At 44.8% G+C, this 72,089-nt stretch overlaps 1 protein-coding gene across 2 annotated transcripts; it reads right to left on the bottom strand.

Moving 5' to 3' along the window:
* Nucleotides 1-29,531: 29,531 nt before the first annotated feature.
* LOC146867578 (uncharacterized) lies at nucleotides 29,532-34,623 on the bottom strand. Of its 2 annotated transcripts, none has more exons than XR_014961791.1 (2): nucleotides 33,964-34,623; nucleotides 29,532-30,403 (listed from the first exon to the last, which is right to left on the bottom strand). XR_014961791.1 is itself a non-coding variant. In XM_085606338.1 (2 exons), the coding sequence occupies exons 1-2, from the start codon at nucleotides 34,148-34,150 to the stop codon at nucleotides 30,488-30,490; spliced, it is 1,164 nt and encodes a 387-aa protein (XP_085462464.1). In that variant the 5' UTR covers nucleotides 34,151-34,623; the 3' UTR covers nucleotides 30,412-30,487. The 2 variants fall into 2 exon arrangements, 1 of the variants encoding a protein (XP_085462464.1); XM_085606338.1 differs by lacking the exon at nucleotides 29,532-30,403 and adding an exon at nucleotides 30,412-31,464.
* Nucleotides 34,624-72,089: the final 37,466 nt, after the last annotated feature.

Raw genomic sequence — 72,089 nt, 5'->3', positions numbered from 1 at the left:
GTGGGAGCCAAGACACATCCCTGCCGGACATCACGCTCGACAGGAAATGGGTCAGTCACCTCTCCCTGGGTTCCCCACCTAATTCGTGCATTATTGTTCTCATGCAAGCGGACAAGTAATGTTAGCAGTTCTGGGGCCATCCCTGCATCATCGAGGACCCTCCAGAGTTTAGAGCGGGGCACTAAATCAAAAGCTGATTTCAGGTCTATAAAGACCGCATAAAGGGTCCCTTTAGTCAGCTTCACATTCCTCCAGTAAAGTGCTAAAAAATAAAAAACCTGGTCGACAGAGCTGGTACAAGGTCTAAACCCAGCTTGATACGGGGATAAAATGGTATTTTCTTCTATCCAAGATTGTAATTTGTTTTGCACTAGTCACCCTATGAGCTTTTGGGCTGAGTCAATAAGGCTGATAGGCCTATAATTACTTGGTAGAGATTTATCCCCTTTTTTTAAAACCGGAATTATTGCCGCACCTTTCCATGAAGGGGGAATGGGTGCCCCCATAGCTACTGAATTAGCAAGCCATTGGAAATATTGGCACCATGATGTTCTATCAGTTAAAAATACATCTGCAGGTATCCCGTCCATTCCTGGAGCTCTACCCCCAGTTACACCATCAAGGGCTAGGTTAACATCTTTAATTGAAAACACCTGCGTTTGAAAGTAAATGGTAGGAGGAGATAAATGCTCCCCTTCAGATAAAATAGAGGCGTATTGTGGTCTGAAGAAATCGATCCACTGATTTTTTGCAACATTATTTTGGGGTGATGGTGCAATCCCACCTCTATCCCACTTGACTATAGCCCAGAATTGCTTTTGATCTTTTGCTAAGCAGGCTAGTTTCAAGTCTTGCCAATGCCCCTCATCCCACTCTTTCTTGGCCACTAACTGTGCTTGTCTATATATCTTCCTAGCGGATCTCACGCCCTCGATATTTCTTGCTTTAAGAGCTACACTCAACTTCAGGCGAGCTGCTTTACAAGCGTCATTAAACCATCCCACCTCAGGTGGTTTACTCTTGTTGTCCTTTCCAGGCTTCAAGGTTTTCATAAAAAACCCTTGAAGTTTAGCAAAGAAGATAGAATGAGCCTCAAGCATTATTGAGGAAAATTTTTCGTTTACCACTTGGGAGTTTAAATTGGCCACTTCATCAATGACCGTTTTTTTTAGGTCCTCTACTTTTTCCAGCTTCTCTATGAAACGACCCCATTTAACATGTCGCATGTTGTTTGATACAACAATGTCCAGGGTAGTTTTCTCCCCACCGATTCTGGATTCTCTAAGCCCATTAGGGGCTTTTAATTCCATGCACAGGGGGTTATGGTCGCTTTCATCCCGTGGAGTAATAATCATATCGTTCAGTCTATACCAGACTCTAACATCCAGTAGGAAATAATCTATACGACTAGAGGACCTGCCATTATCGAATGTGCTGGCACCCTGGCGATCTGATTGTGTGCGCCCATTGGCTGCTCTAAGCCCTCTCTCTAAGCAAAGTGCTTTAAGTTGAATGGCTGCTGCTGACCATCTCTTAACTGCCGGAAGGTCCAACTGAGGAACACCCCATCTACAATCCTCCTCGGCGGCAAGAAACTGGTCCTCAGGGCCAAGGGGCTCAAACGTTGTATTAAAATCTCCTCCTACAATTGTAAGTAACTTAGATGGAAGTTCTGAGAGATGATGATCAAGGGCAGAGATCACATCAGATAGAGTTCCTCCAACCATCCCTCTGGCATAGATGTTAACAATTGCCAATCCCTGGCCATTCTGCCAGGTGATGTCTAGTGACAAAATGTCATCCAATGGAAGGTTCCGCTGGTTTATTTTACAGCACAATGATTGGCGGATCCAAATTATTAGGCCGCCTAATGGACGGCCTTTAGATTTTTTAGTGGCAGGTATATAAAAATTAAGAAATCCCATGCGAAAAACTGGAGCCAATGACCATGATTCCTGGAATAGGATTATATCGAACTGGTCAACAAAGCTGCACCACTCAGTAGAATGTAACTTATTGCCAATTCCTGCAAGATTCCAGGATAAAAAAGTCAACCGTGGCTCAGTTATTAGCAGATCTTGGGACTCGCCTATTGTCCTCTTCATGTGTACAATATTAGTGCATGGAGTTCCTAATGGCACGTTTACTAAGGCATTAGATCCTAAGATTCCACACTCTAGAGAACTAGAGGATGTTGGCATATGTGGCTTGATTGTCTCACCCTCGATCTCTGTGGAACTGCGTGCTACCCTCAATTCCTGGCTGCTGTTTAAAGCTATAGGGGCAGTCAAACCTTCCAGCGATGTTATATTCTTATCCACAGGTCTAACTTTCTCTTCCAGTCAATCGCAGTCATTTAGATCTGATAAGACCCCATACCTATTTTCTAAGATAATATTCCACTTACTAATTGGATCACTCCTACCCCCTTTACTGGGGGCCATAGTCCACCCTGGCCTCAATACGGCTCTATTAGCTTTCCAGCTTTTCATGCAGTAAAAGTATTTTAGAGTTAGTGGAATAATGGCACCATGCCTATGTTGGGGGGGAAATATATTGCTCAGAACATTGGGGAGAACATCTGGATTTGAAAAGTTAAGGAGTACACAGTCTCCCTCAAATTTTTTGGGGTTTTGTCCTAGCCAGGGTACTCTTCTTGCCATAATTATTTCCCCTGCAAGTTGTTGCTCACCCCATGGGGACATCCTCATATTGTTTGACATCCAGTGCAAGGATTTGCTGATTAAAGAGGACGTAGATTCCACCTTGCCAGGCGCCAAGGTAGGTACATTAGCAAGAACCAATGTAAGCGGGTCTGCCTCTACAATACATTGGAATTGATCGTTCTCTGAGTGTAGAACAGTATTACTCAAAGGAGGACCCGCTTTGGATACCTTTATGGGATTTTTGTCAATTATAGGTTGTAACGGTGGGGGTTTCACTATCTCTGTTTCTACTGCCCTTTCTCCATCCCTATGGGTAATCACATCTGGGGTAGATATACTTGGTGCTAGAGTCAATGACCTAGCCATTTCTTCCATAGGCTTGTTTATCTGAGCTCTCAATCTAGCAACCTCTTCCATGAGCTGGTCAATTTTAGCTACCAAAGGTGTAATAATACTTTCTAACTTAGTATTAATCATGGTGGCAACCTGTACAGTTAGCTCATTCTCGGGATCGTTGTTGTCATGTAATCCTACTGCCTCTACCTTATTTAAGCTTTTATTTGTAGTGGTTGGCTTTTTCCTTCCTAGGCGAGAGCCATTGTTTTTAGTCTGGGATTTCCTACATGCTCTAACTGCCCTGGTTCTAGAGGGAAGGGCAGGGGACTGAAGATCTGTGGCTTCAATATCCATGACTGAAACTAAATCAGGATTAGATGGCAAGTTAATGACTGGGGGTACACTTTGTTCAAAGGTATCACTGTCTAGGACCTCTAAGACCTCTGTATCATTAGGAGTACTGCCGTTAACCTGAAAGGAAATGTTCAACGGTAAGTCTGTAGGAGGAGTCGACAATGGTACATTAGTGGAGCCATTTAGCCCTAAGGACACCCTCCTATCATTATTTATTTTACTAACAATCTGCACCAGATAGTTATCCATAGTGTTAGCAGTCAAAGAATTTTTCTGTTTGGACATGTTACCGCGGAACTATGACAAATTTTTATAGGAAATCAATTGTTTATGACACAAACCGTGGATGTGCTCGTTTAACAACAGTACCTGTACAAACACAGACTTGGTGGTATTGATACACAGCAACGGAGGAAAATAATGTGGCCCGTCCCGACCTCGTGCGTCCTCGGACGGCCTCAGACGGCCCGCCCTTTGCCCGGGCTTAGCCCCGGCACTGTCCCGCGCGCGTCCCGCGTCGCGGGGGATGTCCTCGCTTTTAAGCGCCTCCTGTTGCGCTTCTGACGAGGGCGGGCTTCCGCCGCTAGAGAGCTTGGGAGCTGGAGTCCTTGCTGTGCCCCGCTGCAGATTCTGGATGGCTGCGATGGGGGTAGAGGAAAACGAGGTGAGTGCCCCACTGCTTCGCTGCTTGCTCGTCGAAAAATGCCACAATGTCGCTTGAAATTTGGCCCGGGTTTCTGGAGGAGACACCCGCTCTGCCGGGGAAGTCCTCGCTTTTAAGCGCCTCCTGGTGCGCTTCTGACGAGGGCGGGCTTCGCCGCTAGAGAGCTTGGGAGCTGGAGTCCTTGCAGTGCCCCGCTGCAGATTCTGGATGGCTGCGGATGGGGGTAGAGGAAAACGAGGTGAGTGCCCCACTGCTTCGCTGCTTGCTCATCGAAAAATGCCACAATGTCGCTTGAAATTTGGCCCGGGTTTCTGGAGGAGAGCCCCTGTATGTAGATCTGGAGCACCAACCAATGAGCAGCCAGCAAAAGAGGGACGCTGGAGTGAACCAATCCCAAGCAGCAGTTGGAATTACACTCTGTATAGTGATTACAGCAGGTCCCATACTTTCTTCGTGTCAAAACATAATCTCCTTCTCCGCGTATTCCTTTCATTACAAAGGCAGCTACTGCTCCTGACACTGGAACTGTCATTCTGTAAGCTGTCAGCTATAGTGTAAGGTTGCAGTGCTGGAATACACTCACCATTGTCTGTCAGAGCCCCTAACACCCTTCGGCCAAGTTTGGCTTGTGTGTGCAAGGTTCAATTGATAATTTTTTGTAGATATATAGAGCGCAAACTTGACAGGAGGGCATTAAAGTGCTTTATATGAGAAGCAGAAGTTCTACATGAAAGCATGCTTTTTTTGTTTTATGGAACAAGGGGGTGAAATCCCAGAGTCGGCTCTACATCCTGTGATTCTGGGCACATCACTTAAATCTCCCAGTGCCATAAAACCCCCCCAAAAAGTATGTATATAAAACAACAAAAAATGCCAATTACGCACTGCACATAAGAGCTGAACTTGACCAAAGGGTACTAGGGCACTTTACATTGAAGAAGAAAATGCTGCTATTTTACATGCCTGGCTCGAAGCCAACCTCCCAGAGAGTCCCTTGCAGACCCACCCCAATCAATTTGGTGAGTACCAGCACTTCTCTTTAACCATTTAACGCCCTTTTACCAATAATAAATGCAGCGCACTTCAAGGAATAAAATACCCCAACTATATATTAAAAGGGTATAGGAACTCACTTTGGTGCTCTTTGACATTATACAAGCTGGAAGATCGCGGTACTATTCAGAGACGTACAGTTTTCTTAGAAAGCATGCTTTAGAATACGCTATTCACCATAACTTTACAGATTCCAACTCTTCTGCGATAATCGGGGATTGATCATAACAGTTTAAATCTAAATTTATGGCCTTCAACTGCTACAAGTTATATAGGAATGGCCCTTTGCTGGGTGGGGTACCCCTTAAAAGGGTAGATACTTTTGATTACCTAGGTGTAAGACTCTCTGACAAAATGTCCTGGAGACGCCACTTAGCAAAGATGCTGCTGGGACACAAGCGAGTGGCTGGAGCAATAGGGAAAGAACACTGCCTTTCACACACTAGGCCGGTAGCCCCCGCCCTCCAAGCTTATGACACCAAAGCAGTTAGCTCTGCTCTTTACGGAGCAGAGGTCTGGGGTTTCGATAAGCTTGATGAGCTCTGCTAATTTTTTAGAGATCTGGTAACGTTACCCAAATGCGTTCCCCTTATCCCTCTATTGCTGGATATGGGCATGCGGTCGATCGGCGATGTAGCCAGGTTACGCCGTTACTCTTTTGGGCTTGCATTAGGCAGACTCCTGAGCTTCTTTCTTACACTGAAGCCCTCACTTAGATCATCCGCTTAGACACTGGCTGCAAAATAGGCTGGATTTCCAATGTAGAAAAAACGTTGACAGCCATTGCACTCCGAGCCTATTGGGATAGCCAGTAACCCCCAGGGAGAGACAAGCTCAAACGCCTATATTGGGAATGGGTGGACCAATGGGAGAACTGCAAACCTAATGTGGGCAAATTAACAACAGAATTGCATTCTCATAAACAAATTAGACATCTTGAGCCCTTCCTTGATATAATCCAGTTCCCTAGGAACAGGATGTTGTACATACATTTTAGGTTTGAACCCTACCTGGTCGCGAGACGACTTCGAAATGGCACTCAAGCAATGGAAAAGACTGCCCATGCTGTAAAGCCCCGACAGAAAGTACTGCCCATGTAATGTTCGCCTGCCCGGCATATAACTCCTCACGGGCTAAATGGCTAAAATTGATATGCCGTTAATTGGGCACACGGGCTCACCATTCAGCATTGCGTATTCTCAGGTGCGATCCTAGACCCCTTTTTGCATGCTGCGTAGCAAAGTTTTTAGGACAAGCATGGCTTATTAGGTGGAAAGCTCTTTCAAGAATGGCATAGTGTTAACTCAAATAAGGTTGCGACAAATATTTGCCACAACATCAAATCTAATTTAATTCTCATGCACAAGCAATTTACCTCCTAACTTCTGCTGCTATGTCAGGAAAAATTCAAACAAAATTTCAGCATATTAATGATCCATTATTAAGATGAAGTGCTTACTGTTTTTATCTTGTTTTATTGTAGATTTGCATTCGATTCATCAATTGCGCATTTGTCTCTGTTGTATTGCTTTTTAATCATTTGAATATGATATATGTATTATTACGCTAAGGGCTCAATTGATTACCATGATATACTGTCTGTTTATATGAGCTCAAGATGTTGCACGCTTGTATTTCCCTTTTTTTGACGAAATGATTTTTTATCTATAGCTTTTATTACATTTTCTGTCGAATAAAGCTCATACATACATACATACATACAACTATAAATGCAGCGCACTTCAAGGAATAAAATACTCCAACTATATAATAAAAAGGTATAGGAACTCAATTTGGTGCTCTTTGACATTATATAGGCTGGAAGATTGCGGTGCTATTCCGAGACTTACAGTTTTCTTAGACCGTATACTTTAGGATACGTTATTCACCATAACTTTAACTGAATTCTCATCAACGAAAAACTGTATATTGATTCTTTTAAGAAAACCCCAACAAAAATGCTATAATTTTTTTATTTTTAGCTCCTGAGGTGCCTGTCCCGAGGGTTGGGTTTATCTCACATGAAAAGGGATGAGACCAGGAGGAGGGACAGAGCGCGGATGGTATTTCACACAGAAGTCTATGGTCTGGTGCACAGCTGCTCATTTTGCAGTTGACGAAGTAGGTCCATGCATTAGCACTGGGAGGCATGAACTAAAAAACAAGTATCACCTTTGTGTTGTATGTTACTTGATCAACCCGTAATCAAACAGAGTGCTCTGTACTAGAAATTTACCAAGCAGTATATTAACCTAGAAAAGCATAAATTATTCTGTTTCTTCTATAAAAAAATATATACATTATAAAATTATACTTCAATACATTGACGATATTATTGTTTCATGTTAGTACATGATTAAAAAGAAATTCACATCGATTCAAAAAAGATTTATACGCAATACCCTAATTGGATAAAATATCAACGTGGTTACATTTGGTTTCTCGTCTATTGTCTATGCTCTCCAAATGTGCAATCCTTCTATTATAACCAACAAATAATTTAAATACACATGCAACAGATAACTTCAATCATAATATCAGTTCACATATCATATATAAAAGACATAAAATGATTTCTTATGCATGTATCAACCACATTAAAAGCTTTGAAACTTTAAAAAATAAAGGTTATTTTACAAATTATTTATTGACTGTTACTCTATAGATTAAATTAAAATTACTATTTTTATGGACACATCTATTCTGTAGATAGTCCAGTGATAGTAATACTGTTCACATGTAGTGTTGCTGCAAGTTTATATTATGTCCGGTTACTGACAACTCCAACCCATCTTCCACACATACCATTCAGGTAATACTGGAACCAGTTTTGGTTACATGACGATAATTCTGTTTGATCAATCTTTAAGTCTTTAGACAAAATCAGCGTCTGGCCTTTCTCATTATTTGACAGGATAATAATGCTATATATCATGAAAGGAATGACTGCCCCTTTATAATGTTAGATCAAAAGCAAATGATACCGGTTCATTTTTATTTTTGTTACTTCCTTCATATCCTTAATATCCATTGTGGTTTTTTCAATGAAAAATATTTTTTTGTTAATATATTCTTGTTCTTTTCCGCTGGATATTATTTCCTAAGTATATGCTCAAAGTAACCGTACCCATTAATTTAGATATAAGTATTGTTTCCTATATGCCTATACTCAAAATTACCAAAACATTACAGGGACCAACTTCCTAACTATTTACCTGTTGCAAAATGGTTTTATAATGGTCAAAGCATTACGTGCTCAACCCCTCATTCAATTACCTTATGCCTTCTTTAAAACATACAACTTCAAGTAACCCTGTGATCTTAGAGTTCTTGGGCACATTTTCCATCCTTGAACGCTATAGGGCATTCTTACCTCCACGTCATAGGACTTGTCCAGGATTTTACATTCTTGAATTACCGAGTCTCATACGGGAAGCGTTTCAATTCGCTTCCGGAATAGAATACATAAACGCACGTACTCAGAAGTTTTCGGGGGTCATGATGGAATCAGGCTTTCAACCCGTTACTTATTTCTATTACCGGATATGGCCTATGTTATATATCTATTCTATCCAACCACATTTGACTATTCATTTAAATAATCATTCTTCGATCGCAAATTGTCCCTCAATTCAAATATTCAAAAGAATAGTTTATATATACCCATATTAGTGTCTATTACCATTGTGGCGTCCATCTTTCAATGTAACTTTTATCATTGTGGCGGCCATCTTTCAATGTGATAGGGTAATATTGGGCTATTGATTCCAAATAAAATGTTTCAACGTTTGTATATCTTTTACTTATAAATTAACCTATCCAGGTTCCACACATTGCCTTATTACTTTCTATCCCACCTAATAATGTATTCTTTTAGATGCAATTGATAATGAGGGGTAGCATAGGGTAGGTGTTATAAAATTATTCTTTTCACATGTCCTTTTTGTATACTTTGTGTTCTCTCCTTAGTTTGATTACCTATTTTTCAAACAGGGATTTTAACCTATTATTCTCTCCCACTCATCTCTATTATAAAGCTCATGATTATATGTGCTGTATTTGGACATAAAAAACTGTTCCCTTTGTTTCCTCTTTTTTCATAAGTGGCCACCTCTGGTTGTTCCCTGTATTCTTTCTAAAATTAACCATTTAATTTAATGTTCCTTATGTTTATGTTCTAACCAGTGTTCTACCAAGGGGACATTTCTTCTTTCTGCCCCTTATGGCAGAATTATGTTCACTTAGTCTTGTTTTTACTTCCCAAGACGTTTCTCCTACATATCCTTCCTGGCAGTGGCAGATAATAAGGTAAATAACATTCTTGGTTTTACAGTTTACTAAATCATTTATCCAGTGACACATTCTATTTAGTTCTAGTTTTTTCTGCTTAATGATGGAACTACAATGTGTACAAGAACCACAGGGAAAATTACCCATTACTTTTGATCCATCTATAATACTACTCTGATATTTGCTTTTTTGCTCTCTATATGTATGTACCACATGATTTCGTACAGTTTTATTTCTCCTGGATGCAAATATAGGTCTTTGAAGTTGTACTCTACCTGAACCGTTTAAAAGAGACCAATTTCTAGTTTTCAGATTCTTAACCTTGTTACTTATGCTAGTAAAGTTTGTGATAACCACTATTTTCGGATTCTCCATACTATTGTTTTTATCTTTTCCTCAATAAAACTTTCCCGATTATAATATTTGAACTTCTTGTATGAATTTCTAATCAACCTTTTAGGGTAACCCAGGCCAAGTGTTGGACGAGTATTCTAAAGTGTAAAATAGGATTACTCATTACCAATGAATAATCAAATCTCATGTAAGACTCGACGGGTAAGTAGGAAAATGTCCAGTGTTTCATTCTAATCAGGTAATCAAATTATATGTGTATTGGTATTGTGATTATACTGCTTTTGGGTTGTTAATAGGTGATAAACATAGGAACAATAAATGGAAGCAAAAAATTAACATGCTCAACCTTGACCTCATGCCATCTTGAACTAAGTAAGTTGCTTAAAGTTAGAGGAGATTAATATTACATGTGGTCACCTTGTTGAGCAAAGGTATATAATAATGATGGCCCTATATAGATAGATATGTTTACGCGGAGAGCGCGAAAATGTCAAAAATTCCGGTTTCCGCAGCTTGGCGATAATTTGTTTCTTGCTCGCGCTGTAAAAAAATACATTCTCGCGCGCGCGCGAACGCCTTACCTGAATACCTGCGTTCGCCGACAAGTTTTCTTGATCCGGTCGCGTTCTCCATGAGATGTTGTATTGTTTTTAGCCATTTGCGCTGTCTCGCGACAGTTCGCGCCCGCAGTGAGGTCATGCGTCGCGCGATCACGTCTTTCTTCTCGCGATCATGCACCGCGAGACAACTCAAAACAAGATGGCCGCGCCCGCAAGCAACCACATGGGTAAGTTGGCGACCCGCAACCATGCAGAAAATATCACGAACATGCCGGAAAAAAACTTCCGCATCTTCGCGATATTTCCGCTTGTTTGCGATAATTTTAAACATTTTTGCGATAATTTGCGAAAGTTAATTTCGCAAATTCCGCCCACCCCTAACAAAAAGGACATAAACAACACTTTCCACTCTCAATTAAAAAGTTCATGTTAAAAAAAACAATTTACAGGTCGAGATTCTTCTAACAGTGTCTTTATCCAAACCTCGGAACACACCCACTACTACAAGACAAGTAGAACATCAAACATTCCTAGAGGTAATTCACGGGTGGAAGTGATCAAGACCTTAGTTCGGATATTGTGCTGTAGGAAACTATCTATTGTGTATGATGTACACACTCAGAGGATTCTCCAATTTAGGTCCCTCTGTTATAAATATAAAAATAAAGATAGAGATTGCGGATAGCTTACATTTTGGAAATCAACCTACTAGGTCAATAGTGTGCACTGAATGTAGTATAATTTGAAATCATTATATGTATCTAATTAGGTGTTTTATCTGCTTCTGTTTCCTAGATTAACTACTGTTTTTATATAAGCTATAAGAAAACCTTTTTTTTATCTGTCCTGAAGAAGGTGGAGATTTGATCTGTTAATCCACTGAAACGCCACGTTGACACCAGTTTAAATTCAATGGGTACATTAAGGATTAAAAAAAAGTTTTAGAGTTTTTAATATGGTTGATATTTACATTCATAGGAAACAATTTTATGACTTTTATATATATGATATGTGAACTGATATTATGATAGAATTTAACTGATGTTTGTGTATTTAAATTATCTTTGGTTATAATAGAAGGATTGCACATTTGGAGATCATAGACAATAGATGAGAAGCAAAATTTGACCCCTTTGATATTTGATCAAATTAGGGTATTGTGTATAAATCTTTTTTGAATCAATGTGAATCTCTTTTTAATCATGTACTAATATGAAACAATAATATCATGAATGTATTGAAGTATAATTTTACAATAAAGAAAAACTTTTTTTTAAACTCATAGAGGAAACAGAATCATTTATGCTTTTCTAGGTTAATATACCGCTTGGTAAATTTCCGGGTTCAGTGCACTCTGTTTGATTACAGGTTGATCAAGTAACATACAGCACAAATGGGATGCTTGTTTAATAGTTTGTTTAATTACCCAGTCCCATTAGGCTGAAATTGGGTGACTCTCTGTTTTTGTAATAGCACTGCCAGGCACCCTCTGTACCCATGGGTCAGCTGTGCCTATGCTACTGCTTCCATGTGTGTCGCTGCTTCTATGTGTCCACATTGCTTACTTTGTGAATGAATGAGCACCCGTGCACGAAACTCTGAGTAGAGGCTCACGGCAGATGCAATTAAATGTCAGCGCGCCAAATACCAAGGCTGCGTAGTCTTGAATCCATCTCATGCCTCTTTCATCCACTACCAAACATTCCCTGCCCCTTTATTTCACTCTTACAGGTTCCTTCTTTTTCCCTTTGTGACAGTGTCTCCGTCTTTTTCTGCCTACATCTTTCAGTTGTGTGTGTTTTCCCTCTCTAACTCTGGGTAAATGTCTAGTCCAGAAAAATAAGTGTGGGTCCCCCCAAAAAAGATGATGGTGGCCCCCACCATCTAAATTTTAACCACGGGTCCATAGCTGGATTTACTATTGGATAGGGCTGTCAAAAAGTGACAGAGCCTGACATCTCTTGCCCTCAGCTCTCTTCTGCCCAGGACATTTTATGCCTCTCGTTAGGCCACTGATTAGGTACAGTCATCTTTCTACACTTCAAATCAGCTGCTCTATTTGTGAAGATTGTTCTGCTAGACACATCCCCTTAATAACACACATTAAAACACATGCACAGGAGAAAAAGGAAAGAGAAAAGAGGAAAGGCAATAAAAGATTCAAAAAGGAACAAAGCAAGAAAGGGACAAAGTAAGAGATAAGTGAAAGAGCAAGAAATGGTGGGAAAAGAAAAAAGAAAGGTGGAAGAAAGGAAATAAAAGAAAGAACGAACAGATACTGATTAAAAGGGACAGAAGAGAGTAAATGGAAGCAAATGCTACCAGACAGAAAACTGCAAAAAATGCAGTTCGAACTAAGACAGTTTTGACAATTGTTCTGGCCCAGTGTATTGAAATATTGAACGTTTTAAAAAAACATGATTCCTGTTTGGGAAGATGACCACTGTCTGCACCCTATCCAAGGCTGACACTGTGGAATTGTTTCAGCCTCCCCTTTGTAACTCTGTTGCCACCCCTTTTGATGCATCATACTGCAAACGGCAACTTCAGAGTGGACGACCCTTGCAAGCCTCTCCTAATTGCAAACTGTAATGTTTCACTAAACTAGGGGTGGGCGGAATTTGTGTAGTCCGCTACGCAAAGCTCCATGAAACTCTGCAGAAATTCCACGAACACGCAGAATTGCTTTTCGCAATGCTTTTTTCCTGTTCGCGATCGCTGTTTGCGTGCTCTGGGAAAATATCTTACGAACACGCATTTTGAGAACGCAAACAAGCAAAAAATTCCGCTAAGCCACGGATGGTAGAATTTTGGGCAATTCCGCGTTCTCCGTGGAACGCGAAATTACCCAAATTCTGCAAATTCCACGAGCAGAACGGAATTTACCGCCAAGGCAACCCCTTTTGTGAGTTGTAAAGGCTTTGCCATTTTGCATAAGAGGTTCTGCACTCACAAACCCTGTGATTTTGAGAATAAAAGAAAAATGTTTTGGAAAATCAGGCTTTTTGTTTTAGTTATGGGGCTACAGGAAGGAGATACACTATACTGAACACGTGACATCCAACAACCATATTAAACTTAATCCCAGAAGATGTGTTTTAAGTATGCGTTTGCATGTCTGCCTGACCCTAGCTCTGCTCTAGGAGCATTGCCCAGCCCATAGCACATGGATGCTGGTGCCACCTCATGCTGCGCTCAGAAACCATGCTGCCGCTGCACATGATTAGAAATGTGAATTATTAATTACAACTAAAAGCAGCCTTGCTGCATTGACATTCCCGATCTTTATCTCACTTTCTCTCCTTTCTCCCTGTAACTAGATCTGCTCACTCTCAGCTTTTCGCCCCTGCAGTCCACTTAATTAATTCACCCTTTTACCTGCACTCCAGATGGGCAGATGCAAGGGGAGAGTGTGGGGGATGGCAGAGGTCCAGAAGGGGCTGGAGAAGGTTTGACTCTGCAGCAGCCCATGCCCCGGGGCCTGGACGTCTGACAATAGGACTTCTCTCTGCTTTTATAATTTAGGGATTTTTCCATGACAAATGCATTCAGACCCTATATTTATCGTTTATGTATTTTAAATAATAATAAAACACTACTCCACCAAGAAAGGTGTCAGTAGGCTGTACGTGGCAACAAAAAAGAGATAAGCACTGGAGCATACCTTGCAATGAACTGGCACATACTATCCAGTAAAGATTAAACACAGCTCAACAGCAGCATCAACTTGAAGCAGATAAGGGCTAGAGCATCTGTCCTGAAGAAAAGGGAGAAGTAAATTGGCAGCATCGGACCATGAAGAGTAAGGAATATCATTATGAGAAAGAAAACAGAAACTGGGGAAACTGAGAGGATTATGAAGCATAAAATCCACAGTAATCAGGGGTGTCTGGAAACCCCCTCCCCTACTTTAGTAGCTTCAGAGGGGGCTGGGGGTGCATGGAACTGAGCATTGTGTGTAACATAAAATCTTTAAAATGTTAATGGGCAGTGGCGGTCGCTATTTACCGGGAAGGGGTGGAGGAGGAGGGGAGGTGTAAATTAATAAAATGAAAAATAAAGCACTTAACTTCAGGCCGGCCACCCGGCCAGCATCCGGTCTGAGCACCATGGTTTGGCGCTCAGATGGGGAATGGGGGCCTGGGCATGTTCTGCACCAAGGCTGTAATGCAGCCTGGGTGCAGAATATGGAAAGTGTACATGACTGTTATGCAGCAGCGGTCGGTAGTAGGAGTAACTACAGGGCGGTGACGTGGGGAGGGGGAGGGGCAGGGTGGGGGGTAGTAAACTAGGATTTACGGAGATTTGCAGGTAAATTAACATATAAATTAATAAAACGAATTTTGTTACGTGCACATCATCCCCAAATGCGATGCAGTGCACGCAACAAAATTCGTTTTATTAATTTATATGTTAACTTACCTGTAAACCTCCGTAATCCATAGTTTACTACCCCCCACCCTGCCCCTCCCCCTCCCCACGTCACCGCCCTGCAGTTACTCCTACTACCGACCGCGGCTGCTGTTATGTCAAACAGTTATGCGCATTTTAGAGTGGGCAATCACTCCTTCTCTTGGCCCCTGCCCTGGCAGTACAGCCCCACCCACACCAGGAGACGGAAAACTAAAATTATAATAACGCTGATTTATAAAATTTTACTTTTCCTTTAACTACTGCTCGCAGAGCAGTGGGGCGATGCTCCTCCGCCTTGGCAGAGGAGCCGCCTCCTTTCATTTTGATCTGAGACACTGGTCTCCAAACGTAACTACCACTGCACTAATATAATATGATGCAGCAGTCAGGTAAATGAGCAATTGCAACAAGAGAGCATAAAAGAAGTAATAGAGGGCCATTTGTTCATACCTATTTTGAAGTCACAAACAATCAGAATCGCAAACTAGGAGCGTGTGTGACCTCAAAATAGGTATTTAGGTTGTCCGCATCCCATTTTCGGAGTTGGTAAACCTTAACGACTCTTCAAATGGGTTGCGGAATGGTTACTGATTCACTGTTTGGAAAGGGCATCTTGTGGACATCCCTTCCAAATTGCTAATCAGTATCCAACTCATCAAATGGTTTGTGTTGGAATTCCGGTCACAAACCATTGAATTGTTAAATGACTGCCAAGTTTGGGTGATAACATTCACAAAAGGGAAGGGACCCCTGCGAAGCCCTTCACCATTGTGAACAGGGGTTATAGCTTCAGTGGGAATAGACAGCAGACCCATTCCAACTCTCAAAGAGACAAAACATTTTTTTTATTCTTTTTTAAAAGCAGCGCTGTTTTCTTTAAGGCAATTGCCCTGCTTTAAAAAAAGGTTTACTTTATTTAAAATCTGCTACAGGCACTGTTGACTGCTGACACTTGCAGACCATTGTGACCAATCAGATTGAGCCTACCTAATACATATTCATTTCTGACTCCTTATTTTGAAAACCAACCTGTTAGTGCATAGGTCAATTTACAAAACAAAGTTCTGATCACAGTAAGACTGGCTTCAAATTGTGACTGCTTTTTTAGACAAGAACCTTTGACAGGAGGAAGGAAAGGACAGTTAGGAGGGAGGGAAGGAGGGATGGATGTAGAGAAGAATGGATGAATGGATGGGTGGATAGATGGATGGATGAACAAATGGACAGAAGGATGGCAGGAGGGTGACTGGGCAGATGGATGGCTGGAAGGATAGAATGATGGCGACGTGGATGAATGAAGACACTGGATGCAGAGGAGGAGAAAAGGAGAAGGAATAATGATGGAGAGAAGGAAAGAAGGACGAATGACTAAATTCATAGAGAGTTTAGGTTTGAAATGCACCATTTGGCCTTATTGTTTTCAGCAATTTCTTTGGGAAGTAACGAAAAAAGTGCCGGGCTCGCTCACTTCATTTGCACACACAGCACAGTCAGTGCCATTTGAAACATGGTTGAAAAGGGTGTCTATTTTTAGGGCTACTCCCTTGTGGAAATGTGGATTTTCCTGATCAGTTATGTCCCCTATCTTGGACCCCAACGGTTCTATATGCATGTTACAAGTACATGTATGTTCCCTCCAGTTCCAGTTTCTAAGACGCAAACATATGTGTGTCTACCGTCAACATGTTCTCTGTCAGATCCGCCATCAATGGGCTGGATATTCGATTCCTAAGTATGAAAGGCCACCGACTTTATATGGCTAAGTTACTCCATTTTTACAGTTCAGGCGAGTAGGCCCGATTCTGTCCTCAAAGCCTTTCCCTGCTCTCTGTCTCTGACAGCTTCAGCTTGAGCTCGCATCTGTATCCATGAACTTTGTCCTACTCCCTGTGCAGCTAACGGTGCCTGCCTCGGCTCGTTTTCGCCTGTCTGCCAAGAAGTTGTATTTCACCTTCGAATTATCTATTTTGCTCTTCAGCCGATGCATTCCTGTCCAGTGATTTAGGTAAACATTTCCTTTAGCTCACAAGCAAAGGACTCAGCCTTTCCGTCCTCCTGCAAGTGATTCATAGCCCTGTTGCTATGGAAAGTTTTCTGCCCCTCGCATCTCATATAGACACTTAGACGCTTGTACACGCACACAGTCAGTATAGAATAGATTCTGTCCGAGAATCTCTTCCTTGTGGATAACATAGTTCTTTAAACATAGGATGTTAGATATGATTTGGGATTAGGATGACTTGACCCCAGACTTCTCGTCTCCACATGTAGAGCTAAATGTCAAGTCCCCTTCACCCCCTAGTTACACGTCAATTACACGTCATGCTGCTGCGCGCGCATCTATGCCAAGTATTATCTTATAGATCCACCTATGTCTGATAATTCTAACCAATCATGTTTCTTTTATTCCTTATTACGCCTAGTTTCGATTATGTCACTGTCACGTCATTTTTCTTATCAAATGTTACGCCTTCTACATTCGTTTCATTGTAATGTACTTATTATAAAAATACCTGTCTGTTAATAAATTATTGTACTTCACTTCCTGAACCTTCGTGGTGACGGAACCTGAGGGCCGCGACTCGAGTCGGCCATTTTGAATGGAATAAAGCCCATTAGAGAACCTCTTATACCACGGATTCTGCCTCTTGTTATTTTGAGCTATTTTACTTTATTTTAAGACTCCGTACGAAATTCAGTCAGGTAATATTTATTTTATTTACCACATAATGGCGCCCGAATAGGGACACTTTCTCATCTCACGCGCCGGCGGTGCGTTGCAGGCCCGGTCTCCTGCCACAGCTGGACGGACCATAAACGCGTACCAGCAGGATTTCCTGTAAGCTCCCTCCGGTCAAGCGGGGGCGACTGAGGCTGCGATCAACCCAGACGAGGCGGTGAGAAGTGCGAAGTATCCCGACCAGAGCCTAGCTGAGAGAGCAAGATCCGAGGTATACAGAGGCCCACCAGGTTTTCCGAAATTCCGACGTCCAGAGGGTCCGATGTCCGCAGTTATCGAGTCCTGTCCATTCTCTGAGGCCTTCCGTTTCAAGGAGCTACTCGGTGAGTACCATCGCCGGGGAGGCGTGTTGACGCGCACATAGGTTGTGCCGGTCAAGACGGATTTGGGTACACAAATCCGGTCTGCACTGTTTAGCAGTGTATATGTACTGTTTAGCAGTATATCAAGTATTCCGAAGTATTCAGTTATTGTCAAGAATTCAGCGTGGTGATTAGTTAAGCAGACTGTCATCATTGTCGACCATTATTAAATGTTTAATGTTTAATGTTAAAGTATTCAGAAAATGTCTTGCATATTGTGGTATGAATGACTGTTCATTGTTCACTGTTCATTATTGTGTTTCTCGTATTAAGTAAGTTCAAGAGTAAGTATCAGATCAGTTGTTAATATGCCGCTCTTCTCGAAGTTAAGACAGATTACCACCAGAAAAGGGGTGCTTGAAGAAGCAGTTCCTATTCCTCCTAGAGACACTCCAGGACATTTCATGTACCATAAACATGGCTTAGATGCCATATTGTTTCTTGATCTATGGGTAGATTATACCAAGGGATTACCGGAAAGTCAAAGGTGGCCCGCAACGGGAACCTGGGATGCAGAATGCATCATGAAAGTGGAGGAAGAGTTATGGAAAAGAAAGGTCAGACAGTCACAGAAAGACGCCGTTGAGTTATGGCGTAAAGAATCTCACAGACGAACAGAAAAAGCACGTAGACAAGAAGAGAGGAGTAAAGAAAGTTCAAATAAAGTTCAAGAAAATCTATTAATTGAGGAAGGTATCCGAGTGAAATCAGAACAAGTAAATAGACAAAGAAATGCTCTTATGAATGGTATGTATCCCCTTCTAGCCGAAGGACTACCTAAGGCTGTTACGGAGGTGCCAAAAGACTTGCCACCCCCGTTATTTCCAATTAAGGTACATCCAAAGGGGCATCCCAGAACCGCAGAAGATGTTTTCCTTTCCTCATATCTAGACGATGCAGCCCCCGAGTATGCTAACGCCACACCACATAGACCGTCTGGCGGAGGGGTTCAACGTCAGGATCAGGTATCTGTCCCCGTGCAACAGCAAGTCCCGATACAAGCATCGGCAAGCACATCTGTTTCCGCATCTGTTTCCGCAGTCGACTCTACAGGGGTATCGACACCCATAGTTGCTGTATCACGTTCGACGAACCCTTTCACACCCGACGCCCCAGATGGGGCCACGGGAGGTGCTAGCAGTATTTTTACACCACCTAGAATAAATAAACTTGTTTTTCAAGAGTCAGCACATTCACGTACACCTAAGTTCGTAAATGAACGTACGCTTAAGGAACTTCTTGTAAATTGTAGATATGACCCGGTGGTTGGTAAAGAGGACGAAATGGTCCTGGCATCATTACGTATCAGACGAGCCGCAGAGTATTTAGCAAGGTTACCAGGGATGGCTACGCATCTAGATAACATATATCATTTTGTTCAAACAGGACGAGATCCAGGATGTATTAACAGAGCTATGGAATTCCAGAAAGTAGAGATACAAGGGGAACTGTTACGTTTCCTCATAAACTGTGTGATCAGAAATCAAGATCGTCCGGGGGTAGACCGGAATGCAATGCTTATTCTTACAAGATGGAGTCAGAATATATCAGAAGGGAGACACGATAAGCAAAATTGTATAATAGCCATGTGCCGAAAAATACGTAAAGAAATAGAGCGTATTCATGAAGAGAGATTGGGAACAGACGAGTTTGAGCAAGATGAAGTGTCCGAATCAGGGGACTCTGCAAGACAGTCAGAGACCATAGCCTATGTAGGCAGAGGAAGATCTTGTGAAAATACTAGATGTTTTTCTGATCCAATACACTCTGTATGTCCAAATAATAGCAGAACGTATCCAACGCCTGTAATAAATCTGAAGTCTCCTGAACATTCGTTTCAAGCCGCAGATAAAATACTACGAGAACGAAGGGGTTACCACCTCCTCGATTCCATGGATGAGCAAGAATTAGCCAGATCAGCCGTTCACTGGATCGTTAGTCCTGAAAAATATGGTGATGAGACCGTAGCACACACGTTTCTCAATCTCAGTACAGATGAACAACGTTTAGCTGGAATCTATATGATTCAGCAACTCCTCATATTATATAAGAGCCAACATGCTGATCCTGGTCCTTTACCTGATATATTAACGGAACTACTCACGAACAGATGGAGAGGTTCTAGTAACAAGTTAATTAAAGAGATATTAGTGTCACGTAAACAGTATGTCCTTTTTGTAAGTCCGGATTCTCTCTCGCTGCCCCATAGAGAAAGAACGCCGTACTATATGGATAGACAAAATCCTTTACGAGAAGTGCACCCAATAAAAGGCGAAGACAATGAGTTTCACCGTGTATTTGTTTACACACCCATATCAAAAATGGAATTATTAGAAATGAAAAAAGTAGTACCTAGTCATGACAAAGACCCAGCGGGTTTCCACCGAGAAATTAAAGACATGTTACTGATGGGAGAGTACACCTTTCCTGATATTATGACGATATTAAAGGTGCTTTTGCCTGCTGGCATTTATGAAAAACTGAAAGAAAAAGAGTGGGAAGTGGGAGACCAAAAGATAGACTGGACAGCATTAGCAGAGGAAGAAAGGGGCCGAACTGCAGGTTCGGGGCTCGGGGATAAAGTTAAACTGTTACCAGGTTTACTAGTACAGGTACTGCCACGTTTATTAACTACAAAAAAGGAAGATTGGGGTGCAATCACAGCCTGCAAACAAAAGCAAGATGAAGACACAAGCGATTATTATGCTCGATTTGAAAAATGTTTTGGTATAAATAGTGGTATAAAAGCAAGTAGTGACTCATATCCACATTTATTTGTGACAAAATTAGTGGAAAATGCATTGCCTCCAGTGAAGAATAGAATATTGAAATTCGAGAGTACCTGGCAAAGTAACACTCCGTCGCAAATGCTACAAATGTTACAGTATCATCACAATAGAATTAGGGATGAACAAGAACACGAGCATAGACGCATGAAGGATACAAAAATGAAAATGCTAGTTTCTCAGACAGTACCAGCAGATGGTCACAAAAAGGGTGTGACACATTCTGGTGATTCTGCAGTTCCTGTAAAAGGAACCTGCAATTACTGTAAACAACTAGGCCATTATGTACATGATTGTCAAGTCCTGAAACGTAATATAGCTACAGGTATTGCAAAAGAGAGACCACGATTAGTTAGACAAGATCAGAATGAACAAGGAGCTATGCTGCATGGACAGTCCGTGCCAGTTCAGCAACAGTCTATGCCAGCCTCACAGCAACCCATACAGTTTGTGCCAGCTGCACCACCGTTGCCTGCTACTGCCACACAAACCGCAACACGACAACTGTATCAGACTGCACAGTATGAATACCCTGAATACCAGCGTTACGCATGAACCAGCCTAGAGAGGGAAGTTGACTTACCACTTATCGAGATTCCTGTAGATCAAGAAGGACCTTATGTACATAGTGAATTATTAGGTCAAGATAGAAAATTCTTACTCGATACAGGGGCAAGTCGAACAACAATAAAACGTAGTGAAGTTCCAGGGGCACCCCTCTCAGGCTCTAAAAATGTTTCCCTTGGTTTTTCAGGAAAACCTATTGTTAATGAAGTATCACAGCCTCTACCACTTACGATAGGACCTTTGACACGAACTACAGATTTATTGCTTACTAAATCATGCCCAGAAAATTTGTTAGGAATTAAAACTCTGAAAGCACTAGGAGCCATAATATGTTGTTCTCCGGAAGGAGTAAGGTTGTTTTTGCGTGATTTTAAAGGTCACTATGTGTCTAGAGACATGGATCCCCGACTACAGATTTTACCAGTACATCTATGGGCACAAGGCCCTACGGATGTTGGCTGCATGAACATTACACCCTATCGAGTCACACTGAAAGCAGGAGTGGTACTACCACGAATGCGACAATACAAGTTACCGCATGATGCTGTAGTGGCTTTGTCGAAAATCATTGATGAGTTAATTGCCCAGGGAGTAGTTGTAGAAACAGACTCCAATGTATGTAATTCACCGATAATTCCGATTCTTAAACGAACTGATCCTACTGCTCCGCCAGTATACCGATTGGTTATTGATTTGCGTGAACTAAACAAGTGTATTGTACCACAATTCCCTGTGGTCCCTGATATATCATCATTGTTGACAGCAATTGATTCCGAAGCAACATTCTTTACTGTAATTGATCTCAAGAATGCCTTTTTCAGCGTCCCAATAGATCCGGAAAGCCAATACTTGTTCGGATTCAGTTTAAATGGGCGCAGCTTTAAATTCTCACGCGCTCCCCAAGGATTCACAGAAAGCCCCAGCATCTACAGCCAAGCACTGAAACGAGAACTTGACAGTATCCACATGCCAGTCGATACAGCACTGCTTCAATATGTCGATGATCTGCTGATCACCGCGAGAAGCGAGCCAGAATGTGAAAAAGCTTCTCTGACAGTTTTACATTTCCTAGCCGACAAGGGGCACAAGGTGTCCCCTTCTAAGCTGCAATTCTGTGTTCAGCGAGTTATTTATCTTGGTCACTCGCTGTCCAAGGAGGGAAGGCAGCTTACACCAGACCGTATCCAGTTAATTGCTAACATGTCAATACCCCAGACACAGAAGGAGGTGCGGGCTTTCATAGGCCTCACTTCATATTGTAGACAGTGGATCCCTCAGTACGCATTTCTAGCAAAACCACTCATTCAGTTAACCACACAGGAGGCAGCCACATCGACTGTTCTCCCTTGGACTCAGGAACATACACAAGCTTTTGAAAGCCTAAAGGAAGCTTTATGTCAAGCACCTGTTTTAGCAACACCATGTTATAGCAAACCTTTTACACTCTTTGTTACAGAACGCGAAGGTACTGCCTTGTCAGTACTCACTCAGGATCAAGCAGGATCACGCAAGCCATGTGCTTATTTTTCCAGTACATTAGATCCCGTAGCTCAGGCTTTGCCTGCATGCCTGAAATCAGTGGCAGCGACAGCTTTAGCAATCAGACAAAGCGATGCCATAGTATTAGGACACCCATTGACAGTTCAAGTACCACATGCAGTAGAGATTCTTGTGAACCGAACACAAACACAACACTTGACCATAGCAAGACTTACCGGTTATGAACTGACATTGTTTCAACCACACATAGAGATCCGACGGTGTAATACATTGAATCCTGCTACACTATTACCTGTAATTGGAACAGACCCACTAGCTCATGATTGTGTTGAAATCATTGAAATAAAGACGAAACCTAGACAAGACTTGACAGACGTTCCATTGTTAGATCCAGACCTGACGTTGTATGTAGACGGATCGTGCATGAGAACAAATACAGGAGATTTAGTGGCCGCGTATGCAGTCACAACAGACACTGAAGTTATTGAGACAAATTGTATAGATACTTTGTCAGCCCAAGCAGCAGAACTTATTGCTCTAACACAAGCCTGTATTCAAGCCACAAATAAGAAAGTTAATGTATACACTGACTCACGTTATGCATTCGGAGTTGTACACGACTTCGGCGTACTATGGCGAGAGAGAGGTTATTTAACTTCCCATGGTGCCCACATTCAGCACGGACCCCTCATTCATGCCTTGTTAGACGCAATACATCTACCCACTGCTATATCAATTATGAAATGTAAAGCACACACGAAGGTTACTGATACCATTTCTCAAGGCAATGACTTAGCTGACAGAACAGCTAAACAGACTGCTCAGAATCGCACATTAGACATGACAAAGCCAATAGTTCAGACACCAACACAGTGTATGACAATTAAGGATCCCGCACTTGACGTAATTGACATACAGACACATGCCACAGCAGAAGAAATAAAGAAGTGGACTGAACTAGGAGGGATCCAGACAGATCAAGGATGGATGACGAAGGAGAAATCTGTATGGTTTCTCCCTGATTCCATGGTTCAAGCCATTATAGCTACAGTTCACAGTCCAGCACATTTAGGAGAGAAGGCTATGCTAGACAGCATTCAGCACATTTGGTTCAACAAACATTTACGAGCAGCAGCTAAACAAAAAGTTCGTACCTGTATGATATGTTGTCAGTTTAATCCAGGAAAGAGTGTTCCCGTAGAGCAGGGTGGATTTCAGCCTCCTGACCATCCTTTTGAAGTCCTCCAGATGGATTATATTCAGATGGAACGTTGTCGAGGATTCAAATATGTCCTCGTAGTTGTCTGCGCTCTCTCCCGTTGGACAGAGGCGTATCCCGTATCAGATTACACTGCCCCGACTACTGCCAAGCAGCTAGTTCGAGAATTCTTCCCACGGTACGGTTTACCACGTGTTGTATATTCAGACAACGGCCAGCCTTTCTCATCCGAATTAATGAAACATGTCTCACTTTTGTTGGGATATCAGTGGAAATTCCACTGTGTCCGACACCCCGAGGCAGCAGGTCTCGTGGAACGACATAATCAACTTTTAAAAATCAGATTGTCTAAAATATGTCAGGAAAAAGGTGTGGACTGGATAGTAGCCTTACCAGTTGCGCTATTCTACATGAGAATGGTAGCACACTCTCGAACAGGGCTATCCCCGTATGAGGTGATCTTTGGTAGACCACCGAATATGTGGGGGACGCCTATACCCCGTAAAATAACTGATGTTGACTGTAATATGCTGACAGATTACCTGGCTTCCTTGATGTCTGCACTACAATCTTCTCGTTCACAGGTGGTCGCAGCTTTTCCTGACAACACTGAGGTGAAACCCCATGACGTGGTCCCCGGGGACTTTGTCCTGGTTCGGAATTTTGATAGGAAAAGCCAATTGGATCCTAGGTGGAAGTTGCCTAAGCAGGTCCTGCTGACGACCAGAACAGCTGTGAAGATCGAAGGACGGAAAGGATGGGTGCATTCCACCCATATAAAAAAATTTCATGGACTTCCTCCTGACACAAACAGTACTTCCCGTGTGTCTTCCCCCATTGACTCAAAGCTACCTTTGGCTGAGGCCAGTAGCACCGAACTCTATAAACAGAAACTCAGGTCCAGATCTAAACTGTCGGACGATTTGATTGTTTAAGTCCTCTCCAAGGTGAAGCGGTTGAATCTGTCCCGACATGTATCCCTTAGGTCTGAATCATGTAGAGTCCAGAATCATAATGAAACGACATGCTTATTGTAAATTACTGCGTAACCACTGTATTGTGACATTATTAATTTTGTTTTTATTGAGTATTTTAGTAATTATTACGAGTATGATTTTGCACATATATCATCCTGTTTCTAAACGTGTTTTCAATATAACTGATGAACATTCTTTTAGTGACCTACCGCCACATGAGTTGTCCTATAGACTTGCGCTGCGCAATAACACATTCATTAGTATGTTACATCATTCCCATCAGACTAGTAATGCGACCAATTGTTGGGTGTGTGGCCGACTTCCTCCCTATCAGAATAACAAAGGAGTTCTGCCTTTCTTTCCACATCCATTTACACGCAATGGCTCCTGTGGAGCATGGTTTAGTTTATTAAATTCCATAGACCCAGACACAGCAGTTTATCAACAACATTGGATATGGGGAAATCTGAATCTAGTTTTATTCAAAGTCTGTCACCCTAATAAGGAGGGTCACCCCAGTAGAACAGGAACTGATTTAGAAAATGAAGTGTATAAATTAGGTAATTTTACGCCTAATCTTATGATTTTGAATGTCAAATCCGAAGTTGAACTAATTCTGCCCACTATGTCAGTATTTCCAGTTAAGGGTGAATTATGTGTGAGAAAAGTTGGTTCCATACATATGGGCCATAGCCAATGCGTTACTACAGTAGAATATAGTGATCAAGGCAAATCTTCATTTAGAGCTTCTCGCCATTCTTACTTTATATGTGGTCAAACGGCATATATGCGTCTGCCTCTAGATTGGGATGGTACCTGTTACATAGCATTCCTTCTGCCACCTGTTTTCCTAGCTCCTCCTGATTATTATCGAAATGTTCATTCAGTACACAATAGAGAGCGAAGAGATCTCCCAGTCGTCGATTATACTGAGACGGCATGGGACAAGTATGTAGATTTCAATAAAGGTATCTTTCCCTATATAGGTACAATATCAAATAGTAAGCTGATACGCAGACTCACCAAGACTCTTGAAGCCGTAGTAAACGAGACTATAGCCGCCCTAGGCAATCTGACAGAGGAACAATCTGTGATGAGAATTGTTGTTCTCCAGAATCGTCTTGTCCTTGACGTCATCCTGGCCGATAGGGGCGGAGCTTGCAGGGTCATCGGATCCAGCTGCTGCATATTCATACCAGAAAATTCGCCATCTGTATATAAAGCTATAACACGCCTTCATAAGATTGTAAGCCAGATACACGAGAATCCAGGCACTTGGACGTGGTCCGGGTGGTTTTGGAATGTGATATCAGCCTGGGGATGGAGAGTTCTATCCTTCCTAGGTATTGGCCTTCTTATGCTCTTCAGTTGTTGTTTATGCCTGCAATGTGGACCAGCGATTTGTGGTCTGTGTGCCACATCGTGTATTCCACATCAAGGTTTTCGCTCAAGATCCCGGAAGAAGAAAGAAGAAGAAATGATGCTCCATGAGCAAATCAATGGAATGATGAAGATTGATGTCTCGTGAAGGGCAAGAAGGGGACAAGGAGGGAATGTGGAAATGTGGATTTTCCTGATCAGTTATGTCCCCTATCTTGGACCCCAACGGTTCTATATGCATGTTACAAGTACATGTATGTTCCCTCCAGTTCCAGTTTCTAAGACGCAAACATATGTGTGTCTACCGTCAACATGTTCTCTGTCAGATCCGCCATCAATGGGCTGGATATTCGATTCCTAAGTATGAAAGGCCACCGACTTTATATGGCTAAGTTACTCCATTTTTACAGTTCAGGCGAGTAGGCCCGATTCTGTCCTCAAAGCCTTTCCCTGCTCTCTGTCTCTGACAGCTTCAGCTTGAGCTCGCATCTGTATCCATGAACTTTGTCCTACTCCCTGTGCAGCTAACGGTGCCTGCCTCGGCTCGTTTTCGCCTGTCTGCCAAGAAGTTGTATTTCACCTTCGAATTATCTATTTTGCTCTTCAGCCGATGCATTCCTGTCCAGTGATTTAGGTAAACATTTCCTTTAGCTCACAAGCAAAGGACTCAGCCTTTCCGTCCTCCTGCAAGTGATTCATAGCCCTGTTGCTATGGAAAGTTTTCTGCCCCTCGCATCTCATATAGACACTTAGACGCTTGTACACGCACACAGTCAGTATAGAATAGATTCTGTCCGAGAATCTCTTCCTTGTGGATAACATAGTTCTTTAAACATAGGATGTTAGATATGATTTGGGATTAGGATGACTTGACCCCAGACTTCTCGTCTCCACATGTAGAGCTAAATGTCAAGTCCCCTTCACCCCCTAGTTACACGTCAATTACACGTCATGCTGCTGCGCGCGCATCTATGCCAAGTATTATCTTATAGATCCACCTATGTCTGATAATTCTAACCAATCATGTTTCTTTTATTCCTTATTACGCCTAGTTTCGATTATGTCACTGTCACGTCATTTTTCTTATCAAATGTTACGCCTTCTACATTCGTTTCATTGTAATGTACTTATTATAAAAATACCTGTCTGTTAATAAATTATTGTACTTCACTTCCTGAACCTTCGTGGTGACGGAACCTGAGGGCCGCGACTCGAGTCGGCCATTTTGAATGGAATAAAGCCCATTAGAGAACCTCTTATACCACGGATTCTGCCTCTTGTTATTTTGAGCTATTTTACTTTATTTTAAGACTCCGTACGAAATTCAGTCAGGTAATATTTATTTTATTTACCACACCCTCCATAGTAATGTTAGAATCTTTGCACATGCCTTTCAGAGTGCACAGATATATTTATTTAAACGCTGACTGGTTTGGAGGCTTCATTTATGGACAATAAAACAGAAGACTGGTGATGTCATTGCGCCTCTGCATTTCCAACAGCAATAGACATTATATTGCCTCCTTGAGGAAAATTTGAATTTCCATCACGCACTACATACTCACGCAGTTTCACTAAAATTTAAGCTGAAATATATAAAGACAGACACAGAGGCACGTGCAGCCAAGCACACGCATGAGCACAGAATCATCTGCGCACAAAGCTATGCACCCATTACCATGTTTGATCACCAAAGCATAGGGCCTGGATGCGAGTTTGACAGTCGGTTCTCGGTCTGTCAGGAGGGCAGAGTTCGTTCCCTTTGCCATCCTGAGGGACGTCTCTGTAAATTCAAAGAAACACGGTCACAGCGGTAGCAGCTCTTTCAATGCCTTCGTTTTTCGGCAACAAACTCCCAAATTGGGAGCTTGTTTTTGAAAAAGAAAACGAATGGCTGCCTCTCCCCGGGAGTTCTCTCCCAGGTAGTTGGGGGTCATTATTATTTTTTTGTGTCTCATCCCTAGAAAAAAGTAATTTCAGCGTCCACCTTAAATTAGGTGGGCGATGTAATGTCCTTTCTCTGATGGCCCCTTCACCTTAGGGGCCCTTGGAAGAAGATTTCCACTGACTGAGTCGGTTAATTTGGAATAGAATGAGCGCCGCTCCCCAAAGCTCTCCTTAGAAACCCGGAGCTAGTGTTTTTTAAAGTCGGCACCCTTGAATCGACCTCGCAGCTCTTCCATTCGTTATCAGACACCTCAACCCCTTTTGGGAGATTAAGGGGGGAGAGGGGGCCAAGCCGACACCAAACTCCTTTATTGTGTGTGAAAAAGGCCGCTTTATTGAAACAGGTGCATATCACAATTTAACTCCTTGGCCACTGCCTTACAAAACTAACGCCTCGCTATACAATAACCTCCTGACCCCTTGTGTTTTCCCCCCACCCCTACGATCCCCACATCATTTCCCCCATCCCCCAAAATACAACATAACATTCCATAACCAACATATAACCCAATCCTACACCATGTAACCTTTCCCAACTCCCAAACTCCCCTGACCGTAACCCCTACCTGCCTTTAGTGCAACTGTAACTAACCAACCTCTAATCTAAACTTATCCAACCTGTCTACCCTTTACCTGTCCCTGGACCCACATTACCAAACCTCTAACAACAAACTCTAGCCAATCCCGGCCAACTGTCAACCACCCCGCTTGCACCTGCTCCAAGCGACAATACATCCAACAGCCCCTATGTACCTGTTCCAACAAATGCTGCCCCCAAAACCCGCAAAAGTGCAGACCCAAAACCCCTTGAAACAGTCCCCCTAAAACCCCTCTAACCATAGGGAGGGTGGGTGGGGAAAAACTTTAACTAGCGCACCCAGCCACCAGGTCACCAAGCCTAAAATGGTGGCTGGGAATCGCGCGTTTTGTATATATACCCCTTGGGCTACTACCCCTGGATTTGGGCTACATTTGGGCTATCCTTCAAATGTAGCCCAATTATTTACAAAATGGCCGTTCGGCCACGCCCCCCTCTCCCCCCTCCCAACCTGCCCGGGCGGCAGACCTCGCGGTGCTCGGCTGCCCCCCAGGCTCCCATTGGGAGATTAAGGGGGGAGAGGGGGCCAAGCCGACACCAAACTCCTTTATTGTGTGTGAAAAAGGCCGCTTTATTGAAACAGGTGCATATCACAATTTAACTCCTTGGCCACTGCCTTACAAAACTAACGCCTCGCTATACAATAACCTCCTGACCCCTTGTGTTTTCCCCCCACCCCTACGATCCCCACATCATTTCCCCCATCCCCCAAAATACAACATAACATTCCATAACCAACATATAACCCAATCCTACACCATGTAACCTTTCCCAACTCCCAAACTCCCCTGACCGTAACCCCTACCTGCCTTTAGTGCAACTGTAACTAACCAACCTCTAATCTAAACTTATCCAACCTGTCTACCCTTTACCTGTCCCTGGACCCACATTACCAAACCTCTAACAACAAACTCTAGCCAATCCCGGCCAACTGTCAACCACCCCGCCACCCAGGAAAAGGGGGGAAGTGTCGGCGACTGCGCCTCTTCCTCCCCTTTTTCTGCCCCCCCACGCCCCGCGACCCCGCATGACCTAACGCCTATAAACTCCCAACAGACGCGCCAACACTTCTCTCAACTCCAAAAGATACAGATCCATTCCCATCCTGGACAAGTGCACCCCGTCATCCCTGAACATCTCCCGCGCATCGTATCGAATGTCCCCGTGTGCCACGCGGTCAATCCCCAAATGCCGACAAAACCTCACCATCTCCGTATTAAGTTTCCGTCGCGCCTTATCTACCGCACCTGGGTTCACCGCCCCCCTCCAACTCCTCCGGGGGACAAACTCCGTCCACACAATCGAACAACCCGCCCAGCTCTCTTTGATCAAAGCCAGATCCTTCTTCATCGCCCGCATTAGGGCCAAACCAGTCTCCCTTACCATGTCGTTCTCCCCCAAATGAAGAACCAATACATCTGGGCACCGACCCGCCCTTAAGATCCCATTCAACACGGGCACCAGTTCCTTCCAACGCATCCCCCCCCTACCCCTCCACCCCACAGAGAAAACGTCTTTATTAAAACCCAACTGTTCCCCAAAGTAACTCTCCTGCGCCTGCAATTGGGCCCTCCTCACGAACGAATGCCCCACAATCCAGATAGACATTGCTCGGGCCAGGGGTCCCATAACCGAACCTGAAAAGAAAAACAAGAATGAAAACCTAACCACAACCTCTGAAAAATTTCACTGTCCTGTGTAAAGTCCCTCTTTTGCCTGTTTTACAGTGGCCCCCCACCCCCCGGCTCGCTGCGCACATAACGCTGGTAGCAATTTGAAGACCATCTTCCCAACTTCATGATTTCGCCCCTGTCCCAGCCCCTCGCATGCGCCTCCGACGCTGCCCCGATGCGAAACGAGTGCGTGCCAAAACCCTTTTCCTCGACCCCCAGCGTCCTAAGTGCTTTCCTCAGTACTGCCAGCAATTGTGAAGCTTTAACGCCTCGCCCCTGCTGATGGGAGAAGACCAGTCCCCCCAGACCCCCAGCGCACGCCCTCCACCGCATACCCCAGCGGAACGGACACACCCCCGTGGATCGCCCTTTCCTCAACGTAACCCACTTCCCTCGACTCTTCTGGTCAGTCTTTGCCTTTCGCAGCCAAATGCTCACCACCCGATCCCCAAATGATACTTCCTCCCAGGTCAAACCCCGGTCCGCTTTCGACCCCAGCAGCTCTGATACCCGAAACGCCCCAAAAAACATCCAAGACATGAGTGTGGCGAACAGCAAGGCCTCCCTACCGTCCCAGCACACCGCTGGCAGAACCCCCATCACCCTACCTAAGAGTTCCCATGACAGAGGCCTCCGCACTTTGGCCACTCTCCCACATTCCCGCGCCCAGCCTTCCAAAATCCGCGTCCCCAGCTCCCCCGCGGATGGCGCATAACCCCACAACAGTTTGCCGATGAACGCAACCCCCGCCAACTTGCCCACTATCGTCACCCTTGTCAAACCCCTCTCCACCAAATCCAGAATAAATTGCACCACGTCCTCCCGTCTCTCCGCCTCATAAGCCCGCCATCTCGCCCCTGAGTGAACAAACTCCTCCCATGCCGCCCTGTATGCTATTTTCGTTGACCGCGCCAAAGAACCTAGAACCAATTGTAGCATCCGGTATTGCCTACTTCCCAGAGTTGGCTTGGCATCCTGGTCGGGTTCCCGTCCGCGTCCTTGGCGAGCCCACGGAATCTCCCCCACTGTGAACGAGACAAGGCATCCGCAATGTCATTGTCCACTCCTGGCACATGCACCGCGCGAAACGCAATATCATGCCTCAAACAACCCAGCACAAAAACCCGCAACAGCTTAAGCACCTGCGCATCCCTCGCCGACTGCCTGTTCACCACCTGTACCACTGCCATGTTGTCGATCCTGAACGTGACTTTTTTGTGGGCTAACAAAACCCCCCACAGTGTGACTGCCACCACTAAGGGAAAGAATTCCAAAAACGCGATGCTCCTGCCGCCCTCTAACCAGTCCTCGGGCCAGGGCTCCGCACACCATCTCCCCTGCCAATACAGACCAAATCCCTTGCTTCCCGCTGCATCCGAGAAAATCTGTACGTCCCATACCATGTCCACCTCCCTCATCAAAGGCACCCCATTGAACTGGTGCAGGAAAAACTGCCACATGCGCAAGTCCTCTCTCACCCCTGCTGACAACCTCACATGATGGTGCGGAGGCCTCTGCCCCTCCAGTGCGCGCCCCAGTCGCCTGCAGAAAGTCCGCCCTACTCTGACCACCCTACAAGCAAAATTGAGATGTCCCAGCAACACCTGTATGTCCCTGACCGTCACCTTCTGTCGTGCCAACACCTCGGTCAGCAAACTCAACATGTTCCGTTTCTTTTCCTCCGGGAGGCGCGCCTCCATACGTACCGAATCCAATTCAATACCAAGGAATGCCAGTGCCGTACTGGGGCCCTGCGTTTTTTCCGGGGCCAGCGGCACGCCCATGTCCCCCATGATCTCATGGAAGCTGTCCAGACCCTGCTGGCAGTCCGCGGAGTCTGAGGTGCCGACAAAGAAAAAGTCATCCAAATAATGTGTGACACCTTGGTGACCCGTTCGTTCCGTAAACAACCATTGTAGGAACGTGCTGAAGCATTCAAAGAGTGCGCAGGACATGGAGCAGCCCATCGGCAATGCCTTGTCCACATACCAGTGACCGCCGAATTGTATGCCTAACAGATCCCAGTCATCTGGATGCACTGGCAGCAACCGGAAAGCTGACTTGATGTCGCACTTTGCCATCTGTGCCGCTGCGCCCGCGGACACCACCAGTGCCATGGCCACGTCAACCGATGAATATGACACAGTGGCCGCGCTGTCCGCAATAAAATCATTGACCGACCCACCTTCTGGCCATGACAAATGCTGAATGAGGCGAAACTGTCCCACCTCCTTTTTAGGCACCACCCCAATGGGTGACACAATCAAATTGGGCAGAGGCCACTCGCAAAATGGTCCCGCCATGCGGCCTTCCCGTACCTCCTTGTCTAGTTTTGCCTGTACTACTTGCGGATGCTCCCTCGCTGATCGCAAATTATCTGCCCATCTCCGAACCCTCGGCCCCTCGTACCCCAATCTGAACCCCTCTTGAAACCCCAATCTCAGTGTTTCCGCCGCCGCCCTGTCCGGATAGGCCCCCAGCGCCCCCACCAGCTGCTCTACCCTAACCGGAGTACGAGCCCTTCGCCCCAGCCCCCTTCGCCCCCCTCCCTCCTCCTCCCTGCTGTGACTGCTGCTGAGCTCCAGCCTTAGGGGCTCCCGCCTGCCAATGCTGCCCGCTCTGGCCCGGACCTTGCGTCCCCCAACACTTGACCAGCGGATGGCGCTTGCCGCAGCTCGAGCATTCGTGCCTAAACTTACAATATTCTCTCGTGCATAGTCCTTTGTTAAAGTCCCAGCAAGCCCCTTTATCTCCTGTCGTCCCTCTGCCAGCTCCCCCCACCCCCCCGCGGGTGGGACCCCCTCGAAAGGGCTGGTACACGAGCGGCAGCCCGCTGGCTGTAAATATAGTCTTTCCCGACCCCGCCAGGCCCATGGTATGCTGCCAGAGATCCGTATCCAACTCTCCCCATTTTGCCTCCGCATCCCATGCCATGCGCGCCCGGAATTCCTCATCATACTGAGCCCAGGCATATCCGCCCCCTGTAATCTGTGCCTTCCTAATTACGTCCATGTATTTAAACATGGCCACTGACCTCTCCGGAAACTTCTCGCAATACACGCTGGCATATATCAGAAAAGCCGCTGTCCAGTTTTCTATTGTCAGCGGCACCTTAGGCCTTTTTGCGAGCTCAAATTCCTCTTCCTTAGATCCCTCCTTCGCCCGGACCTCTCTGTGCAGGAGTTTAAGTATCTCCACATATTCCCCTTTCCAAATCCGTTCCTTCGTTGTCAACATCAAGTGCGCCCCCAAGGGCTTGGTCACTCCCATATATGGTAACCGTTTTACCTTCAATTCCTTACTTTCCAGTTTTGCCTCCTCTGCCTTTGCGTCCCCTGTCCCCTTCTCGCTTGTCCCCTCCTTCTTGGTCTGCCCGCTGTCACCCTGCCCTACTCCGTCCGTGCCCACAGCCACATCAACCACATACGCGCCTTTGCGCAGTCGTTCCCCAACCCCCCCCTCCACCCCCGCCCCCCCCACTCCTCTCGACACCATCCTTGGCCGCCCGAGCAAATGTGCATTACCTGGCGCCAGTGTCTCCGTCCGTCGCTCATCCCGACGTCCAGTCCTGGGAGCCGAGCTGCTTTCCCACCGTGATGTCCGACCCGTGGGCTGCGCCTGGCGTCGTGACACCTGTAAGAAACTAGTCACAACATTACTCGGCCCCCCGTCCCTACCGTCTCCCACCTCACGCAACTCCCCTTCCTCCATACTCTCCTCCTCATAGTCCAATTCCTCCTGTCCTGCACCCCCAGCGTTCCCCGCTGGACCTGCCACCTGCTGCTTAGGAAAACAAACAACATTCCTTTCGGTGCTCCTCCGTCGCTGCCCCCCGGGGCGCAGTAACCCCGTGGGTGTTGGGGCCGGCGAGCCCGTCTCGGGCCTACTTGTGCCAGCCGCGTCGGGATCCCTCGCCGGTACTGGGCACGCCGCCCGAGGCTCCACCCTCCCTTCTCCTTGGCGTCGCCAGGCCGCTCCCAGCCCTGCCAAGTCCGGTACCCCGCGCTGTTCCCGCTGCCTCTCCGCTACCTGCAAAGGAAAGGAATGGTCTGGTGTGCTGGGCCTACCTACCTTCCTCCTGCCATCCCATCCCCGCTTGCCAGCCCCCGACGACTCCGCGACCCACGCCTTACCCACCGCGCTCAAATCCGCCCCGTCGTCGTCCTCCCCCTCACCCTCGTCCCCGTCGCTCCACTCCCCCTGTCCACTCCATCTCACCCCGTGCCCGCTCGACTCCCCTCCGACCGCGCCACCCCCCCCACACCCCTCCCCCCTCCCTGCCGTCTCCCCCGCTCTGACGCCCCCAACCCCCGCCAACCCCTCTGCCCAGGACTCAAAGATATCCAGGCCTCCCCAGTCCCTCTCACTGCCCTCCGACTCGAATAGCACTGGGGATTCTCCCCCTGCTGCTTCCCCCTCCAGGGCCCCCCCTACCTGCTCCCACTCTCTGACAGTGCGCCCCCCCGCGCCCCTGCCCCTCTCCCAGGTGCTCGCGTCAAACCCCCCCCCGCCCCTCCCCGTTTCCCCCCCAGCCGCCACATGGCCCAGCGCGATCGCCACCCCACTGAAAGCCGCGCTCCCCCCCCTCCCCTGACCCCCCACCGTCTGGCTGACCGGTCGATCCGTGCCCGAGCCGCCTGCCCCCCCCCGCCCCCCCACACTCCCCAATACCGAGCCTTCCGACCAGGGGGCCGCGCGCCTCCGCGCTGACCCGGCCCCCGATATCCCCCCGCACTGCGCGCTCCCCCCGGGACCTTCCCCCAGCTCCTCGTCCTCCTCCACGTGTTCTCCCCGCCCCCGCGCGCTCCGCGATCCTCCCCGCGTCATCGTCAGGCCCTCCGCCGAGCAGCCTCTCGCCGTCGCCCTGGAAACGGACGCTCCCCGGCTTCCGGAGCGGCCCGCGTACGATCTAGGCCTCGCCTGGTAGGCGGCCGGAGCCTTCCCCCGTCGCGTCGCTCGTCCCCGCCCCCTCCCCAACTCCAGTCCCGTCTCGCTCCCCTCCTCCACACACGCTGACCCCGGGGCAGCGCTCCTGACATATGCGCTGCCCCTGTCACTCACCGCTCTCCTCAACGGACTCCCGGGTGGCGAACAAGCCGCGACGGCGGCCGCCACCCCCGCGGACGCGCGCCTCGCCGGGCGCTTCGTCCAATTGGCCTCCTGCACCAGCAAGTCCATCCTCCCCGCCTCGCTCAACAACCGAATAGCCTCCAGGACGCGATAGTCGCCGCAAGACATGCCGCCAGGTACGTGTCAAACTCCTTACTCACGCCTAATAATACACCAGAAAAACTTTAACTAGCGCACCCAGCCACCAGGTCACCAAGCCTAAAATGGTGGCTGGGAATCGCGCGTTTTGTATATATACCCCTTGGGCTACTACCCCTGGATTTGGGCTACATTTGGGCTATCCTTCAAATGTAGCCCAATTATTTACAAAATGGCCGTTCGGCCACGCCCCCCTCTCCCCCCTCCCAACCTGCCCGGGCGGCAGACCTCGCGGTGCTCGGCTGCCCCCCAGGCTCCCATATCTCATTCGCGCAGGCCCCTGTTTTCTCCCTTTTTCACTGTCCTTCTCTTCCTACCTTGTATGTTTTTACATCTCTTGTTCACGGTCAATGTCTGACAAGGAAAAATAAATGCCAGTCCCCCAAAATGGGTGCCGGTAGCCCCCAAGAGTCGGACAGAGACAATGTGGGCTCAGTTGTGAAAACTTTAAGGTCTGCCTGTCTCTGAATGAGTTAAGCGGACTGAGGGTTTGGTGGAGCAGGGGACGCCATCATATCTGCAAGAGTGCTGTCTGCCAACCTCCAAATCTGGCCCATAGTTACTATACCTCCGAACACTTCTTCATAGTTATTGTGCCCAAAATTCGCAATTGTACATTTTTCTGTCCCTCTTAAAAGTCAGTTTAGCTCAATGGCTTTTAATGTGAGAATATAAACTCTCTTTCTAACCTGCAGTAGTAGCGCGCACGTGCATGTGTGCGCGCACATGCGTGTCTGCGCATACAAAAACATATAACACATGCACAGAAAGGAACACCTACACACAGTTTGCCTCTTAATGCGAGATAAAGTGTCATTCCTGAAAGAATTGGCAGCGGAGAAAAGCAAACGTGATCGAGCCCGAAGGACACTGTCAGTCTGCTGTAAATTAAATATACGAGGTTTAGCTAAATGCCCTTTAGGGAAGATTCCATTTATAAACACCTCTCTTCCTGCTGATTCAACAGCTGGGGCGGTCAGACCAGGAGATGAAACGACCTGATTAGCGGGGCCTCATTCCGACATTAACGAGGAAGATGCCGTCCTCGGCCCGTGAATCACGCTCTGTCAAGACCACGGTGCTCCAACATGAAGGTGTGGACGCGGCGCCTGCGGTCCAGGGCACCTTCGGTGTCCATCTCCATGCAGGAATAGAGAGTGCCACTCACTCACAGGTGCCAGGCAGACTGCAAGGGAAGCTTGTTTAGCGTGACGTCACCCTTAGATGGAAGGCTCGCCGATGATTTGAGTGCTGGGACACAACATGCCTTTCGCGACACAGAATATAAACAAATAGACCCTCAAAATGGATTAATATTTTTTGCTATGCTAACTCTAGAGATTCTTATCTGCAAAGGAAAATGCAGAAATACATTTATTAGGTGTGCATTATCTCAGGATTTGCTCGCAATTACATCATGAGGTATGTCCATCCTAGTGACTGGCAGCCCTGCTTCTTCCCCCCAAAAATAAAACGACCCCCCCTCCAAGTGTGCCTATAAAGGATCGCCTCTATGCTGAATCTGCCTGTTTTGCCTGCCTCCTTTGAGAGACAGTCGCGTGTTCTTTCCTGTATCTGGATGGAGGGCTATTTCGCTTCATGTATGTATCTGCCTTGGAACATGCTGCTTTGCTAGCTTACTGGCCCTCTGCAGGCTTGTGGCTGTTTTCAGCTTCTACTCTGTCCACCCATGCCTCCTGCTGGTCTTGTGTGGGACTAGATGGTACTGCTTCTGTCGTTTGGCCAGCCCTTCCCCTACCGGGCTTTGGATGGGCTTGTGGTGGCTCTCCTTGGTGTGGCAGGCCTCAGTCGATGAGTCTGTATTTGCACACTGGGGTTGGCATGCTAGGATGTGGGCCTTTCTCTGTGTGATCCTCTTCTGGTCTTGGGCTGGGATGTGCCTGATTGTTATAAACCTTGTCAAACACAAGTGGGTGTCCTAACCTTTTTCTTCCTGGAGTGTGGGCTTGGCTTCGTGTTCGCACTATGCTCGGTGCGGGACTTGGAGCTTGTAAGATATTGCCTTGTTTTCCTGTTTTGTTGTCTCTTGCTCAGCTATGGTGTTCCCCAGCCTCCTTGTTGGTCTTGTTGAGAGCTGTGTGGTACAGATCTTAGGTTTGGCCTGCCCTTCCCTGGCCCCCTGATGTTGATGTGATCCTTCCTTGACGGATATAGGTTCTAAACCGCAAGGTTAGTAAGACTGGGTCTGATATTTCCTCCATCTCCTCCTTGCTGGACCTAGGACTGGGTTGTACACATTGGAAGTGTGGTGTCGAAGACCCTTACACTGCGGACAGTCAATTGAACCCCTTCCCCTTTTTCTTCCTCAGATGTGGATTTGGCTTAGTCTTTCTACACTTCTACCTACTGGGTTCGTGACTTGTGAGATGTTCCCTGTTTCATTGCTTCTTGTTGGCTGTGGTGTGCCCATATTCATGTTGTTGGAGATGTTATGATGTTTTACTTGACGTCTAATTGCTCCCTAATGCACCTGAGTCCTCTGTTGTATTTCCTCTGCCTGACAATCCTGTGGACCTCTCCGATGGAAATGGTTTCCCCCGTGAACTGGGGGTGAAGTGGATGTGCCCTGCACCCCTCCATGCACTCTCTGATGGATGTTCCTGCCTGTGTGGAGGAATGGGGCCCTTCATTGGTGTGCAGGTGGGTGGCTCCCTTTCTCCTGGGGTGGGGGCTAGTCATAGGCTTCTTCCGGCTGAACTTGGGGTCTGCAAGACGTGTGCCCTGTCTTCTGCCCTTAGGTGTTTCTATCCATGCCTCCCTGCTGTGCATGCTGGGGTCAGTCCCTTCTGTGGCTCACCAATAGGATTGAGGCAGGGGTCTACCTGCTCAGTGTGGGATGCTGGAGCCTCCTGTCAAGGCTCAGAACATGCCAACACACTATTTTCTTGACACAATCTCAGAGGCAGCATGGACCCAGTGGTCCCTCAAAGACACCTACCTACCACTGAAGTTTAGCAATTACACCTGTCTGCGTTATTGGATGCCCCTTTTGTTAAAATGTAGTCTTAGGAGGCCGCTAGGTTCCATTAGAAGCTTAAGCTAAATGCATCAAAAATGAACCAAGTCTCCCATGCCTGTCCCACATAGACAGCATATATTTACAGTACCGGATCATAGCCAAGGCAAAGTTGGTCTGTGCGAGCAGGTGACCAAAACAAATCTTCATATATTTTTCCTGTAAGTATGGAGTCAACCCTGCAGAGAGATAATGCTGAGGCTTAAGAACTTTATATTTGTTTAATATTGTCCACCCATGGGAATGTTTTACCAGCGTGGCTTTGTCTTCCACCGCTGAGAGCCTCTTCATTGAGCGGGTCATTAGCTTTTAAAAAGCAGCAAGGGTAACATTAAGGTCTCAGAAGGAGCATGCACCTGAGTGTCGATGCCGGATTCTAAATTTTGCCTGGTCGGAGCACCGTCATTTCTTGATCCTTCTAGCCACAAGGACTTATTCAGAGTTTTGTCTGGTGCGGACTTCAGTTTGTACCAGATCTTAAGATGAGCCCCCTCTCTGGTGATGGATTGTTTTGTCAGCTCAAACTCCAAACAAATTTTAGCTGGTGATGCATTTTTTGGTAGATTGAAAAGTCTCTTATATATTCATAGTGTAATTATTTTAAGGTCGGCTACGTCTCACTCATGAAGGGTTTCACTGCCATATGTTAAGGTGGGTTGCACCTTAACATAAGCCACCTTTAGAAGCGGTTCTAGGCTTGGCCCCACCCTTGGTTGTCTTTAAGGTTTGGGACACAACTGTTATGGTGCTGCCTTTACATTGTAGCTCCTGGTTATGAGAAAGGTAGGTTCTCTCATCGTCAAATAGGCCACCCAGGTATTTGTAGTCAGTTACCTGATCCAGTTGTTGGCCATATAAGTGTGCATATGATCTGATCTTCTTTCCGGTTTTTACCACCATGGTCTTAGTTTTCTTTTGGTTAATTGTTAGATAGTTCTCGGTTGTGTACCTTGTTAATTCGCTGATGTAGGCCAACTTTAGTTTGACTGAGAAGGATGGCGTCATCCGCATGTAGGAGATTTGTAATGCTTTGTTGCCTAGTTTAGGTGGACGAAAAATTATTAGGTCGAGCACTTGTGACATGTCAGTAAGAAATAGGTTGAAAAGGTATGGTGGCAAGACCTAGCCTTTTTTTAAGTATTGGTGAGGGAAGATTTTTGAGAAGGTGGAGCCCTGACCTACTTTTATTCTTATCCATGTATCTGAATAGAGTATTTGTAACACTTTTAATCAGCTGGAAGGAATTTGCCAGTGTTACAGTTTTGGCCAGAGCAGGTTGCGCCTTACGCAGTCAAATGCTGACTTAAAGTTGAAGTAGTTGCGCCTTACGCAGTCAAATGCTGACTTAAAGTTGAAGTAGCAGAGGTTTAAGGGTTTATTGATCAGTTTCATCTGGTCTATTACAAGGAGAGTGACAGAAAGTTTGTTGTTGTCTTTAAACCACAAATGAATCCAGTTTGGTTTTGTGGTATAGTGTTGTTGTCCTCTGCCTATTCCTTTAGCTTGTTTAATAGTAGCCTGGCATAGTATTTCTCCTCGTTGTCTAGAGGGGCAATCAGGCTGAAATCTTCCGGTCACTGTCGGTCTCCACCTTTAAAGATCGGAGTGATGACAGATACCTCAAGGAGTGAATTGACTCCAAGTTGCCTGATGCGCTTTTTATCTGTTTGTGATTTGGGTAAATGGTGGATAATTCAATGGTTTATGGGCGGTGGTCGCTTTCCACCTTGTCTTCAATCTGGAATGATTTAAGAAACGAAAAACGGGGTAGTGTGGCCATTGTGAAGTCGATGGTGGAGTATAATGTTGACGAGAGCTCTGTCCAAGCTGATGGACGGTCAGCTTGAATCTGCCATTTAGTGAGAGTTCATTTCTTGATCTACTGCCCGGGTGAATGTGCACCTTAACCAGCAGAAGCGAGGTATTTAGTTCAGGGAGTCAATCTCCTATCTGCACTGTCAGCATGTTACCGTCATTGTTTACCACTTGCTCAATCTCCATGTTTAGTAATGCTGCATTATATAGCGTTAATCCCCCTATGTGTCGGCCATGCTTCTTAGTATTTATTGCCGGTTTGGAGAACCCTAAGTACCCGTCAAGTGGTAAGGGCGACATGGGCCAGGTTTCTAGTAAAGAGATTACTGAAATGTTTCCAAATACTTATTTAGGTCGTCATCGCTCACTTTTTTGCGTAACTCGCTAATGTTCCAAAAGCATATTCTCGGGCAATCTGTGCTTTGTTGCTGCATTGATAAGCAGGATATCAGCACTTACTAGAGCTGTGCAATGCTGCCGGGATCCAACCAAGGACTTGCTGTATGAATTTGTTAGTTATGTGGCCATGGCCAACTGTAGTATGGGAAAGGAACTCGTTAATACTTCCAATTGGGTTGCAGAGTACTGAGTCCACGTGATTGGTAGCTGCTTGCTGGACTCGGCACGTCTATAAACTGACTTCGGAGGTAACGCGCACGGAGATCGGAGAGCAAATTAAGATGGCGGCCGCCTTCTGCTACGATCGCGGCGTATTGATGGTGCCGACATGATCCACTTGCTGACCTACCTCCTACTGCAGGGTGAGTGCTAGTGGTCATTGCGGCATGCAGCAGGATCAATTATTGTCCACAGCCTTCATTAAATACGTCTAGATGACCCCCGCAGTTTGACCGTCTGACCGCATCCAGCACAATCTTGTGCTTTACCAAAATGCAAATGGCGGCTTATTTCGGGTAAAAACTTTATTCAAAACGTCACACAATACCCGCTGCTGAGAATTCCCATGCTGTAAGATTGCTGCCCAAAGCGCTTCAACTGCATAGAATCAGCCCGGTCTTCGAACAGCGGTGCAAAAGATCAAAGCCAGGCTGTCGGAGAAGAGCGCCGAGACACGTACCACGGTGGCGGCTCAGCGTGTGTGTAACAGCTGATGTCCTTCTACGCGGAGGGGGCCAACAGGAATAAAGTGCTCTCGGAGGAATGGATCGGAGGTGAGGGGGTTCCCCTGACTTTAAAATAAACTGTGATGGGAGGCGATCCGGAGGAGCCTTGCCTGACCCTAAAATGGCGGCTATCTCTAACTCACGAGGCCACATCATAGGGGTCTTCCCCTAAATACCCTGAAGAGAAAGCAGCAGCTCCAGATTGGTCCCAGGATCTGTCCCACTACCAGCTGGGATAACCACAGCAGTGGGGACATGGGGAGACAATACTTTCATTCTCATCCTATTTGTTTGAAATAGCAGCAATACTTCAGGCCTCAACGGAAGTCCTCGTTAGTGTCACAAGCAATCCAAGGGGGATACTAGAGGTCCCCCACTGGACCCTATTATGGCGTACGTCTCTCCCCATGGCAGCTACAATGCAGAAATACTCTCCTCCTTGGGAGGCATGCGGACACTAACTCCGGCCTCGATCTGCTCCATTGCACAACAAACACCCCCCCTCAAGCGAAAGTCTAAAATGGGTACCGGCTGTTTCTAAGTCCAAGGTCAGAATCCCTTGCCTGACCCCAAGATGGCTGCCACAGTGTTCCCTACCACGTTGTGCTACTCTGAGAAAAAACCGGACTTCGACCAGAACTCGAACACATTCCACATCCGGCCTAAATGGCAGCCCCAGCTCCTTCTCTGGTTTGTTTTTTACTCCCCCCCCCCCTTTTTCTTTTACCTCTATCCTCTAGTGGGGACATGCTCTTCTACTACATGACTATACTACTGTAGTCTATGTATCTATTCAAAACTGTTTTTCCTGAACGCTGAGACCTGAGCAACATGGCTGATGCCCGGTGGAGCTGTCAGACAGCTATTGAGGAGATTGGCCCTGGTTTACCCCTCGACCGTCACCTACCCAGCCGGACATTGGGCACACTTCTTCTTCGTCTCCCTACTATGGCTCCTTCCTCCCCTCCTTTCCTACGAATTCTCTCAACTTCATTTTTTGTTTACTGTACCTTACTACGCTATTGTAACTGATGTAACTTGTTACGCAATGTTCCTCTGGTAAAGCGTTCTGATACCTCCGGGTCTAGCCAGCGCTATATAAAACTTTTTAGATGTTCCTTGTAATGCAACGATCCTCTGGTAAAGCGCTCTGATACCTCCGGGTCTAGCCAGCGCTATATAAACTTCTCAATTCAAATCAACTCAAAAGTGGTTTTCCTTAATGCTGAGACCTGAGCAAAATGGCTGATGCCCGGTGGAGCTGCTAGACAGCTATTGAGGAGATTGGCCCTGGTTTCCCCCTCGACCGTCACCTACACAGCCGGACATTGGGCACAGTTCCTCCTTGTCTCCCTGCTATGACTACTTCCTCCCCTCCCTCCTACGAACTCTCTCAACATTGTTTTTGTGTACTGTACCTTACTATGCTCTTGTAATTGGTGTAACTTTTAACGCAACGATCCTAAATGTAAAGCGCTCTGATACCCTCTTGGGTCATGTTCGCGCTATATGAAACTTTATAAATAAAAAATAAATAAATGGGTGGTTTTATCCAGGAGCGCCTCTCTTTGGATCTCTTGAGTGGACAGCGGAGTTGGGTGTGCGGACAGAATTTGCAAGGAAATTATTCCCCATGCTTCAAAGGATTTTTTTTACGAGAGTCAGGCAACTGGAGGAGTGTGAGGTTTTCCTATTAACAGTGAGACTGCGTATGTCTTTTTTTACTAGGAAGAAGTAACCCTGTGCCTCATTACAGACCTCATGCACATTCAATCAAAGTCATCAGTAAGTGAGAGTACCCTCGGAGTCTGAGGAGGGTGTTCAAAACAAGAGCGGTGTACATTCTGTCTATTTTTTCCACAGCCACAAATGTGCATATGCATGTCTTTTGTTGTCTTAGTTTGTTTTGTTATCCTATTGCTTCTTCTTGACACCCTTCCCCATTTGCTAGTTCTTTCGGATGGCAGATGTCGGATGCAGGCTTCGGAATTGATAACCAGTCTGCAAGTGAGAGAGTACTTGAGTGAGTCTTGTTTGGTGACGCTGAAGCAGCTGGTGAGCTTGTGCCTAGCGTTGGTGCCAGTGTTGGTGCCCTCCCAGGGTCCCATCGCCCGCTCATTGTCATCTAGTGCCATTTGCAGCAGCTGGTGGGGGCCGCTTGCAGCGGTGTGGCATTGAAATGTGCAGTGGAGGCTGTCCAGCCACATAGGACACTCATAAAGGAAGGCAGAACCAGTGTTTTTTGTGGCCTGTGGCATGCACACTTGTTCACACCTTGTATATAGCCCAGCTGCCTACCCGGCCCAGCCTTCTCTGACTTGCTCTATCCCGACCACAGCAATCTTAGATGTGAACCAAGGTGGAGGAAGTGGAAGAGGGGGGCAGAGAAAAAGGCAGAGTCCAGACTCCGCTAGACTCTAACAGGACTTGAATTGCCTAGTCTACCTGACCAGACCCAACCTGGACCCTGTGCGAGCTTGGCCGTGTCCTTCTGCCACATGACTTCAGTCGAGCAGGTGAGTCCATTTCCACTCAAGAGCTCAGTCCTCGGTCCTGCGAGAGAAATACGAAGGTTAAAGGTGAGATAAGGTCTGTGATGCTCCAACAGTTTCCACAGGTGTCAGTTGGCTCTCACTCGAGTGTGTCTTCCCACAATAGGTAAATACACCTTGTCCCTTCACAAGGTGCCACAAAGAACGAAACGAAAATGAACAACAATGTTCTGAAATCAAAGTATGCTAAACTGAGGATTCGAAAATCACTTCAGGAATAATTCTCGGAATTACTGCCGACTTGGTGAGTACAATATCACAGTTTCAGAAGTGTAGCATTATCAGTTTTAGCAATTTACATTGTCACAATTTCTGCAATGAACTGCTATTTTTTTCTGTAATTCTGTGATGTCACCTTTCTGTGCTGAAACACCGAGCTCCCAAATTAGGAATATCTCAAATTAACACAATATCCACCTCTCTGGTGAGCGACATCTCACCCGAACACAAAATCCTCCATTGAGGTACACGACCTCTCACCTGTACACATTGCCACAGTACATTTTCTCACAATTAAAATGGATGTCATGAATTTATCCTCAAATGAAGGTTGGCCCTCGAGTTCCCACTGTATTCAGCCTATTTTCCTTGGGTCAGCATACTAGTTTCCCTGCATACTGCTTTTCTGCACAGACAGGCTGACCAAAGACCTCTCATGGCATAAGAGGCAGAGCAACTAAGCAATTATTCAACACTCCACAATCACTGTTGAAGGAAAAAACGTACTACACAGGTAAAGTTTCTCTCACTTGTTATTTTCCCAAATGTCGCATTCACCACTAAAGGCTTGATTATGTCTTCAACCTCTGTTGCCTCTCCTGACATTACCCCCACACTGAACCATTAGATCTCCAACAGCTCTCCTTAATATCATTGGGCAAACCACAGTGCAATAACAACTGATCAAGGAGAAGCACTCTTTCCACACGCACTATCTCAGATGGCACATGAAGTTTTTTCTCCTTGTCGATGCAACTCAACGCTATTATAACTGAACACGGAGACGCACTTTCTTCACACGCGCTCTCTCAGATGGCATGTGCATTGCTTTCCTGCAGGCAAAGTGATTTCTTACTGGCACACACGTTTTTGTTGTTGGAATATGAATTGACCTTGAAAAAACAAAAGACAAGAGGCGTATGGCAAAACAGAAACAGTTGGTTTAATGAAATGCTTCTGCCGGTAAACATCCACAGAAATGGGTCTGATGACTGTCTCAACATACATTTGTTCTGAGTGCCATTATATACAGTTTTTGGAATGCAGGTGGGTCTCGGCCTTCCGTGGACAGTGAGTGAAGTGTCTAGATGTCCGCAATGGGGAGCGTGTGATCGCCGTATGTACTGTCTGTGCTGGACTCTGATTGGCTGAGTGCTCCTAACTTCATGTGGCATCTAACCTTATGGTCTTTTGGGAATGCGCGCACCCCTCCGGCCATATATGCTCTGTTGGGGTCAATCTCCTGAGACCATCGAGATGTTGCTGCCTATCTGTGGGACTAATCTGGGTTTTTCCTGGTCATGTGTTTGTCAGGCTGGTTACGTACCACACCACCAGTGTTCTGACAATCAGTAGCCTCAGGCCTAGGTCGAAGGACCTGCCTGATCACGTATTTCTTACTTGGGGTTGATCGAGAGGTAATCTCGGGAGATTTCGAGAACAGTGTCTTGATCTCGTTTTTGAAAATACATGAATTGTAGCATAGATTGATATCAATATTAACATTATCAACGCGCTCACTAAAGTATACAGTCACGCTTCTCCTGGCTGCCTTACATGCGCTGAATCAGCGCATCTTTTTTAATAATGACAACCGTCACCTCATGGGTCTAAATCACAGTTCGTCCACGCTTACAGGCACACATTAACTTATGCCAGAACAGTTCCCAAGTGCTTGTCAGAACAGTTACAGCACGACTCATTAAGTGTTTTTGAAAGGGCTTTACAGCGCTAGTGGAATACTTTAAGATAAGCCCCCCAATATCCACAACTCGCTCCCAACCGTTACTGTTACTCCCAGCTTGTACCATTAATCTGGACTTCAGCTCCTCAAGTGGCTGGTTCACTGATCACCATGAAAACTGCAATTTTTTGTTCATCTGTGAACCGTTAAGTAGATAACCCTCACAGTCTGCAGGCTGTCTGATGGATTAAGACACTGGTGGGTTTTCAGAGCGTCTACGTCTCTTTTCTTGTCCTGTGGCTTCAATATTCCTTATCTCCTTAGTTACATGCGTTTCCTTCCACATAGGTTTGTTTCTAGAGCGTCACCAGTGTTGTAATTGAAAGATGCCTTGCTGGTAGTCAGGTAGCCAGGTAATGTAGATTATAAAATGTAGATTTATTGAAGAAGACATCACTTCAGTTGCAGGTTACAGGTTTTATATAAATGCCCTACCAGGAACAGCATCCTCACAGCTCAGTTTTCTCTCTCCACTGACACTCTTACAGCTCAGGCAGTCATTAATATTCCATTATATCACACACACACTGGCTGAGCAGCAGGGAATTGAGGAACTATGGAAAGGATGGATTATAGTAACATCAGGTTACAACACTCATCCACTGCATACCACCAGAGTTGATCAGGAGTACCACTTCAGCCACCACAGGACCAGTGATGAGCCTTCCTGAAAAAGGCACCATACACTGATGGTTGCAGGACCCACATAGTGAGGAAACCTGGTATCTATGAGGGAACAACACAACAGATGTTATGGCAGTGTAATGGAAGTGCTACCCATCTCTACTCTTGTTAAGACATTGCCCCTCCTCTGGCGCACTCATGCATCATGTCTGCATGTCAATTGACCAATGTGTGTAGGTGCCATTAGCAGGTCAACAAGGAGTTAGAGGCAGAATAGTGTGATGTGACCTCTAACACCTAGGATCTCCTGTGAGTAACATGGACTCCCTAGTGTGACTCTTGAAACCTCCTGTGTTGGTGGACAGGTGACTGCCCCTTTTTTTGTAGAGTAATGGCTGGACTTGTGCTTCCTTGTTCACTCACTGCTGGTCTTGACCTTCTATCTACACTCTGCTTTGCTTGGGGCTTGTTATGCGCCACCTCCTTTTTTCATGCTCGTAAGTTTCAGGGTTTTGTCATGCAGCTGTCCCTTGTGCCCTGCCAGGCACGTTCTCCTCTGCTCTATGTACATTGGAGGGTGGCCTAAGGTTTGTTGAATGGGACTTTGCCATTTTGTTCCATCCAGTTGTCTGCCTTCCCACCATCTTTTGATTGGTGAATGGCTGTTGGAGATCGGACCCTTTGTATGTTCAATATACATTCTGCTGGTGGGCTGTCCAATGTTCTTATTAGCTCCTTTTTGTGTGCTCCATCTCTGCCCTTTTAATTCATTTGACCTTGAGTCTGATATTTACAGGATGTGTCCCCTTCTTTATTTGGGGATGCTCCTTTTCTTTTGTGTCTTTCTGCCATCATCCTCATTTTCCAAGGATGTTGTTTGATGTTGGATGGTTCCCTGTGCCTTCTGCTATGACGAGAATGCCCAGGGGCTGGGTGCTTGTGTCTTGGCGAGGAATGGTGCACAGTTTTACTAACTGTTGGGATATGCACTCACGCGCTCACTAGCTGGGCATGTTGCTTATTGGCTCCTCCTGGTTTTCTCCTGCAGTATTAGCCCCCCCCCGCTTCACTGTTGCAGAATTGGTTCTGCCTTTTGGCTTGGATTTATGTCCCTTTTCCTTTTTCAGTACTGATATTTTGGGAGTGGTCTCCCCTCCTTTACCGCTCACTTTGCAGCCCCATGTGATGGGAATTGCGTGTTTACTCCAGGCTTGCGATTTTCCCTTCTTTTGTTTAGATTCCTTTTGCTTTTTGTTCTCCTGTGTCATGTCCATTAGGATAGTCCCATCATGTACATGCAAATTACATATAGTTTGTCCCATCCACACTATATAACGGTTCTACATAGGTGACCTTTTACCTAGTAGCTTCCTTTTGTCTTTTTGACAACGAGCTCTCAGCATCCTATCTTAATCCCTGTACCTGACGTACATAAACATGTCCTAAGGTACAGCCGATTTATTTTGTATAAGGGTCACTACTTCTTTTCCATCCATGGCTGTGCACGAGTATTTTGTTTACATAAGGATTAACAAGGGATTAGTGAATGTTTCCAAAACATATCGATTCTCGAAAAACCCCGGAGGGACCACTTTAGTATGAAAGACCCTTGCTTCCCCCTAAAAAGGCAGAGGAGAATTCCTTCCAGACTGGACCGAGACTCTGCAGGCTGATCCTTTGATAAGCAGAGACCCGACATCCCTTGCGGGGTGCCATCCTCGACACGAAGACGGAGTTCTTCACTCAGAACCATCAGGTGAGGGGTTAGTACTTCCTTGGGGGATTCTTGGCTCCATTAGGATCTATCCTAACATTTATATACACAGGATTCACCTACATATTTAGGCTAGGTACATTTAGGTAGGGTACCCATTGTAGGAGTATGCAAATGCTATTGTTTTATATAATCTGCTTTTATTCATTTTATTAGCAATATGATAAAGATGTATCTGCTATTCATGATATTTGTACTAGCGATCACTTTTGTCTGCTGCTGTCCTTTGATTGTCGCAGCTAATATGTTTTACACTAGACTGACGCTTGACCTATAAATACTTATTGAAACCATTCCATTCGTCATTCTATGTATTCTGAGAAAAGTAAGCATGAGCGAAAGATACCGTATTTTTTTCCGCAATACCTGAGGAATCAGGGTTGTCATGTTCGGTGGTTTCCAGAAACTACACATGCCACTGTAGAATACAGGGGAGTGGTAGTGGCAACAAAGAGCTAGCTGGTCCAACGGCTGACTCATCCTGTGGGGGTGTCCAGAGTCTGTCTGCACACAAAGCCCTTAGTTTGGGCCATCCAAAACACGCAGGTGCTGGGGGGTCCTAGGAACTACACGACATGGCACCGCCAACGATGCTTTGGTTCTTTTATTAACAGTAAAATCTGAGTAGTTCAGTCGTGCTTTTCTCAGACAGCCCTACTCACATCTTTCAGAGACACCTGAAGTGGGAAGGATATTCTGCCTTAGCTGAGCAGGAACACCCTGTGTATTATAAAGAAGTAGTCAGGCTATACAGACACATTGTCCAGTTCGTCATGCGAACACTCACATTACAACCTGCAAGATCTGGTACAGTCCAGTCTCATCACACACCAATAATTAGTCTACAGACACTAATAGTATCAAGTACCATTCTGGATTGCTAAAAAAAATAGCACAGTTGATAGCAATTTTTCCCCATACAGGTCCGCAGGAATAACACAGAATGTTAACAATTTGCTTGCCAATGGGAATGGTTCCCTCACTGGAGGATTGTACAACATGGGAAACGATCTTTGCTGCAGTCTATATTAGATTACACGGTACCCCAACCATATCAGTTATTCCTGAAGTATTAAAACAGATACAAAATGAGTAAAGGGCAGGACCTGCCCTGGACTTGGGAATGAAACTGATGGGTAGTTTTGACCAAGTCTTGGCAATTATGCTGAGCAACATCAAGGGGGAAGCAGCAGCGGTGGCCATGCGCCAACGCTTAAGGGAAACAAGTCCGGTAAATCAGGAGCGTGCATTACCAAAAATTATCGAAGAAACCTGTTTCACTAGGTAGAGATAGTTTGGCAGCCAAACCAGGGAAACCACAAATGGTGAGTAATTCTGATAAGGATAACTCAAAGCAAGCACCCATTTCTTCTAAGAAGAAATAAGATAATAATACATCTAAAAATAATAATACCAGAAACACTTCACGATCAAGGGGTGGGTCTCCCCGACGGGCGTCCTCTCAAAAGAGGTACAACCTGAGGAATCGGGATAATATTAGGGAACATGATAGATATCAGTATACTGATACACGTTCCTTTCGTTCCTTTCATGGGGGGGACATCGGGAAACACATTGCACTTCAGATTTAATTATCAAACAGGAAGAGCAACCTAAAACAAAGACTTAATTCAAAAAGAATAAAGTAGCTGGCTTAAAGATTAGAAATGCCCAGGTTACTGAGGACTCAGCTTCTGAATAGGGAATGGGCTCTGACAATGCTAGACAGTGCAGCAGAAGTAACAATAGCTCGCCAGAACCTGAAGGAAGTTCTGGTGACAGCTGTATTGAATGAATACATCACGGTGGAAACACCTGATACAAGAGTGAGTGTCCCTCATCGACTACACGTAATTAATCTCCAAATAGAGGGGGATATCTCAAGAAAAACAAAAGGTCTGTTTTGGGAAAATTTGACATATGGATACAACATCCTGTTAGCAGAAAAAGATTGCCTGCCTGAATTCATAATAGATTGCCCAAAAGGTGAAAGCGTCATTTTGCCTGCTTTTTCCTACCTCGTTCCTGTTTCCTTAAAACACTCATATGCGCGGGAGTGGACGGAAGTGCTAGCTCCGGCATTATACTGCAACCATTTAGGGTGGGACTTGGAGTCAGAACACCATGAAATCCTGTTAAAAACTACTCCAACTCCACGAAGACAGTACCCTATTAAAAATGAGGCAAAGAAACAGGTCAAAGAAATCTTAGACCAACTTGAATACCAAGGTGTGGTTGAAACCTGTACATCATCAATGAACAACCCTTTGTTTCCCGTAATGAAACCTGACAACACATATTGTTTGGTTTTAGATTACAGACACTTGAACACATGCACAAAAACATTTGCAGTTCACAAAGCACACAGTGCCGCATTAATGAATAACATTGTGCAGAAAAAATACAAAACAACACTAGATATCTTGAATGAATTCTTCTGCCAAAATATAGCTCCTGAAAGGAGATACTTGACCGGATTTTCAGCCTTAGGCACTCTGCGTCAATTTTGTTGCCTGCCTCAAGGCTATAAGAACAGCCCTGGGTTATTCTTGGCAAGAGTGTCAGAGCTATTACAAACTTGCGATGAGGAGGTAGTGTCATACGTAGATGATATTTATCTGACGGACAATGAATTAATTGAACACTTGTGCAGGGTGAACAACATAATTGTTGGTTTGGCCAATTTGGGCTTAAAATTTAACTTCAAGAAATCGAAAATTGCCCATCTCAGCGATCTATTTTTGGGATATGAGCTGTCAAGTGAAGGCAAAAGCCTTGCAGCAAACTTTCTAGAAAAGTGCGCGCTAATCCAGCCTCCAAAGACTCTGAAGGGTTTACAATCCATTTTAGAATTTCTAAATTTTGGCAGAACATACATTCAAGACTCAGTGGTGGCTCGCATCGGGCATGCTGCGGGGTGGTGGGGTTAGTAAACTCGGACATATGACGGAACGGAGGAAAGTAATTATTACTTTCCTTGTAGCCTCCACTGTCAAGACTACGCAGAAAGAGTCAAACCTTTCTACAACCTAATCAGACCAGATTTCACAGCAAACAAGTGGGCTCAAGAATATACAGACACTGTACGTTCAGTTCAAGCTGACATGATAGCTTCAAAACATTTGCAGACATGAGTAAACGTTCGCAACCTGGTAATACGGGTCTTCCCCGGGTTATCAGAGTACACCTACATCATGTTCAATGAAGGTGAGCAGTCCCAATTGCGTACAAATCTCTTCTGTAAATGAATGCTGAAAATCGATTTGCAGCAACATAAAAAATTCTGACAGCAGTACACACTGCCGTAGTGAAAGAAAGAGCACTAGCAGAGGGGAAACGCATCATTGTTGTAACCTTTATACCGACTTTAGAAGCGGTAACTAAGCCAGCATTCCAAATGCAGAGGTACTACATTCACATTGGATACAATTGGCTAAATCTCTCACTGCAGCAGATGTAGAATACAGATACGACCCAAGACTTAAAACACAAGCATTTCTGCAGTACGAACAAGAATACCCTCTCCCGAATGAAATCTTGCCTCTTGATCAGTATGAAACAGTATTTACACTGACGTATCAGCTCAGCCTGCCATGGTTAGTAAACAGCAATATAGTGCCTTGTGTGCTATAGTGAAAGGTCACATGCGGGACGGCAAGTACGATCCCAGCAATACGACTACACAATCTCTGGGAGATTGTACAGCACAGCTGGCAGAACTGAAAGCCCTGATACAAGCACTACAGTATATGTACCAGGAATTCCCCACAATGATTGTTTGTGATTAATTTTACTGTGTGCAAACTTACAATAACTTCACTACTGGGGTTCAGAATGGGTACAGAGATGCTAAGGGTATCGTGATAATACACAAATTGTTATGGGCACAAGTGGCGAAGCAGAAAGATTGCCTACCAAGGGCTCACGTTATTCACATCCTGAGTCATCAGCGTGTTGGCATACAAGTTGAAAGGAATTCACTGGCTGATGAAGCCGCCAAGGCAACAGTGCAAACTGCTGCCGTTGCCACAATCACTTGTTCATACATGAGAATAGAGGAGATATACTAGTAGCTATCAATGCCACAAAGAATGGCTCTGCTGTACTGTCAAGAGGCTTTCCACTCAAGTACTCCTACAAGTTAGAAGCGCATAACACACCGTATGCTCAAATTCCAGCAGTGTGTTATAGAGTAATATCAAAAAAAGAACGCAAATTAGGTTTAATACTTGCAGCACACGAGGGTCTGGGCTCAGCACACGCAGGAGTCACATCAACAATTTCATTATCGAAGTAGCATTTCTGGTGGTTGGGGTTGACAAAACAAACGAAGGACTATCCCGACGTGTGATATTTGCCAACACATGTAGGCTTCCACCTTTCACAGGCCACCACAAAGACCACTACTCATTTCAGACAGACCCTTAGCATTTGTCTATTTGGGCTACTGAGGCCCCTTAAATTCAGATGGGGCTTACAAGTATATCTCAGTGGCAGTGGATTCATGCTCTAGATTCCTGTGGGTCTGGCCCCAGCGCTCAGCTGATGCTCAAACTGTTATAAAGAATTTGCGAGTCTCAATCGGGACATACACAATTGGTACATTATATTCCGACCGTGGGCCTGTGTTTAGCTCTAGGGCTTACAAGGAAGCCATGGAAAGTATGGGCGTGGCCTTGTGGTACTCCTCACCCTACCATCCCGAGGGAAATGCGGCAGTGGAGAGGAAAAACCCAGACCTTAACCTTAATTCTTAACAGCTAGAGTATTAGGCAAGGGTGGTAGTTGGGTCAATCACCTATATGGGGTCCAGAGGGCACTAAACAACATTCCAAGAAAGTCATTGGGAGGCCGTACCCCATATGAATTCGTGTTTGGGATAAGAATGTTGGTACCTGATCTTGATTGTGCCAGCACAGTGGCGGATGCAAAACCATTTGAACTGAATGACCGTTTGGCTGTTTTAGAGGAACTCAATGAATTTCAAGCGTTACAGAGCAGCGTGCAAGTCAAACGAACCACCACTAGGGAAGTGAAACCGGTTCTGGCAAGATCTGCCTGGGTCCCGAAGATTGGGGGCCTAGTCAGGGAAAAGATCGTTGACAGAAGAGAGTTTGGGCCATCATACAGAACAGCTGTGCCTGTCCTAGCGTTAGTGGGAGCAAGAACAGTACTACTTCCACCTCTAGCCGGCAAAAAAGAAAAAAGATTTGCCTCTATTGATCTGATCAACCCGCATCATGTGGCCGATTCAGTAGGGCGCGTGGGGTCCTGAGTAGCCACAGACTTCCTCTAGCTACTATAGAGTAAGTTCAGATGGCAAGACTAATAACCTTTCAAGACTCAACTTCACAAAGTGGTGGAGTACCAAAAAATGGAGCACAAATCATTCCAGTTGAAATTGAAAAGCAATCAAGAAAAAACAACAATGGAAGTTGCAATTTGGCCCAACAATGATGTCTACATTAATATGCCTTCAAACAACACATCTGCCAGTTCTACAAAACCTGCGGAGCTACAAAAGATAGATCGAACTGCATCTGGCTACTTCATCAACTTTGATGATTTCTCTTCAGATCCAAGTGAACCCGATAAAATTCCACTGACTTCAAGCAAAGAAATATTTCGCCAATTCTATCTTTGGCTCAAAAATACTTACTTGGTGCCACCTTGGTTGAACATTTGGTTTTCAATAGGGGTAGTATATCTGTTAATTTGGAGTGGCACAGTGACTGTCTTTTTTTCCGTTTCTGAACGGACATTATCTCTCAGAACACTCTGCAGTACAATCAGGGAACTTGGTCCTGAAACCACATACGTACTCACACCGTGAACAAAGAGACATGTCCCTGATGAACATCACAGCAATTGCAATACCGGATGGTATAGCTTGTGACAAAGTTTCTTATGATGTATATGGCCCCACTGAACATTTGAAGATTCCACATTTGTTTAAAATGTCTTTAAATGATTTCATTACCCCAGTACATTCTCTGATGATTGGGACATTGAAACTGTGAATACTATGCTTGCAGATTTGGAACAGTCTGCTGCATTTTCTTACAGGGAATTGTAGGAAGATAGAACTGATTATGATACCATGTTTTGTTACCAGCATTATGGTCATCATTTTTTGCATAGAACAAGTGTACCACGCTCTGTTAATGTGTACCATCAATGGGAACATTGCCCAACACCACCAAAAGGTAGTTCTACCAAATTTGCACAGAAGTTTACATACTTTTCTGGGTTCAATACATCAGACCCTATATCGTTTTATTACAAGCTTGCAAAAACGAATTCAACAGCAAATAAAACTATGCTAACAAACACGAAGCTGATATACTCAGCACCTTTAATCTCCCAACTGTCTATGCAGGGTTTCGACTACTGGAGAGACACCACAGACTCAAAATCCATCTGGGGGACAAGAGAGTGGCAGGTTCAGGGAACTGGTGCTTTATTTAGAGCTTGCCTCATACCATTACAGATGATTTTTCTGAACAGAACAGTGCAACAGACTACCTGTTATGGGTTTGCAAAAATCAAAGACCTGAAAACACCGAGCACCCCCACAACCATACCTATTAAGGGTACCTCAGATAACCCACTAACAATTGAGGGACACACATGGCATAAGTGCATACAATTCATCATCTCCCAATTGGAAGGGCTTATTGGTTTGGCCAGTAGACACGAACATGTGTCACTCAAGATTCAGGGGTACAAACAAAGGTTTAAGTATCCATTTGCCCGACTCACGTTATGTACACTCAGACAACCCAGAGGTAGCGACTTCCTATAGTGTGGGGAAGTTGTGCCTAGATTGGCTAAAGACCTCAACACTATCACAGGTGAAACAACACTTGTGCCTTTTGTCAGACAACATGTATCTTAGGGATTTCTTGTTAGGTCCCAAATAACCACGTAACAAACGCTTCTTGTATGTCATGTACAATGAGGTTTCGAAGGTCTCCCAACTGGAAGCTGCTGAGACACTTAGTGAAATCGATATAATTAACCTTGAAAAGACCTTAGATGTGGTAGATAACGGCATGACCACACTCTCGTCTCATATTTATTCACTGGGCAAAATTGTGCCTCTGCTATCGACATAATGGAACAAGATTTGTCTACTCTACAACATGGGCAATCCCAGCTATGTGTTATTATGCTACTAAACTGAGCGCTTCAATCATTGCGTTCTGGCCACGTTCCATGGCAATATATAAAAGACACAAATCTGTTTTTGGCTGACAATCTGACCGACAGACAAAGAACCATGGCTTGCAGAGATGCAAAGTACATCATGCTGCTCACTGAAAAACTAGAGAAATTACCTTTTACTGTAGCAGAGTCACCGTCTACAGAATATCCATGTATATATCACACTTCCAACCACGACATTCCAATTCCAGTACTGCCTGAAATACTACCCAAAAGCAGGATTGAAGTGTTGGGTAAAGGGCACATACGAGAATCCTGGGAGTTGCCATTCACATGTAGGTGCAGGAATAAGGTCAGGGAAGTCTTTTTGAGTGGTTTGAACTGTGAAAAGGCCTTTAGTGTGTAAAGAAGTATCGTTGCATGGGGCGTTTAATGCAGCAATAGAAAACTTGTCCTGCTTCCTGAAGGGGTACCCCAGTTATGGTAATTCATCCAGTTTTTTAGTTACTTTCGAATGGGAGTTACTTAATGCTGAATGACTAAGGCTGCTGTGGTATGATGCCCTGCATTGTTTAGCTAGTGACCGTCAACTCCGGGGTTGTTTGCTGTAAGCAAGTATTGTTTCCCGCACAGTTAGGGAGGCACCACTGTAGCCTTCTCTGAATGTCTCCAACATAGGGTTTGATTCTCTGAGCAGGCTGAATGCCATGCTATTTCAGCAAAACGTGGCCTTAACATCAGCCCTAGAGATCTTTGATGCAAGGTCCTTTGCAGAGATACAAGCGCTGGTCTGTACGAACTTCCCACTCCATTTTGGAGAAACGGTCCATCGTATCTTTAACATGTCTGATACGCGGGGATAGTGCAATTATTTAAGAGCATTGGATCAGACCTGTTTACCACCTTTCAAACCATTTTCAGAGTGATTCCACCATTTATACACTTTGTACATGGAAGCGTTTTTGGAGGGGTTCCTTTGGTCCTGCTTTCAGTAGCAGGTATCCTGATTTTAATCCTATTGCTTCGCAATGGATGCCAACATCACTCAAGACATGCAGAGAGCACTGCTAGGATTGACGTTGTTGTGAGCGCTTGGTGTTCTTCGTGGGTATACCTCGACTTGAGAGTTGAGTGAACATCGGTTCCTGTCTTTCAGATCGACCTGGCTTGACTGCATTGTACCAGTCTTCTGCTGCCTATTTTGTGAATTTGAACGTGTGCTGGACCTCTGTCTGACACTTCCATTGGTTATGCTACTGGACATAGACATGCTCCTGGCGCCTTTGGGGGCACACATGCACAGTTTTCCACAGCGTATTCCCATGTTGATGATGGCATTCCTAGAGCCTCCACGGGATGCTTCAGCTCCTGTTGGAATGGAGATTGGCTCCACCACAGATGTACAGGCATCAGTCTCAGGCGCACAGGCATCAGTCTCTGGCACACATGCATCTAATTCATCCCCAACGGCTGCCGTGGTACCCAGAGATGACCACCTCTGTTCACTTGATATCATACTGGAGGAGCTGGGAGCACTGCCTCCTGTGGATGATATGTTTGGTGATGTTGAATCTCCAGCGCAGGCTTCTTATACAATCTGGTCTCTCCTGTGCTGGGAACATTTGGCAAGTTTTTAAAAAACATCTTCCAAATTGAAGATCGAACTGACTTTGTTTCCATCATTCCTTTGTTTTTTTTCTCTCCTCTGTCTAAGCATAGTGACTTTCAAGGTGCTCAGAGAAACTATCCAATATATATATATAAATATAAATATATATATATATATATATATTCACTGAAAAAACCATAGGTTTCACACATGTTATAGTTAGTGGAAATTTTACTCGTAAAAAACCAGTGAAATTGCCCCGTTATAGTTAGCGCAGGCAACTATAACTCACGCGACCACAATCCTCTGCTGATGCTAATACTGTATTTAGACACTTATTTGCCCATGTCTTCTTCCATACATTTTTAGCTATACATATATTACAAATATTTTTTTTTCATAAAGACACATATGTCATCAGCAGAGGATTGCGGTCGCGTGAGTTATAGTTGCCTGCGCTAACTATAACGGGGCAATTTCACTGGTTTTTTACGAGTAAAATTTCCACTAACTATAACATGTGTGAAACCTATGGTTTTTTCAGTGAATTTGCAAGGTTTTTTAAATGCTAATTCCTAACTATAACGTGTGTGAAACCTATGGTTTTTTCAGTGAATTAGTACGGTTTTTTAAATGCTAAGTTTTTTTCCCTTATAATAAGCCCTGTACATTTGGTGGCCTACGGCCACCAAAAGCACAGGGGGTGGGGTAAGTGTGGATAGTGTTTTTTTCCATTGTAATAAGCCCAGCACATTTGGTGGCCTTCGGCCACCAAAAGCACAGGGGGTGGGGTAAGTGTGGATAGTGTTTTTTTTATTTTTATTTTTTTACCGTACGCTTACCGTAAGCGTACGGTAAGCGTACCCCGCGAAATTGCCGAAAAAAAAATAAAACCGTTTTTGCACTTGGGGGATGTTTGAGGACTCCCTCAACATGACTATGTGGGAGGGAGTTGTCAAAACAGCCCCTTTACATGTTTTTGGGCTTCAGATTTTAAAAATCTCTCTCAGTGCGAGAGACAAAATGGCGGCCGCCGCTTCCTGGTTTCGGCCGATTCGAATGTTTACTAAGATCTAAGAGCCAATCAGAATCGCGCTCGCGCACGCCGCCGTACGCTTACCGTAAGCGTACGGTAAGCGTACCGTAAGCTGGCTCAGATATATATATTGATTTAAAGGCTATTTTCTCAGAATCTACTGAACAGATTTACACCAAACCTACAAAAGGCACTTCCTTGACCTAGGGACTACCTCTCTGCCAAATTTTGAGTAATTCTGTTCAGCCATTCGGGCTGTAGCTCGTTCTAAAGGTCCTATGGAAAAATGCATGGGAAAAACGCGTTTTGGGACCCCCCTTTTATCTCAGCCCCCGCTTGACGAATCCCCCCGAGACTTTCAGGGAAGGAGCGGAGCGTAGCGCCCCACCTATTTTGAGAAATTCGCGAGGATTCGTCGACCGGCGCCAAAGTTATTCAAAATAGAATGTTGAGGTTTTCCTATGGAAACGTGGTCCTAACTATAACTACCTACTGGCTATCGCCAGTAGGTAATATATATATTTTCCTCCAAATGCCCGAAAGCTCAAGGACGCACACGACTCCAACTTAACCATTCGGTTTATTGTTCAAGGCAAAACACAGCGTTCACACTCACATTGTATAATTTCTTAAGCCTGACGCGTTTCAAAGCAGTTTGCTTCTTCCTCCGAGGCAACTTCATATGCAAATGTCCCACGAAGCACTTTGATTATCACATTGACTGCATACTTTTATCAACTTCTGGTAAGTCTCGCTCTGGTGCATGCGCTCAGTGCGCGATAGTTCATGTGGTATGCTGGGACTTGTGGTCCCCATCAAAGCACATAGTTTCCTCTAAGTGAGTTCATGTTACTATTTGCATTTAAAAAGCATATTTCCTTCCTATAGTAGGACATAGAGAGTAGCGCTGGTTTATTTTCGCCAAAGTTGGTGTGCTGCATATTCTGGTGACAAATGCAAAATCAACAATTGATGGACAGAATGCAGAACAATGTCATACATTCACCCCAGTACAGAGATCTGGGCCTAAATCCATCGTTTTTTTGCTCACCATGCCATTCCAGTTTGAACCTAGCCATATGCAAATCAGTCTTGACCCTGTGCCCCATGGGAACAGTCCAGCCCGAACTGCCAAGCCAGGTCCTCCCTGGACTGGAAACAAGCATCCTAGGACCGGTTTCGGGCTTTCAGCCCTCGTCAGCCAGGATAGCCTGATTCCAGTGGCATGGAGAGCAAGGGACTCACGTCTGAGCATACCCTTCCCACTCGGGGTGACAAATGCAAAATCAACAATTGATGGACAGAATACAGAACAATGTCATACATTCACCCCAGTACAGAGATCTGGGCCTAAATCCATCGTTTTTTTGCTCACCATGCCATTCCAGTTTGAACCTAGCCATATGCAAATCAGTCTTGACCCTGTGCCCCATGGGAACAGTCCAGCCCGAACTGCCAAGCCAGGTCCTCCCTGGACTGGAAACAAGCATCCTAGGACCGGTTTTGGGCTTTCAGCCCTCGTCAGCCAGGATAGCCTGATTCCAGTGGCATGGAGAGCAAGGGACTCACGTCTGAGCATACCCTTCCCACTCGGGGTGACAAATGCAAAATCAACAATTGATGGACAGAATGCAGAACAATGTCATACATTCACCCCAGTACAGAGATCTGGGCCTAAATCCATCGTTTTTTTGCTCACCATGCCATTCCATTTTGAACCTACCCATATGCAAATCAGTCTTGACCCTGTGCCCCATGGGAACAGTCCAGCCCGAACTGCCAAGCCAGGTCCTCCCTGGACTGGAAACAAGCATCCCAGGACCGGTTTCGGGCTTTCAGCCCTCGTCAGCCAGGATAGCCTGATTCCAGTGGCATGGAGAGCAAGGGACTCATGTCTGAGCATACCCTTCCCACTCGGGGTGACAAATGCAAAATCAACAATTGATGGACAGAATGCAGAACAATGTCATACATTCACCCCAGTACAGAGATCTGGGCCTAAATCCATCGTTTTTTTGCTCACCATGCCATTCCAGCTTGAACCTAGCCATATGCAAATCAGTCTTGACCCTGTGCCCCATGGGAACAGTCCAGCCCGAACTGCCAAGCCAGGTCCTCCCTGGACTGGAAACAAGCATCCTAGGACCGGTTTCGGGCTTTCAGCCCTCGTCAGCCAGGATAGCCTGATTCCAGTGGCATGGAGAGCAAGGGACTCACGTCTGAGCATACCCTTCCCACTCGGGGTGACAAATGCAAAATCAACAATTGATGGACAGAATGCAGAACAATTTCATACATTCACCCCAGTACAGAGATCTGGGCCTAAATCCATCATTTTTTTGCTCACCATGCCATTCCAGTTTGAACCTAGCCATATGCAAATCAGTCTTGACCCTGTGCCCCATGGGAACAGTCCAACCCGAACTGCCAAGCCAGGTCCTCCCTGGACTGGAAACAAGCATCCTAGGACCGGTTTCGGGCTTTCAGCCCTCGTCAGCCAGGATAGCCTGATTCCAGTGGCATGGAGAGCAAGGGACTCACGTCTGAGCATACCCTTCCCACTCGGGGTGACAAATGCAAAATCAACAATTGATGGACAGAATGCAGAACAATGTCATACATTCACCCCAGTACAGAGATCTGGGCCTAAATCCATCGTTTTTTTGCTCACCATGCCATTCCAGTTTGAACCTAGCCATATGCAAATCAGTCTTGACCCTGTGCCCCATGGGAACAGTCCAGCCCGAACTGCCAAGCCAGGTCCTCCCTGGACTGGAAACAAGCATCCTAGGACCGGTTTCGGGCTTTCAGCCATCGTCAGCCAGGATAGCCTGATTCCAGTGGCATGGAGAGCAAGGGACTCACGTCTGAGCATACCCTTCCCACTCGGGGTGACAAATGCAAAATCAACAATTGATGGACAGAATGCAGAACAATGTCATACATTCACCCCAGTACAGAGATCTGGGCCTAAATCCATCGTTTTTTTGCTCACCATGCCATTCCAGTTTGAACCTAGCCATATGCAAATCAGTCTTGACCCTGTGCCCCATGGGAACAGTCCAGCCCGAACTGCCAAGCCAGGTCCTCCCTGGACTGGAAACAAGCATCCTAGGACCGGTTTCGGGCTTACAGCCCTCGTCAGCCAGGATAGCCTGATTGCATGGAGAGCAAGGGACTCACGTCTGAGCATACCCTTCCCACTCGGGGTGACAAATGCAAAATCAACAATTGATGGACAGAATGCAGAACAATGTCATACATTCACCCCAGTACAGAGATCTGGGCCTAAATCCATCGTTTTTTTGCTCACCATGCCATTCCAGTTTGAACCTAGCCATATGCAAATCAGTCTTGACCCTGTGCCCCATGGGAACAGTCCAGCCCGAACTGCCAAGCCAGGTCCTTCCTGGACTGGAAACAAGCATCCTAGGACCGGTTTCGGGCTTTCAGCCCTCGTCAGCCAGGATAGCCTGATTCCAGTGGCATGGAGAGCAAGGGACTCACGTTTGAGCATACCCTTCCCACTCGGGGTGACAAATGCAAAATCAACAATTGATGGACAAAATGCAGAACAATGTCATACATTCACCCCAGTACAGAGATCTGGGCCTAAATCCATCGTTTTTTTGCTCACCATGCCATTCCAGTTTGAACCTAGCCATATGCAAATCAGTCTTGACCCTGTGCCCCATGGGAACAGTCCAGCCCGAACTGCCAAGCCAGGTCCTCCCTGGACTGGAAACAAGCATCCTAGGACCGGTTTCGGGCTTTCAGCCCTCGTCAGCCAGGATAGCCTGATTCCAGTGGCATGGAGAGCAAGGGACTCACGTCTGAGCATACCCTTCCCACTCGGGGTGACAACTGCAAAATCAACAATTGATGGACAGAATGCATAGTATATATAGCATATGAAGTTGCCTCGGAGGAAGAAGCGAACTGCTTTGAAACGCGTCAGGCTTAAGAAATTATACAATGTGAGTGTGAACGCTGTGTTCTGCCTTGAACAATAAACCGAATGGTTAAGTTGGAGTCGTGTGCGTCCTTGAGCTTTCGGGCATTTGGAGGAAAATGGATTACACGGCTGCCCTGCCGTGAAGGATTGCACCAGTTCGGATTGTATGAATGGCTGCAGGTGGGAACCATGCCTCACCGGAATATGCAGCACACCAACTTTGGCGAAAATAAACCAGCCCTACTCTCTATGTCCTACTATAGGAAGGAAATATGCTTTTTAAATGCAAATAGTAACATGAACTCACTTAGAGGAAACTATGTGCTTTGATGGGGACCACAAGTCCCAGCATACCACATGAACTATCGCGCACTGAGCGCATGCACCAGAGCGAGACTTACCAGAAGTTGATAAAAGTATGCAGTCAATGTGATAATCAAAGCGCTTCGTGGGACATTTGCATATGAAGTTGCCTCGGAGGAATAAGCGAACTGCTTTGAAACGCGTCAGGCTTAAGAAATTATACAATGTGAGTGTGAACGCTGTGTTCTGCCTTGAACAATAAACCGAATGGTTAAGTTGGAGTCGTGTGCGTCCTTGAGCTTTCGGGCATTTGGAGGAAAATATATATATATATATATATATATATATATATATATATATATTACCTACTGGCGGTCGCCAGTAGGTAGTTATAGTTAGGACCACGTTTCCATAGGAAATCCGCAACATTCTATTTTGAATAGCTTTGGCGCCGGTCGACGCATCCACGCGAATTTTTCAAAATAGGTGGGGCGCTACGCTCCGCTCCTACCCTGAAAGTCTCGGGGGGATTCGTCAAGCGGGGGCTGAGATAAAAGGGGGGTCCCAAAACGCGTTTTTCCCATGCATTTTTCCATAGGACCTTTAGACAGGGCTACAGCCCGAACGGCTGAACAGAATTTAATGAAATTTGGCAGAGAGGTAGTCCCCAGGTCAAGGAAGTGCCTTTTGTAGGTTTGGCGTAAATCTGTTCAGTAGATTCTGAGAAAATAGCCTTTAAATCAATATATATATCTGAGCCAGCTTACGGTGCGCTTACGGTACGCTTACCGTACGCGTACGGTGGCGTGCGCGAGCGCGATTCTGATTGGCTCTTAGATCTTAGTAAACATTCGAATCGGCCGAAACCAGGAAGCGGCGGCCGCCATTTTCTCTCTCGCACTGAGAGTGTGGATTAAAACACAAAGCACAAAAACATGTAAAGGGGCTGTTTGGACAGCTCCAAAACACCTAGCCATGTTGAGGGAGTCCCCAAAGATCCCCCAAGGCCAAAATCGGAATTTTAATTTTTTCGCTAATTTCGCCGATTACGCTTACCGTACGCGTACGGTAAAAAAATATATAAAAAAAAAAATTATCCACACTCTCCCCACCCCGTGTGCAAATGGTGCATGGCTTATAACCTGTCTGAAAAAGTGAAATATTACCTTTCAAAACGAAGTGCATCATATGTCCTCCATGTGCGCACGGTGCGCGAAGCGCATCGTGCGTACATGGCCCATCTAGCGTAACGTGGGCACGCGGTGCGCATAGCGCACCGCGTGCCCACCGTGCGTGCACGGCACTAACTGCGTAAAGTGGGCGCGCGATGCGCGAAGCGCACCGTGCGTGCACGGAACGAACTGCGTTAAGTGGGCGCGCACGCCACGAATGGCGTAAAGTAACTTAGCATTTAAAAAAACGTACAAATTCACTGAAAAAACCATAGGTTTCACACACGTTATAGTTAGGAATTAGCATTTAAAAAACCTTGCAAATTCACTGAAAAAACCATAGGTTTCACACATGTTATAGTTAGCGGAAATTTTACTGATAAAAAACCAATGAAATTCCCCCGTTATAGTTAGTGCAGGCAACTATAACTCACGCGACCGCAATCTTCTGCTGATGACATATGTGTCTTTATGAAAAAAAAATATTTGTAATATATGTATAGCTAAAAATTTATGGAAGAAGACATGGGCAAATAAGTGTCTAAATACAGTATTAGCATCAGCAGAGGATTGCGGTCGCGTGAGTTATAGTTGCCTGCACTAACTATAACGGGGGAATTTCATTGGTTTTTTATCAGTAAAATTTCCGCTAACTATAACATGTGTGAAACCTATGGTTTTTTCCGTGAATATATATATAGTTACAACCTATTTTCCATAGGAAATCTGAAAATTCTATTTGGAATAACTTTGGCGCCGATTGACGAATCCTAGCGAAATTTTCAAAATAGGTGGGACGCTCCGCTCCGCTCGTACCCTGAAAGTCTCGGGGTGATTCGTCAAGCGGGGGCCGAGAAAAAAGGGAGGTCCCAAAACGCGTTTTCCCCATGCATTTTTCCATAGGACCTTTAGTCGCAGCTACAGCCCGAACGGCTGAACAGAATTACGTGAAATTTGGCAGAGAGGTAGCCATAAGGTCAAGGAAGTGCCTTTTGAAGGTCTCATGTAAATGTGTTCAGTATTTCCTGAGAAAATAGCATTTAAAACCATATCAATATCTATACGCGCGCACCGTGCGCGCACTGTGCGCGCACCCTGCCGTGCGCGAGCGCAATTCTGATTGGTTGTTAGATGTCGGTAAACATTCGAATCAGTCGAAACCAGTAAGTTTCGGCCGCCATTTTGTCTCTCGCAGTCTGAGGGGGTGAAAAACAAAGGTGGAGAACGTGAAAAGGGGGCAGGGTGGACAGTTCCTGACCCCCTAGCCTTTGTCAGGGGGTCCCAGAAGGACCCACAAGAGCCAAAACATTTTTTTATTTTTTTTTCAAAAAATCACGGTAGAAACGGGAACAAATACGCGAAGTTTGAAAAATTCTGCGAGGTTCGCGCACCGTGCGCACAAGCTGAAAATTCCATTAAAAAAAAACCATACATAAATTAGCATTTAAAAAACCATTGAAATTCACTGAAAAAACCATAGGTTTCACACACGTTATAGTTATGAATTAGCATTTAAAAAACTTGGCAAATTCACTTAAAAAACCATAGGTTTCACACATGTTATAGTTAGCTGGACATTTCACTCGTAAAAAACCAATGAAATTCCCCCGTTATAGTTAGTGCTGGCAACTATAACTCACGCGACCGCAATCCTCTGCTGATGACGTCAGATATTACATTACTGATGACATATGTGTCTCTCTGAAAAATAAATATTTGTAATATATGTATAGCTAAAGATTAATGGAAGAAGACATGGGTAAATAAGTGTCTAAATACAGTGATGTAATATCTGACATCATCAGCAGAGGATTGCGGTCGCGTGAGTTATAGTTGCCAGCACTAACTATAACGGGGGAATTTCATTGGTTTTTTACGAGTGAAATGTCCAGCTAACTATAACATATGTGAAACCTATGGTTTTTTAAGTGAATTATCTACTGGCGGTCGCCAGTAGATAGTTATAGTTACAACCTAGTTTCCATAGGATATCACAAAATTCTATTTTGAATAACTTTGGTGCTGGTTGACGAATCCTCGCGAAATTTTCAAAACTAATGGGGCGCTCCGTTCAACAACTACCCTGAAAGTCTCGGGGTGATTCGTCAAGCGGGGGCCGAGAAAAAAGGGGGGTCCCAAAACGCATTTTCCCCATGCATTTTTCCATAGGACCTTTAGACACAGCTACAGCCAGAACGGCTGAACAGAATTACTTGAAATTTGGCAAAGAGGTAGTCCTCAGGTCAGGCATGTGCCTTTTGCATATATGGTGTAAATCCGTTCAGTAGTTCCTGAGAAAATCAAAAGTAAAATCATATACATATCTGGGCGGAGCCTAACCACACATCTCATTGTGAGATCTGATTGGCTGTCAGCACTTCATCCAAGAAGTGTTGGCAGCCATCTTGGGATCAATATACATGATAGCACCTCATTAAAAAGCATTGCAGTTAATAGAAGGTTTTAAGACCTTAGTTACATTATAAATCATTTGTTGATGGTACCATACTCATTTTAGGAATTGTAGTATGTTCTAAGGTGATTTTACCATGTGAAAAAGCTTTCTGCTGGGATATCATGAATCATGTTTGAGAGAAAACTATTTTCACATGCTTTTCCCACAGAGGTTTGGAAGGTGATCTATAAGCTAAACTGAGAGCATATTTTCTGTAAATTCACATTATCTTTCTCAGTCATCTGAGAATGAAGTCTGACATTCTCAGTAAAACATGTACATCCAACAAGGGCAGAGACTGTCAGTTGATTCCTTTGTGTTCTACTGCAGCTTCCCAGAGTGTTCCAAAGAACAACTAGAGCGCTAACAGTCTTACTTATGACAAAGGTATGGCACACCTGAAGCCATCTTGATTGGAATAAAGTGGTAACATTTAAAACATTTAATTTAAAAAGGAACAAAACGAGAGGGTTCATTTTGCCATAGAATGTATGATTAGTGTTGCAGAAAGAAAAATTAGGGCACATTTTGAGTGACTTCTCAAATCCTCTTCTATTTCATTAAAGAATTCTGACATGCAGACTGAAACATGCACTTTCAATACCAGCAGCAGACTTCCCTGGTGAGCAGTAGCTTTACTACAGTGATCTAATGAGCAACTAGAGTGCTAACATTCTGAATTTATGGCAAATGTGTGACACATCTGAATGCCTTCTTCATTGAATCAAAGTAAAAAACTGACAGTATGCCTACTGAGGAGACTGCAGTAAATGAGGAAATTAGGAAACTTCAGAACAAGTCTCCCAAGATGGCCACCAGAGACAAAAGAGCCCAAATGTAGCACAAATATCACCGAGATGTAGCCCAAGTATAGCCCAATGACAGAAATCCCAGAGTGTTTTAAAGAACAACTAGAGCGCTAACAGTCTTACTTATGACAAAAGTATGGCACACCTGCAGCCATCTTGATTGGAATAAAGTGGTAACATTTAAAACATTTAATTTGCAAAGGAACAAAATGAGGGGGTTCATTTTGCCATAGAAATTATGACTAGTGCTGCAGAAAGAAAACTTAGGGCACATTTTGACTTCTCAAATCCTCTTCTATTTCATTAAAAAGTTCTGACATGCAGACTGAAACATGCACTTTGAATACCAGCAGCAGACTTCCCTGGTGAGCAGTAGCTTTACTACAGTGATCTAAAGAGGAACTAGAGTGCTACCATTCAGAATTTATGGCAAATGTGTCACATCTGAATGCCTTCTTGATGGAACCAAAGTAAACAAGCATTGAAAATGCAATAGGTCTCGCCCTCGTTTAAGTTAAAGCAATTCTGTTTGTAATTAGGTGGCTTTTCAGCTTTGCTTTTATTAGTGTTTTTCAAAATTTCATGTAAATAAGATGCATATCTGTATATGTATGCATGCATTTATATTTATATTTATATAGATATGCAGATTATATATATGTTTATATATGTATGAATATACATATATATACACATACATATATATAAATGCATATATGTGCATATGTGTGCGTGTAGAGAGAGGTAGAGAGAGGTAGAGAGGTAGAGATGTAGAGGTAGAGAGGTAGAGGTAGAGAGGTAGAGGTAGAGAGGTAGAGGTAGAGAGGTAGAGAGTAGTAGAGAGAGAGGTAGAGAAAGGTAGAGAGTAGAGGATGAGTAATAGAGAGTAGAGAGTAGAGAGAGAGTAGTAGAGAGAGTAGTAGAGAGTAGTAGAGAGAGTAGCAGAGAGTGAGTAGGAGAGAGTAGTAGTGAGTAGCAGAGAGTGAGTAGTAGAGAGTAGTAGCGAGTGAGAAGTAGAGAGTAGTAGAGAGTGAGTAGTAGAGGGAGTAGTAGAGAGTAGTAGAGAGTGAGTAGTAGAGGGAGTAGTAGAGAGTGAGTATTAGAGTGTGAGTAGTAGAGAGTAGTAGAGAGTGAGTAGTGGAGACTGAGTAGCAGAGAGAGAGTAGTAGAGAATGAGTAGTAGAGAATGAGTAGTAGAGTGAGTAGTAGAGAGTAGTAGAGAGTGAGTAGTAGAGAGTAGTAGAGAGTGAGTAGTAGAGAGTAGTAGAGAGTAGTAGAGAGAGAGTAGTAGAGAGTGAGTAGTAGAGAGTGAGTAGTAGAGAGAGAGTAGTAGAGAGAGTGAGTAGTAGAGAGTAGTACAGAGTGAGTAGTAGAGAGTGATTAGTAGAGAGTAGTGGAGAAGTAGAGAGTGAGTAGTAGAGAGTAGTAGAGAGTGAGTAGTAGAGTGAGTAGTAGGGAGTAGTAGGGAGTAGTAGAGAGTGAGTAGTAGAGTGAGTAGTAGAGTGAGTAGTAGAGAGCAAGTAGTAGAGAGTGTGTAGTAGAGAGAGAGTAGTAGAGAGTAGTAGAGGGTGAGTCGTAGAGAGTGAGTAGTAGAGAGAGTAGTAGAGTAGTAGAGAGTGAGTAGTAGAGAGTGAGTAGTAGAGAGTGAGTAGTAGAGAGTAGTAGAAAGTGAGTAGCAGAGAGAGTAGTAGAGAGTAGTAGAGTGAGTAGTAGAGAGAGAGAGTAGTAGAGAGTGAGTGGTAGAGAGTAGTAGAGTGAGTAGTAGAGTGAGTAGTAGAGAGAGTAGTAGAGTGAGTAGTTGAGAGTGAGTAGTAGAGAGTAGTAGAGAGTGAGTAGTAGAGAGAGTAGTAGAGAGGGAGTAGTAGAGAGAGAGAGTAGTATAGAGAGAGTAGTAGAGAGTAGTAGAGAGTGAGTAGTAGAGTATTAGAGAGTGAGTGGTAGAGAGTAGTAGAGAGTGAGTAGTAGAGAGTGAGTAGTAGAGAGTAGTAGAGTAGTAGAGAGTAGTAGAAAGTGAGTAGTAGAGAGTGAGTAGTAGAAAGTAGTAGCGAGTGAGTAGTAGAGAGTGAGTATTTAATTTAAAAGGAACACAATGAGGAGGTTCATTTTGTCATAGAAATTATGATAAGTGAGGAAAAAAGAAAAATTAGGGCACATTTTGAGTGACTTATCAAATCCTCTTCTATTTCATTAAAAAATTCTGACATGCAGACTGAAACATGCACTTTCAATACCAGCAGCAGACTTCCCTGGTGAGCAGTAGCTTTACTACAGTGATCTAATGAGCAACTAGAGTGCTACCATTCAGAATTTATGGAAAATGTGGGACACATCTGAATGCCTTCTTGATGGAATCAAAGTAAACAAGCATTGAAAATGCAATAGGACTCGCCCTCGTTTAAGTTAAAGCAATTCTGTTTGTAATTAGGTGGCTTTTTAGCTTTGCTTGTATTAGAGTTTTTCAAACTTTCATGTACATACCATGCATATGTATGCATATATGTATATGTTTGCATGAATTTATATTTATATAGATATGCAGATTATATTTATATGTTTATATATTCACTGAAAAAAATATAGGTTTCACACACGTTATAGTTACGAATTAGCATTTAAAAAACCTTGCAAATTCACTTAAAAAACCATAGGTTTCACACATGTTATAGTTAGCTGGACATTTCACTCGTAAAAAACCAATGAAATTCCCCCGTTATAGTTAGTGCGGGCAACTATAACTCACGCGACCGCAATCCTCTGCTGATGACGTCAGATATTACATCACTGTATTTAGACACTTATTTACTCATGTCTTCTTCCATTAATCTTTAGCTATACATATATTACAAATATTTATTTTTCATAAAGACACATATGTCATCAGTGATGTAATATCTGACGTCATCAGCAGAGGATTGCGGTCGCGTGAGTTATAGTTGCCTGCACTAACTATAACGGGGGAATTTCATTGGTTTTTTACGAGTGAAATGTCCAGCTAACTATAACATGTGTGAAACCTATGGTTTTTTAAGTGAATATATATATATATATATACATACATACATACATACATTCATACATACATATATATATATATATATATATATATATATATATATATATATATATATATATATATATACATTCCAACCAAACCCGACTTCCATAAAAATCGGACACCGACACTGGAGATGCTTTTAGCCATCCGGCTTGGGTATTTATTCTTTTTCGTTACGCGTTTCGGCACAACTGCCTTGCTCACACAGTTTAACGCAAACAAATCAATTACATTTAAACACTAGTCACAAAGTCACATGATCAGTTCCTGAATGAACATAGTAGACAGACTAATACTCATTTCCTGTAATGCCGATTCAAAAAACACAAGGGTTTGTTTCATAGCATAGTGCCTAGCTCTCTTATCTCTTAATTTACTTTAATTCCTATAAAATTCGTTCAAGAAAATAAAAACCCACAATACTTCATATATTTACTAGTGTCCAAAGGATTGTTTAAAGGGAGAGAGAGAGTAACATTATTTCAAACACAAGTGCATTAAAATATTGGTACAGCAATACCGAATTCATACATCTCAATGTTCATAATTATCGCATAATTATCATATAGTCTCCTGGGCGAGTGCCCCTGTCTCGTATTCAATTGTTCATCTATCATTGTTTCGATTGGGCACCCCGCAATGACTATTTCCTGTCGATCCACTGTTGGGACCTTGACATCCGAACCATAGGAGAAAAAGAGACATATAATGACATCTCTGTGGGACACATTCTTCATAAAACAGACTATCTACATCTCAATAAATGTTATAAAAATATAAAGTGCTAGTGCTTTGCTCAGTGCAATCTCATGTGCAAACAATGCTCAATAAAGTGCTAGTGCTTTTTTATGTGCAAAGACCGCAATTGATAACAAAGTGCAAGTGCATTACAGTACTTTACCATAGAAAAATCCGTAGTACAATTATTATTTGTGTCCTATCATTTCTCCACTGGTGCATAAAATGAAGAATCTCATTATAACAATGGTTTATCAAAATTGATATGTAAAGGAAACTATCTATTTATTTGTGACTTAATGCAAATTAAAAATTATTAAAAAAGCTTAAAAAAGCTAAAAATGCTCATATTGGATACCTCTATTTCAAATGTACATGTAAATCTTCCTCAACATTCATGCCATGTGGACTTTTTGTGTTAAACATCAGTATATATTTAGACTCCAGTTTCCGTAATTTTCTTTCTCTGTCTCCCCCTCTTTGATCCTTGGGGATTTGATCAATAGCAAAATACACTAATTCACTAGTATTGCCTTTGTGGAATTCGTTCATGTGGCGAGCCACTACTTAGTTCTTGTCATTGCTACCTATTGCCCTAAGATGTTGCAGAATACGTACGTGGACCATATGAATGGTACTACCTACATACATCTTAGGGCAAGAGCATTTCAAAATGTACACAACAAAGTCCCTCCCACAATTTAGAGGTTTTCTTAATTTCCAAGGGCTATTCAGGAGAGGAGAGGTTACCTGTTGAGTGTTCTTGCCATGCCTACAGGCCTTACATTTAAAACATTTATAGAAGCCCGGACTTACTTTCAGCCAGCCACCTCCTTTCTTGGTCTCCAGATTAGTTTTAAACAAATCATCTCTCATTGATTTGGCCCGGTTGAATGTCACCAATGGCCTTCTTGAGATTGTCCCTTGTAATATTGGATCCTGTCTGACAAGGTGCCAGTGTCTACTCAGGCTGTCTCTCACCCTAGTCTGGTATGCACTGAAGCCAGTGATCATCCGGATCTCACTCTGAGTGTGTTTCTTCTTTTCCTCAGCTTTTTTTATATCTGGTTTTAATAATGCACTTCTCTCCAAGCAGTCTACTTTTGATTTTGCTTGATTTAATGTTTCCAACTTGTATCCTTTTTGTAGAAATCTGTGTGTTAAAGCTCCCTGGGCCTGTCCCAGAGCAACCAC

The sequence above is a fragment of the Triturus cristatus genome, chromosome 1_2 (genome assembly GCF_964204655.1).
Source record: "Triturus cristatus chromosome 1_2, aTriCri1.1, whole genome shotgun sequence".
Taxonomy (NCBI): domain Eukaryota; kingdom Metazoa; phylum Chordata; class Amphibia; order Caudata; family Salamandridae; genus Triturus; species Triturus cristatus.
This window is presented reverse-complemented; position numbering and strand designations above follow the sequence as displayed.

What these genes read in the sequence shown, in the direction of transcription:
- LOC146867578 (XM_085606338.1), bottom strand. Translation starts at nt 34,150, where the DNA reads ATGGAGGAAGGGGAGTTGCGTGAGGTGGGAGACGGTAGGGACGGGGGG. An exon ending in GACGGAGACACTGGCGCCAG is followed by an intron (nt 31,465 to 33,963) that starts GTAATGCACATT and finishes TCTCGTTCACAG; the next exon opens with TGGGGGAGATTCCGTGGGCT.